The following is a 60,128-nucleotide window of genomic DNA, read 5'->3' as shown; positions in this document are numbered from 1 at the left end:
GAGAGAGATTCACTCTAATGCGCAGCGCGCGAGAAGAAAGCAGCAGCCGGAAGAGAAGCATTCCTAGGTGCTCGCTGGAATAACCCAGAGTTTTCTGCTAATAGGAGCACGGGGCCGAGTTTTCAAGTAGGGGGTTCGCTTAACATTCTGGCACCCCCAAGTGGTAAACACTTTTCCCTTTATGTAGAATGGATTTTTTTTTTTGCAATAATAAGTATTCTTATGTTGTTCCAGTAAAAAGTGATGATGAAGATGGTGATGTGAAACCAGGGAATTGCATGTAAATCAGGGGAAAGGCAATGAGATGGGAAAGACCCAAGGAAACCAAAGCGGCCAGGACAATCCTCACAACCCAACAAGAAGGGCATTCAAAGCATCTTTTGATGGTGTCATCTAAACGCATCTTTTGGAGGTATCCTCCTTCTATTGCTGTACCTTTAGCTTTCCTGGATACTCCTTGCCTATTCCATACCTTTAGCTTCCTGGTATACTCTTCCCAATCCTGACCTTTAGATCCCTGGTATATTACCTTTCTTTAACAAATTCTGTAACTTTAGCCTTCCCCCCCTTGGGGTTAAATACTCCCTTCCTTATTGCTGTAACCTTAGATTCCTGGTATACTCGCTTCCCATTCCTGTACTTTAGATTGCCTTGGTATAACTCCCTCTTATTCTGTACCTTTAGCTTCCCTGATATACTCCTTCTACTGCTGTACCTATAGTTTCGCTTGGCTAGGGGTAGGCAGAAAGGCGCTGCCTATGGTCGCAATGATAGGGGGGCACTGTTCATCACCTAATGAGAAATTGTGTATGGTTTTGAATTCGCCCCCCCACCGCCCCCCCCCCCCCCCCCCCCCCCCCCCGCATGCAACCCCATCCTCAGTGTAGGGAACAACCAATCTACCACCACAAGTAAAGAGTTTGGGCAAACAAAGAGCTAAATTTGTTTATTACCCTGAGATGAATACTATCCAGTCCTGGACCTTTGCTCGCCTTTAGCCTTGTTCTAGTCTCTTAACTCAACTCATAGTTAGAGCGATCTTCAATAACGCTGTATTCCCTCACTTGCTAAATGACAATGGGACCACTCCCTGGATCAACATGTACTATGAGCTATCTTCAATAACCCTCTATTCCCTCACTTGCTAAAAAGTCATCCAACCCCTTCTTAAAGCTATCTAATGTATCCGCCTGTACAACTGATTCAGGGAGAGAATTCCACATCTTCACAGCTCTCACTGTAAAAAAACCCCTGGTGAATAAAGCATTAGACCTACTGGTGAATAAAGCATTAGAAAGATGATTATATGGCCCCTTATATATTTATACATAGTTATCATATCATATTACCCCATAAGTTCCTCTTCTCTGGCCAAGCCTGGGCTGCTTTGATTATTTTGTTGCCCGGGCTGCTTTGATTTTTTTGCCCGGGCTGCTTTTTACTCCCAGTCCAGCCCTGTCCATTAGTGATGTGCGTGTTTATCCGAAATCCACAGTGACCCGTGGGTTTAACTCCAGTTAGGTGGGTTGAAATTTGGCCAACTATTGCAGGTTAGGGAAGTACACTCCTTTTATGCTCCCGAAGATTCCCAGGCGCAGACAGAAGTAGCATAGTAGCATGAGAAGACGTGGGAACAGATTAGGAGCAGGTCCTACAATGGCAACATTTTGCAGGTTAGGCTCAGGTGCGGTCGAGTTTTACCTGACCCTCACATCACTAGCCCTACAGAGCATTTGTTTTTTAGATGGAGTCAATGAAAACTAGAAGGAATGAGAAAAATATTTCATTAATTATAAAAATAAAGTAGCAGAATTAGCCATTCTATGTTAACTTAAACGTGAACCCAATACAGGACCCCACTAAAAACTTTGTTTTACTCCTTACTGCAATAACCTTTTCCATCCCTCTCTATTTTGTCTTGTCTGATAGCTTTTTTGCCTCCTAGTTTAGGCTGTCCCAGATAACTTGAACGCCTTTAAAGCAAGCTTTTTCATACCAATCTCAACACCAACAATAAAGGTTTTGATTTGCGATGACTTTCTTCAATACAAGAGGAATATATTGACATGTATACAGACTTAAGGTTGAACTTGATGGACGTGTGTCTTTTTTTCAACCTAACTTACTATGTTACTATGAATATTTATTTAGCAGGTTTTTAAAGACATTCCATAATGAAATCTTTCCCAGTAAATATACAGTGGTGTGATTTGCAGCATGCTCATTGTCCAGAAGGTGTACTGTTGCAACCTAATAACTGTTGTAACTGCGTTCTGCGATCTTTATCTGCCTCAGGCAGAATTGTAATTCTTTATTTGAAGCATGAACCGCAAGGTCCTCTTCTAGATTTGACAGGCCACAAATCTGTCTCAGCCAGCACACTCCAACGTTTCACAATTCCAGCAGTAGGGCTCCGCAAGAGCAAGTTTGCAAATGCCAGTTCAACAACACCAACTGCTATTTTCAATTAGCATGTTCGGGATTTTTGAAGAGGAAATAATTAACACACACCCCTTCAGACCTGAAATTGAGGCTGCAACTTTACAGAACTCAAAGAAACAGTAGGCAACAGATAACTCATTTAAGTATTGAATGTAGAGAGCAATATCTGAGACAATTTGGTTTTCAATTTTGTTTTTAGTTTGTGCTATTGAGTCTATTTTGTGCAATCTGTCTGTCATTTCACCAGAAAAAGGAAATCCTTCATAAAGTATAAATAATATTCCTACAACTTTTGTACAGTTAGGACACTCCAAACTGTTCGCAGACACTCATTGGGGAAAATTTACTAAAGGGCGAAGTGACTAACTCTGACGAAAATTCTCCAGCATGATGTCATTTCGGAAATTTGCTGATTTACTAACGGTTGCTGGCGTAACTTCGCTAGCGAAGGAGATAGACTCTAGCGGTACTTCACACCCTAATGCCAGGCGAAGTTGCGCTCTGGCGAACGAGTGTAACTACGTTAATTCACTAAGAATGAGATTTGACTGAACGTTACCTCTTGCCGCCAGACTTGCCTTCGTCAGCTCAGACCAGGCGAAGTGCAATAGAGTAGATAGGACCAGGTCAAAAAATAGATGGCGTCTTTTACTTTTCACAGGTTGATAGGCTGCAAAAGATCATAATTTTTTTGGGATACCCAGCTTCCCCCCTACATTCCCTACCATATGGCACATAAACTATACCCTGGGCTCATGTGTAGGGCAATATAACAACTCTAGTTTTTTTTATTAAGGTTCCCTGGACTTGTGTAGTACAATGTATTGGCTGCAACATATATGTCCATTTAACTTGCCGCCGTATGCAAATTAGCCAACGCTTAAGTAACTTCGCTTTGCTTGCCGCAGTAAAGCTAGCGCAACTTCACACGCATTCGGCGCCCTGGTCGAATTTTCGCAAATTACCGTTGTTCTGGCGAATCTACGCCTGGCGAAGTGTTGCGATGTCAGCAAAGCCAAAGCAATTTCGGAGGTAAGGTAAATTTATTTCCATTAGAACAGCTTTTTTTTGGACTTTTCAGGTTGAAGCCCCGCTTTTTGAGGAGCAACTTCTGGCTGGGGTATATTGTCCCTTTAGGAAGCAATGTTTACATCCCCTTAAAGCGAGCAAATTAACACTTTAACCACCAAGCCGTACAGCGTACTTTGCTGGCGGTTCAGGGCTCAGGCTGCCAAGAACGTACCTCGTACGTTCTCCTGCAGCTGAGCCCTTCTCTCTGCATCGGCGGCTTTTGCCACCTCTGCAGAGAGTCAGGAGGGTTGACAGCCCCCTGGGCAACAAGGCTAGGGGACTGTCAAGTCGGTTCTGCGACACGATTGTCACAGATCCGACTTCAAAGTGGCAAACGCTGCTGCTGCTCTCTTTCCTGATCTCTGTCGCACATCCACCCACTCACTTCCTGCTGTGCAGTGACTCTGCAGAGACACTGTCAAACGGTAAGTGCACGTTTTTTTGCACACTTACCTGCACGTACACATACTTATACAGTACATTTATACACTTACACACACGTAAAGATTGGTATTTTTTATTTTAGCACACTTTGTCCCTTTTGTCAAGACAACTTTTAGAAGTGCACAAAAATGTATTCACAAAAACTCCAACAGGTGTTTTTTTTTTTTTTTTTACTTATTCATTGTACCGTTTGTTTTGCCTAAAAACATGTTATTTGACAGCGTGACTATTGGATAATCTATTTTGGCCACTAATTACACTGTCAGATCAGTGATTTTATTTCATTGATTTACACTATTTTTGCGGTTTTATTTTAATTTTATCCCTGCATTATTGTTCCTTATGTATCTTTAGTATAGTTTTGCTGTTTGGTGCTTTGGTATAGAAACATTTATTTTACTTAGTTTGATTCGCCAGAATATATGCTTTCCAAAAATATATAGTTTTCTGGGGGTCTTTTTACAGTTTGGGGGTCTTACGGCACATAACGCACAGTTGGGGCTCTCTTTTCTGCAGCTTAGCTGGCTAGCGTGAAAATTCATATGCATGTTTTTCATTTGGGGTCCGTACACGCCACATACTTTGGTAAAGCTATGCATATTGGACATCAAACTATTCATTAGACCTCTGACGTCCAAATTTAGGGTGCTTTTTCTTTGTACGTGTAGCGCTATAGTAAACTGCCTCTTATATAGCAGTTATAGCTACTTTCCTTTGTGGACTCTCACCACAGATGAGCTCTCTTTCTCAGGGGCAAGCCCTCGCAACGAGGTGGAGGAAGGATGTAATGCAACTGTAACTCGGTGCAATAGCACAATGATGGGCGCCAGTAGTTCTTTAACCGTAAACCAAAAGAATATTTATTGAACAATAGAGCATGAAGATGATCAGTACAATTATCCACAATGGAGCATCAAATACCACAGCAGCATTAAAGGAGCTTATACTCACAGCACGCATAGGCTGAATCCCCACAGGCCAGGGAATAACAGCAGAGAGTAGTTGCAACAGGTGTGGGTATTAATATATCTTCAGTACTCAGGAACTCCTGGTTGCTCTTAGGGGAAACCTACCATCCCTTAATCTCAACACTTTAGTCCCTCTCTGGTCAGTATTACCCGGGAATCTTAATCCCACTAATCTCCTCGTAGGAGCCTTGAGCTGCTCAACTAGTTAACCTCTCTATCACTCCTAGAGTGATCTATGAACAAAGTATAGCTATCTACTTACTAGGATGCTGGGCTCTAGGGTCAGCACTACCCATTCCTTCCAGCCTGCTTGGTTGGGCTAAAGTAATGGACTAGAGCACATGGCTCCTAAAACCTTTTATACTCTGGCACAGCGCCACTCAGGTCACCGTGTGAATTGCAAGGGTTACATAAGACAGGAGCACATACCCTCCCAACTGTATTTTAGGACCCACTTAGGTATCCAAATAGCTAGGGATGGGCCTGTCAATAAAGTGTAAGGTGTCTAAGATTTTCACATCCCTACATTCTCCCCCTGGTGAATTCCTTCCGTCCCGGCAAGGAACCTTCAAAGAATCAATACTGAAAATATAGCAGTTAAGGCACATCATGCAAGAAACCTTTTCAAAGAACACATTGCATACTACACCATTACCTTATAACCTCTTCGGGGTAACTCTCCTGAGTAAACCCAGGTACAATGGCATAACTGAAAGAAAACATATCAATAGCACAGTTTCCTTCATGAACAGGTAAACTTTTATTGGTACACCTATAAAAGAACACAAGTTAGAAATACTGCAGTTCAAACACAATCAGTATTCTAGTCCATCAAACATTCGAACCCACAATCCTTTTTGAAAATGCACTTAGGAGAAATTGGATGAACCTACCAACGGACAGGTATTACCTAAAACAGTCCTTGGGCATAACTCCAACTGAAGTTAAAACGAAAAACAATCTTCCCCTGTAGAAAGTTCAGTACCTTGAAGGGACAGGAAAATAGGCAGATAGCTCAAAAAAAATAGCTACAACAAACTCCCAATGGAGTATCAGCAGATTAAATCATGTGAAGAAATCTTGCCTTGGTATCTTCATAGGGATGCTAGTATTTGGGATGGGGTTTGTCCACCCACTGTCCATCTCCCAAATAGACTTCCAAGTTGAAGTACTTGGTGGGTTATACTTAGCCACAGCTTTTCACGGCATTCTTTAAAATGGTGCGGCCATACCACCATTCCCTTTCTATGCGAACGCAGATACTGCCAATCCTTCTCTCTCCTCACTTTGTCAGGATTGGTAAGGCAACTGTGGTGCATCTTTTCTTTGCGGAGAATCTCATCTATGAGCCAATTTCATAAGATGCCGCCACCTTCTCATACACCCACAGTGGTGCATAGGGCATGAAATATCCCCAAGTTCTATGAACATGAAAATTTATCACCCTCTGTACTCTGGATACAGAGGTGAATACATTGGGGTCTGCCCGTCCTGGCAGCACCCAAAAATCTTTTTCCTCCTCAGGGCCAATGATGGGAGGTGCAGTGAAGCCTGGAAGGTCTCTCTATAGAAGGTGTTGGCTCAGACACGGCTTCGGGAGTTTCCTCTTCATATTCTTCCCATCCAGGGGCTCTTTTTGAGGATGGAGTCATCAGCAACAACCAGGAATGATAGCAACCAGTCCTTCCTCCCTCTCTAGGGATATCTTACCCCCACTCGTGATGGTACAACTCCGACACGTGAATGCTCTCTCCTGGCTCACTAAGAGTTTGAAACACGGTCACCTTGGGGCACACATTCTTTGTTGGCTCACTAGCCACAGATCGTCGGCTCTGACATCTGACCTGAGCCGGAAGGTCCAATGTGGAAACTCCATCACTGTCCACACTGGCAGAGATCCACTTTTCTAACAGGTCCTCCTCATCCTCCAGGATTGGAGGATCTCGGATGGTTGGTGCAACAGGCGCAATAGTCCCCAACCTGCCAAAAGAAAACTTCCTCCATTCCACATCAGAACTAAGGACTGGAAGTGGTGCAGGAACAGCTAGGGCTGCTATAGACAGTCACTGTTAAATCCCCATGAGGTCCCATGCCACTGAGCAATACTTTGCGGGGCAAAGGATCATCTTTGGGGCAAATCGTCACAAGAGGCTCCTGGTCAGTTCCAACATTCTCCTCTGCTGAGGCATGGAACAATTCAGGATTTGAATTCACCTCCCACGAAACATCAGACTCAGCATAGCTAGATATGAACGGCTGAAACATTTCCTCCTCTGAGGATACAAGAGCAGCTTCAGGCCTGCAAGCTGCATCAGGCTCTAACACGTGCCACACCCCTTCTGGAAAGTTCTCTGGGGTGTGCCAGGCGACCCAACAGTCAGGATCCTCAACTGTTAGTAAGGGATCCAAATCTCCCCCTGGTACATCTGAAACTGGGGAAGACACTTTAAGAGGCAAAAGCGCAGGACACGCCAGAATATTTTGTTCACCCTCGGACCTTTAGCAAGGGGGTGTAGGAGTTCACATCAGCCGCCCGGCAAGACGGCACTCTTTCGTGACCCCGCAGTGGCGATCACAAGTTCCTCTCCCCCTGGTAGAATCAGATCAGTCTGCGAAGCACAATCGCACATGAGCTTAACCTCACTGAGTTTTAAGGCCGGCACTGTTTGCAGACACTGAGACAGACTTCGGGCATAGACACAAAGTCCATAGCAGGCTCAGGGACCGGTGTAGGGACAGGCTCTGGAGCGGAGTCGGAGACAGCTTGGGTGCAGCTCCAGATATGGGGCCCGCAGCCGCTGACACCCCGGGGCACCCTCTATCTCGTTGTAGATGAGAATAGTTTTGCCGCTCACCTTGTCCCGTATCCGGTCCACCAAGGGGGATGATCAGCCCGCTTGAATGGTCCCATCCACAGATGAGCTTCACACTGGAAACAAACACTCTCCGGATCTTCCAAGGCGTCGGGTGCTTCCAAGTCGCACACTCCACAGCCCGGAATCATGGTTCCCCATTCACTTGGGGTAAAGGTTCCTTGGTATATATACTGCCACTCAGCCTCCACCCGGATAGGAACGGAATCAGCTCTCGCTCGAGGGGCAAAGACTCCATGGGCAACTCTGGAACACCGGGTTCGGAAATCGGCTCCATAACAGAATTCAGGTCCCGGTCTACTAGCTCCGAAGATCCTAGCAAGCATGAACGGCAAACAGGATATCCCAGCCAAGCTATCTTTTAAATTAGGACGTCGCGACATCTCCTCAATAACGCCTCTTAGAGGTGAGTGAGCACGCCCCTTATTTCTTCGCGGGCTTCCGACTTAACCCCTTCTGGGCAGGTCAAGGACACAGGGTGTGGCGCAGCAGAAAATTTCTTAACAGCCACTTTTCCTGTGCGAGGGGGAATAGGTGGCGGTATAAGCAAAACAGCTACCCACCAACGAGTCTTTTTCCTGGGCAATATTAGGACATTCCTCAACGGGCAAACTGTCACTACAGTCCCTTGACATCATCAGCTAGGAACGGATTAAGCCCAGGGGTAGACACATTAATCTCATAATCATCAGACACTTTAGTACTGGCAGCCCTCTTGTTCTCCCGATAAACTCGAGCAGTTGAAAGAGTCAGTTACACAGTCACTAAAAGGAGCTAGCGGAAACCCAAATGGAGGGAGTGTTGGCGGGCTCTGGTACCGACAAGGGCACCCTTCCTTCTGTACTCCCATCGGATAGACTCTAGAAGGCCAGGTGCTTTTCTGGGGCACTGCAGGAACCCAATATAAGAGCCGAACAAATCCCTTCTTGTCTGAGGGTTCTCTAGCTACATAAGCAAACGCATCAAATATAGAATTTCCCATTAGCGATTGATTCACAACGTCTATGGGACATTTCTCAGGTACATCATCGACCATAAATGTGTATTCAGGATCCGCTCCCATATCCAGGGACCAATCCCACATTGCAGCTTCAGATAGGGGAGCCATAATGTTTAATAAGGACAGAACCAAGCAAACAATACACTTCTCACTGGAATCAGTATGGCAAGCACTGGGGGAATAAGAACTACAGACTTTCCCCACAGTAAGGTGCCTTTTCCTACTGGGTCCGCACACGCAGCGCCTGTCACACTAGGCTGCGTGCAGTATAACAATTAATGGTTACAGTTAACCCTTTAGAGCCCCACGTTGGGCGCCAAAATGTAGCGCTATAGTAAACTGCCTCTTATATAGCAGTTATAGCTACTTTCCTTTGTGGACTCTCACCACAGATGAGCTCTCTTTCTCAGGGGCAAGCCCTCGCAACGAGGTGGAGGAAGGATGTAATGCAACTGTAACTCGGTGCAATAGCACAATGATGGGCGCCAGTAGTTCTTTAACCGTAAACCAAAAGAATATTTATTGAACAATAGAGCATGAAGATGATCAGTACAATTATCCACAATGGAGCATCAAATACCACAGCAGCATTAAAGGAGCTTATACTCACAGCACGCATAGGCTGAATCCCCACAGGCCAGGGGAATAACAGCAGAGAGTAGTTGCAACAGGTGTGGGTATTAATATATCTTCAGTACTCAGGAACTCCTGGTTGCTCTTAGGGGAAACCTACCATCCCTAATCTCAACACTTTAGTCCCTCTCTGGGTCAGTATTACCCGGGAATCTTAATCCCACTAATCTCCTCGTAGGAGCCTTGAGCTGCTCAACTAGTTAACCTCTCTATCACTCCTAGAGTGATCTATGAACAAGTATAGCTATCTACTTACTAGGATGCTGGGCTCTAGGGTCAGCACTACCCATTCCCTTCCAGCCTGCTTGGTTGGGCTAAAGTAATGGACCTAGAGCACATGGCTCCTAAACCTTTTATACTCTGGCACAGCGCCACTCAGGTCACCGTGTGAATTGCAAGGGTTACATAAGACAGGAGCACAATACCCCTCCCAACTGTATTTTAGGACCCACTTAGGTATCCAAATAGCTAGGGATGGGCCTGTCAATAAAGTGTAAGGGTGTCTAAGATTTTCACATCCCTACATACGTAAAACATTGTGTGCGATAAATGCGGCAAACTGCAACAATTTTAGGCGATTTTCAGAAATGTTGTAAAAACCTCTACGTTTATGAAAAGCTTTGCAGTTTGGTGTAGAAAGACGTCTTTATCTTTGTTGGATTCGTCAGAATGTGTACTTTCCGAAAATATATGGCTTTGCTGTTAAGAGGGTCTTGAGGCACATAATAAGAAGTCAAGGGTCTATGTTTACAGAGGCGAATCGCCATTGGAGAAAAATCATATGCACTATTTTCATTTGAGGTCCGCACATGCCAGCTGCCTTTGTATATCAATGCATATTGGGCATAGAACTGTTCAGTAGACCCTTGGCATCAATATTTATGGTGTTTTACAATTGTATGTAAGAAATTGGGTGAGATAAATGTGGCCAATTGCAATATTTTTAGGCAATTTTCAGAAATGTAAAAACTGTTGCTTTTATCGCCAAATTTAGGAAAGGCTTGCGACTTGGTACTTTGGAGTACAAAGACATGCATACCCAATTTGTATTCGTGGGAATGTGTACTTTCAAAAATATATGGTTTTCTGGGGTGAACTTACTTTTTCTACCTTCGCCCCCCCCAAAAACGATGTAAATGTGTGATTTTGCAGTACCTGAAATGACAGACCATATGGGGGTCATGTTTGGAGCCCCTAATATGTCACGTGCTTGGGTACACCTATACATATTGGGCATCAAACTGTTCAGAGGACCCCAGGCTTTCATATTTGGGGTGATTTCTCTTGATACCTAAAAGAATGTGGGCAATTCGATGCTGCAGGATAGAAATTTTGAGGTGATTTTTGGAAATGTCACCAAAATCAACAGATTTAGGAATGGTTTGCAGCTTGGTACTTTGTAGTACAAAGACATGCATACCCAATTTGGATTCGTGGAATGTGTACTTTCCGAAAATATATGGTTTTCTGGGGTGAGCGTACCTTTTTCTACCTTTGCCCCCCCAAAACGATGTAAATGTGTTGATTTTGCAGTACCTGAAATGACAGGCCATATGGGGGTCTTCCTTTTGGGGCCCCTATATGTTACCTGCTTGGGTACACCTATACATATCGGGCATCAAACTGTTCAGAGGACCCTAAGCTTTCATATTTGGGGGTGATTTATCTTGATACCTAAAAGTATGTGGGTAATACGATGCTGCAGGGTTGAAATTATGAGGTGATTTATGGAAATGTCACCAAAATCACCAAATTTAGGAATGGTTTGTGGCTTGGTACTTTGGAGTACAAAGACATGCATACCCAATTTAGATTCGTGAGAATCGTGTACTTTCCTAAATATATGGTTTTCTGGGGTGATCTTACTTTTTCTACTTTTGCCCCCCCCCAAAAAAAAAACGATGTAAATGTGTTGATTTTGCAGTACCTGAAATGATGTACCAAATGGGGGTCTTCCTTTTGGGGCCCCTATATGCCACGTGCTTGGGTACACCTATACATATTGGGCATCAAACTGTTCAGAGGACCCTAAGCTTTCATATTTGGGGTGATTTCTCTTGATATCTAAAAGTATGTGGGTAATAAGATGCTGCAGGGTGGAAATTATGAGGTGATTTTTGGAAATTTCACCAAAACCACCAAATTTAGAAATAGTTTGCCGCTTGGTACAAAGTCATGCATACCCAATTTAGATTCGTAGGAATGTGTTCTTTCTGAAAATATATGGTTTTCTGGGGTGAACTTACTTTTTCTACTTTTGCCCCCCCAAAAAAAAACTATGTAAATGTGTTGATTTTGCAGCACCTCAAATGACAGACCATATGGGGGTCTTCATTTTAGGGCCCCTATATACCACATGCTTGGGTACACCTATACATTTTGGGCATCAAACTGTTCAGTGCACCCCAGGCTTTCATATTTGGGGTATTTTACATTGATACCTAATGATGTGTGGGAGATATGATGCTGTAGATTGGAAGCTTTGAGGGTCTTTTTCAAAAAATTCACGCAAATTTCTATAAAACATAACTTTAGGAACAATTGCAACTTGGTAGTTTGGAGTACAAAGATATATTTACCCATTTTTGATTCACCAGAATCTGTTCTTTCTAATAATGGGTAGTTTTCTAGGGTAAACCTACTGTTAACGGAATGTAACGTAACGTAACTAGAGGGGGGGCGGGCCCTGGTGCGTGACGTGCAGCTGGGCCCCGCCCCCCCCTCCGTATGGCCGCATTTTCAGTGGCGCACGGGCTGCCAGGGGGGGGGGCCGTGAGGGGGTGCGGGCCCCTGGCCGCTCACACCCCCTGCTCCCCCGGTAGTTTCCGCCATGTCTGGCCTTGAATCAGAAGTATGCCGTTTGGGGGAGCGGTGCTTTGGAAATTTGGTAGTGTACTGCTTGTAGATTTTGAGCTATACAAGTGAGAAATCTCCTTAAAACTATATATATATATATATATAATATATATTATATATATATATATATATATATATATATATATATATATATATATATATGGTATTGCCCGCATTCAGGAGACATAGACCTTTCCAAATCGGCTGTGTTCTGGTACACAAAGTAAATGATGTTTCTGATATATGTGATTGTTCTTTGTGAAACATGATTTTTTTCATTTTATTAGACACTTAGAAGCCTATATTTTTTTACAGAAGTAGAATTACACCAAAATTCTTGCATATTTTGAAAGTCCAGGTTGTCCGGAAAAAAACAATATATTGTTTTCCTGGGTAAACTAAAAGACCACCCCAGGAAAGGCCCTTAAAGTGAAAGAGTGCAAAATATCTAAAAACTGCTTGGCAGTAGATGTTCGCATCTAGGACAAAACGGCTGGCAGGGAAAGGGTTAATACAAAGCTACCCAAAAATGATGGCTCCCATTTAAGTTAAACATATAGGATCTGTTATCCGGGAAACCCATTATCCAGAAAGCTCAGAAATTACGGAAGGCTGTCTCCCTGGACTCCACTTTAATCAAATAATCCAAAGTATTTCCTTTACCCTGTATAACACAATAATACCATGTCCTTGATTCCAGCTAATATATAAATTAATCCTCAACAAAGGCAAATCATACTATTTGGATTTATTCATTGTTTAAATGATTTTAAGTAGACTTGCAGTATGGAAAATTATGAAAATGTTATAACCACAGGTCCCGAGCATTCTGGATAACAGGTCTCATACCTGTACCAACTCTTATGTGAATATTTTATCAATAAACTGCAATACTAATGCAATAACTGTTTCCTGTTAGCCCATTATACATTGTGTTTCTTCACATCTATGTTTCAGACATGTGTGCATCCAATGCCCTGTGGCATCTCCAACAACTGTTATGAGGTGTGTCCCTGAAACAGAACAAAGAAAGAAAGGTAAGAACATTGTTAAAACCATTGTTAAGACAAATCCTATCTACTGGATTAAAGGAAAAGTCAAGTCGCTTTGTCATTTGTGTATTACTGTGTAGCCTACCTAGCCCAATGTGAAACGCAGTAGTTGCCGCTTTGAAAAGCGCTCCAGTTTCCTGCACCGTCGCATTGTATTCACCATTGCGCTCTGATTAACCCGGCGGCCATCTTTTCCTATGTGCGCGCTTCCTTGTTCCAATGCGCATGCGCCAATTGCCCCATCCTCCTGACCTCTACACTGAGGTTTCACCGACGCTTAACAGAAGATTTTTTTGCCGAACTGCGCATGTGCGCATCGCCAATTTCAGCGTGCATTCCTAAGGGAGGGGGGAGAGAGGCTGCGAGTGCTGGAAACCAGACGGAAGAGTAGACAACATTGTTGCTTCACGGATTCATTGTCAAGGACTTCAGTGGTCGGTATGTACACCATTTTAAAAGGCTTTTCTCTGGTAAATTTATGTTAGAGGGTTGACATGGTCCTTTAATAAACAGATATGGGATCCTTCATCTGGAAACCCTTTATCCAGAAATCTACAAATAACCGAAAAAGGCCTTCTCCAATAGACTCCATTTTATTCAAATAATCCAAATTTTTAACAATGATTTCCTTTATCTCTGTAATAGTAAAACAATACTTGAACTTGATACAAATAGGGAGTCCACTATTTTAGTATTCAGCCAAATTCCTAACCCTTTGTGAAAGATGTGGCCAAATACCAACCAAATCAGAACCCTAATTTGTATATGTAAATTAGGGAAAGGAGGGGAAGGTTAAACAATGTTTTACTTTTTTTTTGCTTTCTTTGTCTTCTATTTTATGTAGGGTTTAAAAACCCAATAAAATGCTTCATTATAAAACATTTCTGACCTTGTTTGTATGACGAATAGCCATGTGATTTTTTTGGATTCAGATTTGGTTTTGCCAGGCACTTGGTTTCAGCCAAATCCAAATTCTGCTAAAGAAGGCTGAATCTTTACCGAATTCTGAAATGAATCCTGGATTCTGTGCATCCTTAATCCAAACTAAGATATAATTAATCCTTATTGGAAGCAAAACCAGCCTATTGGGGTTTATTTAATGTTTACATGATGATCTAGTAGACTTAAGGTGGGGAGATCCAAATTACAGAAATAGCCGTTATCTGGAAAACCCAGGTCCCGAGCACTCTGGATAACAGGTCCAATACCTGTATTGGCAAATAGGCATGTGCATGTGAGTAGATAGTATGCTTTTATATCTTTCCTTTGAGCCACTACATAGTAACATGGTAACATAGTAAGATGCACGTCCATCAAGCTCAACCTTTTAGTCTACATATAACCTGCCTAACTGCTATTTGATCCAAAGGAAGGCAAAGTCCCTGGATCAACTTGTACTATGATCTATCTTCCATAACCCTCTATTCCCTCACTTGCTAAAAAGTCATTCAACCCCTTCTAAAGCTATCTAATGTATCAGCCAGTACGACTCAGGGAGAGAATTCCCCAACTTCACAGCTCTCACTGTAAAAACACCTTCCTCATATTTAGCTGGAACCTCTTTTCTTCTAATCAGAATGGGTGACCCTGTGTCAGCTGGAAAGACCTATTGGTAATAAATCATTAGAGATGTTATTGGACGATCCCCTTATATATTTAGGACATAGTTATCATATCACCCTTTAAGCACCTCTCTCCAGTTTGAACAACCCCAATGTGGCCAGTCTTTCCTAATTGCTGAGATTCCCATACCTTTACCAGCTTAGTTGCCCTTTTCTGTACCATCTCTAATTCAATAATGTCCTGTTTGAGCACTGGAGACCTAAACGATACAGTGTATCTAGATGGGACCTTACCAGTGCTCTATACAGTGGAAGAATAACCCCCTCCTCCCACAAATCTATGCCCCTGACACTGTTTATGGGAATAATTCAGTTCTAACATAAACGTGAAAATGTCTGTGTATAATGTTCTCTTTAAAATATTCCCAGAACCGATTATAGCACCCCAAAGTAGGACTTGTAATCTTAAATTTCACATGTAGATGATGAGAATCATTCCTGCAAGCACTAGTCAGTCATCTTTCTTATGTAACATATTGGCCTGCAACTTCAGAATGACTGTGTCCACAGCAACAGAAAGAGCAAATGCCCTTGGAGACCATAATGAACAATAAAGAATTTAATTTACAGCAAAGTATAAATATATAAGACTGACTTTTCCTTAAGCTTGATTGTTGGATGCTCCATACATTTTCCTAGCAACTTTGCAGCTACTAGTATTGACTGCTTATACCTCCATTCCGCCTGTTCCGCCCAATTGTTTATATAGTCCATAGAGAACCCAGGAACTACTGCCTGTCTGGACCACATGGTCTAGTGGTCGTGACCATGGATGAAACTGGCTTGCAACAAAAAAACTTATGTAATGACATTATTGACAGCTCTCTCAATGGCATACACCATGCCAACTCTGAAACTATGACCCAGAACTTGTGCCCAGCTAGAGGGGGCATCACATGCAGCTTTTACTACTTAGTGAGTGCCTGATGGAATTCTGGGCAACGAAACACTGCATTGTGCATACATTTGTATTTGAATTGCACTTTATATAAGGGATCACGGTACGTAGAAGGATCACCGGCACACAGGAGTTTAGTCAGCAGGCAAGCCCTTGCAATTTTATTAATGCAGTGCGATTAAAATGATTAAAAAGGAATTAAAATGAGCATGAAGCCAAAACTCAGAGGTTCCATTTGAAGTAGGAAAACAAATTACTCTCAAAAGGCTATTTAGAACTTCTAGGCGTGGCAACTGCATGTTCCTGTGTGTCCTTGTGCCGTCTCAGCTGATAATGTCCCTGGAAAGTATCATTGTCTGGTCTACTACTTATCCATCTTAAGTCCTGACCCAAGACATCAGCATGTCCTCTGTTCAACTAGTGATCCATTAGCTGGTAGACATCTCTCCATTTTTATTGCATTTATTCCTCTGGGGGTCTGTATCTTTCCCAGGCAGACAGGTACAGCTTGTATTAGAAGACAGGCATTTGAATCTACCACCCATTTCCCAGTGTGGTTCCCTGCTTTTATGGTGTAAGTTACATAACAGATAATAATGTTCCTCCAATGATACAGCCCCGGACTTTTAAATACAGAAGTGGCACACCACCCCAAAAAAACCTGCTGCTTTAGGCTCACATACCTCCCAACATTTTGGAAATAGAAAGATGGACACAAAGATTTGTCACATGTATCACAGCGCGGTAGCAGTATGTGTGGTCACACACCCCCCAATTTCCATGTTCACTTTACTAAATTGGCAGGTTATGAAAGTTTGAACACATTTCAGTGGTTTTATGTGTTATTACAGTTTTGCTAATGAAGGTGAATTGCCCTTTAAGCTGCAAGTCAGTTCCCCAAGAGACCTGCTTATCTTAAATTGTTACAATTTCTTTGCTTATATCAAATTGTTTAATTGAATCTAAGTGCACCTGCCACATATTCTGGCCTCTCTGCCAAAAGCCAATTACGTTTTAGAAACTTTGTATATTTTTCCAGCTGTTCACTGCAGGAGATCAAAGAGAATATCGGGACTTTTCAGTAACAATCCGGGACTGCGGGTTGAGCTGTCAAAATTGGTACTGTCCTGGAAAACTGGGACAGTTGGGAGGTATGGGCCCAGGCCTACTTTCCTGGCGTCATCCTGAGCTACCAGTATGTTCGCCCAGTCATCAACAGTTATAGGTCCTTCTGTCAGTAATTTGCACCCAAAACTTACCTGCTCCAATGAAATGAATATAATCATTATCCTCTGATTTCTAGCTAGAGCAGGGAGCACTGTGGAGGGGGAGGCCACGGACGAATTGGGGGCAGGGTCAGACTGAGCTGGTGGGGCACGGGGTCCCCAGACCCGTTCCTGCCTGAAACCACTGCCCCGACCTCCCTCTCTGGCCCTGATCGCAGCTGTGATAAGAAAAATGTACATCAGGCTGCTGCTGGGTAGGGAAGGGGTTTTGTGGCTGAGGCAGCAGCCCCGGTGAGCCCCAGTCCAAAGCTGAATGGGGGTGGTGATTGGGGCAGAAGGGGCAGAGCCAGGGGTGGGGCATGCCTGCTTTAGACACTGCCAGAAACCTTCAGATCCAGGTTGGTCCTCTCTGCTTTGTGATGTTCATGCAGATCCAGGCTTAAATATCCTGCATCCAGTAATCTTCTTCTTGTGAACTACAATTCCCCATAATTCCCCACAGACCTCCCAACTGTCCCATTTTGAGTGGGACAGTCCCTCTTTTGACAGCTCAATCTGCCCCTGTTAATTTTAAGATTAACAGGTCTCTTGGGACAAGTTAGACTCACATCTTAAAGGGTAATTCATGTTTATTAGCAAAACTGTAATAACTGAAAAAAACACAGAAATGTGTTCAACCTTTCATAACGTGCCAAATTTTTAAAATTGATCATGGTTATTAGGGTGTGGTTAAAAAAATCCACTGCGCTATTCGCGGTGACTCTTTTTGGCCCACCTTTTTATTACCAAAATGTTGGTAGGTATGGACTATTCCTGCTTAAGATACATTGACACAATTCAACACCATGAAACTGGGGATATTTAACTGAATTTGGGAATCTTCTGTGAGCTGTTTTCATGAACTCAAGTCTAGAGATGGGTCGTTGCAACAGTAGGGGGGCACATCACCAAAGTCAAGCCTAGAAAACCATGGCATGTTTTATACAAAGAGTGAAGTATATCACACTCAAATTATACATTAGCCATTGCTGCACAGAATATAAATCACTAAAATAATAGATTAAGACCATTCATTCAGACCTTGTTTTGATAGAAGTCCATGCTGGGATTATTTTCTGTACATACACATTTAGTACAGGATCATTTCTATTTGTCAGAACCTGTGTCTGAAATGTTTTCATTGTGTGAATGGAGGGGATTTTTTTCAAATAAACACTATAATGCTGACTTTGGCCATGGTCTGGATTTGGCCATTGGGTCACATTTACGGACAGCACATGATTACCCACTGAACAGCATGAGGCTTGGCACTTGTCAGATCTAATGCTTTTATGAGACTCTATTAAACAGGTCACGACAGTATATTGCGTAGATAAGAACTGCCTTCTAAAAATGCTTCAGCACTGTACCCTTTAATTGTTTATCCTTATATAAAAGGAGTAGCTGTCAGCATATTTAATCAACTCTCAAGCTGCTGACGTTCATGCCCCCAAAATCTCTTCTCTCCTTTGTAACACTAATAAGAGAAGTTTCTAGGATTCCACCTCTACCTGAATTAGATGCATCATACTCACTGGGTAAATCACATCATCAAAACAGACCCTGAGGTTTCAGGGTATGATTACTCAGACAGTTACCCTTTGTCCCTGGTCCCTCAGGGCTCGGGTATTGGGTCCACTTTTATTTAACTTGTTCATTAATGACTTAGGGGAGGGTATTGTAAGTAATGTATCAGTGTTTGCAGATGACACAAAACTATCCAGCCCAATTAATTCCATCCAGGATGTGGCATCCTTGCAACAGGATCTTGACCAACTGTCAATCTGGGCAGCTAAGTGGCAAATGAGATTCAATGTTGATAAATGTAAAGTCATGCACCTGGGATGTAAAAATATCCAAGCCACTTATACCCTTAAAGTGGTGGTTCTGCTTTGAGTTAACATTTAGTATGTTATAAAATGGCCAAGTCTAAACCAGTTTGCAATTGGTCTTTCATTATTTATGTTTTTAAACTGATCCCATCTAAAAGCAAATGCTCTGTAAGGCTACACATGTATTGTCATTGCTACTTTTTATTGCTCATCTTTCTATTCAGGCCTCTCCTATTCATATTCCAGTCTCTTATTTAAATCAATGCATGGTTGTTGGGAAATTTGCCTTCCTCTCAGTTAGGATCAAATATAAGGTACTGTTTCAGTGGTTGTTCACCCTTGAATTAACTTTTAGCATGATGTAGAGAGTGACACTCTGAGACAATTTGCAATTGGTTTTATTTTTGATTATTTGTGTTTTTTGAGTTATTTATGCAGGAGCTCTCCAGTTTGTAAGTTCAGCAATCTGGTTGCTAGGATCCACATGACCCTAGCATCCATGCATTGACTTGGATGAGAGACTGGTATATAAACAGGAGAGGACCTGAATAGAAAGGTGAGTAATAAAAAGTAATTAAAAGAAACTAATAACCAGATCAAAATGAAGCTCTCTTCTTACCACCTGCCCTATGGTATGTCCTAAGAGGCTCACTTAGTGCTCACAGTCAATGACCCCTATAAACTAGTGATGATTGCTCTCTACAATATTGCTCCACCCAAATGCTGAACCCAAAGAGTGCAGGGAATTGTTGAAACTGCCAACATTTCAGACCTGAACTAGGGGAGCGCAAGCAGAGGAGGTACATGCCCAGCACCCCACACAGTTATCAGCAGTTGTCTCTACACCCCCTTTAATGCAACCATTAAAACTGTAGGGAATAAAGGGGAATGGCTTATAAGTAATAAATAAATATAATATATGGGAAATGATTTAACTGCACAGTGTTATGGCTTATGAACTAAACAGTCTGTTATTTCTGCATTTGTCTCCGTAGGTAACAAGCAGAGCACAAAACACAGTCATCCATATAATATGCATCCCCAAGGATTGGGAAGTGTGTCCACCAAAGAACCCTACATGCAGTGGATGTTACTGGGCACAACAGCAAATTAATTTTATTTGCACCCAACATATCCAGCGGTTGTCTTGTTTTACCAATATATGTTGAAATTGCTCTTAACGTTTGGGGCCCTCTGCAGCTGCAGGGTCTGCTTCTTCTGTAGTTCCACCCCTGCCCACAAGACAGGCAACAGGGCACTGGGCAGGTACCTGTTAAATGGTCTTCTGCCTACCCCTAGTCCTGGGTATCGTTCTCCCTCTGTTGTACTCACCTCCCTCTCTTCCCGACTGTCACTCTCCCCTACCTTTATCCTCTGCCCTTCCCCTCCGCTGCTCTCCCTGCCCTCCCCACTGTTATTGCACATGGACACGCACACTTGTGCACGCTCAAAAGGGGAACGTGGCCCTTGATTCCAGTAAAGGGGGATTTGTTGTGCTCGTACTGCATATAGTGCTGGGAGCTGTGCCCTGAAAATTAAAGAAGGTTTGTTGTATTCTCACTGCAGATAGAGCTGGGAGCTGTGCCCTGAAGATTAAAGCAAACTTCATGTGCTTGGATTGAGAATGTGGAGACACTGTGGATGTCTGTACCAGCTCTGTGTGATTCCCGGTGAGTCTGACTGAGGGAGATATTGAAACTCCAGCGTGTTCCCTGGATGAAGACAAGTGTTGTCTGTGTGCCTGCTACGTGGGAGCAACTACTCTGTCCAACAGGAGAGGTATTTGGGCAGGTAGCACTATCTGGGGAAAGTTAAAGGGGTGGTTCACCTTTAAGTTAACTTTTAGTATGTTTTACAATGATCAGTTCTAAACATCTTTTTAACTAATCTATATCATTTATTTTTTATAGTTTTTGAATTATCTGCCCTGTTCGTCTGACACTTTCCAGCTTTCACATCGGGGGTCACTGACCCCATCTAAAGAATAAATGCTCTGTAAGGTGACACATTTTCGTTATTGCTACTTTTTATTACTTGCTTTCTGTTCAGGCCTTATTCATATTTCAGTCTCTTATTTAAATGAATGCCTGGTTTCTAGGGAAATTTAGATCCTAGTAACCAGATTACTGAAATGGCAAACTGGAGAGATGCTGAATTAAAAACGTAATAACTCAAAAACCACAAATAATGGAAAAAGATTACCAATTGCAAATTGTCTCAGAATATCACTCTCTATATCATACTAAAAGTTAATTTAAAGGTAAGAGCTCTTGGTGGAAAGGGACTGTGACTCTCTTTATAAAACAGGAGTGAAGTGTGAGACTTTGCCTGGTGAGGACTGTGCCACACAGGTTCCCCAGGGCAATTGTGTTATTGATTAATACTATGTATTTGCACTTTTCTTCTCTGCCAGTTATATAAAGTTCTATTTGTTTACTGCAACAGTGGGATTAATCATTTGTTTTCTTGTGGGGCCACCCATCAGTGCATCCCTGGATCCCACTAGGTGGGGGACACTGCCATGGAGAGACATTCCCTGTACCCTTTTTATTTAGCAAAGGGGATTCAGGACCTGTGTATGGTAAGATATTAATGATGTATATCCTATAATACAGGTGGTGGCCAAGATTGGGTTACGTCACTTTCTGGTTGGTCCATCAAACTGTGCCAGTAGAATCCCTTTAGAGGGAACATTTACAGGGATGGCTCATCTTTTTTTTTTTACTTTTGGTGTATTATAGAATGACCAGTTCTAAGCAACTTTTCAATTGGTCTTCATTATTAATTTTTTATAGATTTTTAATTATTTGCCTTTTCGCCTGACTTTCAAATTGGGGTCATTGACCCCATCCAAAAACAAATGCTTTGTAAGAGTACACATTTATTGTTATGGCCGCTGTTTAATACTCCTTTTTCTCTTCAGTCCCTCTCCTATTCATTGCTGAAATTACAAACTGGAGAGCTGCTGAATAAAAAGTCCACAAATAATAAAAAATGCCAATTGCAAATTGTCTCAGAATATCACGCTTTACATCAAACTAAAGTTTATTTAAAAGTGAACACCCCTTTTAAGAAATGTTTCATGTTTCATCAATCCAAAAGCGCTTTTCAAAATTAAGATTGTAAACAGGCCTCCCCTTTCTAATGATGATTGCAATAAATTGAATATATATTTTTGTGGGTTATATTTTGATGTTGCAATAAATACATTTTGCACTATGAACCCTATACCTTTATTAACATTATAGGATGCAGTTTATAGGTGCAGGGTATAGGGGTAATACTTATGTGTGATTTATAGCAACTGTAATGGGGCTTCCCCATAACTAAATACGGAAAGCTGAAACCTGTCAGGTTCAATGTAACCCTAAATATGAATTTGTTTTTAATAAGGGGAACAACTGATGGAATATCCCATTTATCCAGATGAGACCGTTACATATATTTGGCAAGTGACTCAAGGAGATTGCCCCATTGTCATCTGATCCACGTTGTCTAACAAGACTGAACTCCAGCTCCTTTGATCCACAGAAAATATTTATCTTCTGGCCTTTTGGACCTGCAAAGATTCGCAAGATGGCGACGGTGAGCTCCGCTGCGCTTCTCTGCATTTAAGGGTGAGAATCTTTAAAGGAGGGTTTTTTTACACTAAAGCACATGAGGGAGAGGGGCGAGGGGGCCAATGCCTGGGATGCTGGGGGGCCTATGGTAGGGGGGTTTAGCTTCTCCTTTAAAAAATCCAGAATAAGAAAGTATGAATGGAAAATGATGGTCTGAAAATATAAGGAATACCTCGGAGAAACCTCCCCAAAAATTAGTTTTTCTGACAATTCTAGCGAAAAAAATTCCAAAATCCTATAAAAGTCTGAGTTGATGTAAGAGGGTCCAATAGGATCAGCGCAGCTCCCACTGACTCTATAGGACCTAGACAATTTTTACCGACAAAGTTTGATATCAGTGGTTTTATGGTTTTACCACTAATAAATCTCACATTTTTTTGAGCTTCTTTAAAAGGAGGAAAACCACCAATTCTAATGGTTTTGTGGAAAAAACAGCCCAGGTAGTGTGGTTCAGGAGAAGAACTGCACAAGCCTAAGAGTTCTCTGTACCACATGATAAATTGTTGATGTACAATAACTAGTGTTTTATATCAAAGTTGGACACCTTTTCTTCAGGGCAAGTGTATTGTTGAGATACTCATAAGCCACTGGTGTGCTTTAAAAACAAAATTTCTTACAAAAGGCTACTGCATTGTAAACACTGTGTGGGTTACAGTGACATTCAGAACGCTTACTAAAACTGTATTATACTATGCCAAAAAAGCTTTGGTGTTGAAATGGATGCCCCCCCAACCTCCCACATTACAACATTGGTTGTCACTGATAGGAAAGTCATTGGTAAATATAAAACTGGCGTACAAAGCAAGAGGGTGCCCACCAGATTTTGGTCAAATGGTCCCCCTGGCTGGAATTACACCCAGAACAAGAACCCTGAAAGGGCACTGTAGATGATTCCCCTAGACCCGTTGGGTGATTAACCTCAACATCACTACTGATGGTAATATTGCTCAGTAACTCATGCTCCTGACTCAAACAGCAGACATTACTACGTATGTTTCATTTAACAAATATTTCCTTGTCTTTTGTTTCTTTTTTGTATAGTAACCTTTTTTCCATATCCCCTTCCCTTCCCTTCCTGTTGAAACTCAATAAATATACGCTTTTAAAAAAAAAAGCAGGGGACATTACCAACTCTATCGGCATTTTTTTCCTTTTAGATCATGTTTTCTATGCTGGTGGTGCAAACTGTTCATCTTCTTAGCGGAAATCCTCCGAGGGCACATCACCAGGTTTTGCCCTGTTCCCAGGTACCCCTTGCACCTCTCTGGGTGGACAAATGCACAGGGAAAAATATTTGACTCTCATGAACGTTTTGTTCATACTGTTTACGATGCAGTGTCACAGATTTGTTTTTCAAGCTGCAGTTTAAGCATCCGTTTGGAATTAAAAATTGGGTGATTTTGGAAAAAAGTATACTATCCGTGGCAATTATCATTAGCCTTGCACATGTTCCCTGTGGTGGGAGCTGGTTAGAGAAATGTGAGTAAAGGGAGTGGGTAGTCCAGATCTGTCTATGGGCCTTAGCAATAAATCAAAAGTCTAGTGATCTGCACAGAAATGTTTTTTAACTAATCTCCAGCACTATTCAGCCTCGTAGCTGGTGACACAGGCATGTGGTCTATTTCGGTTATGGGAGAGGCCCTGTAATCACAGAATTGCTTTACTTTCAGCTCATTTAACTTGGGTAAAGGGGTTAAAGTTCACAATCCAAACAATTTTTTAGCTCCAATGTTTCCTAGCAATTTATTTTTTTACCTGATTTCCCATGAGCGGGTTAGTAAGGGCTTGTTGCTGTTTTAAGTATTACAATTCTGGATAACAGGTATGGGACCTGTTATCCAGAATGCTTGGGACCTGTGTTTTTCCGGATTACAGATTTCTGTAATTTGGATCTTCATACCTTAAATCTACTATAAAAATTATTTAAACATTAAATAAACACAATGGGCTGGTTTTACTTCCTAGTTGCGATCAAGTACACACCACAGTTTTATTATTACAGAGAGAAAAGGGAATTATTGAAAAGAAAAATGGATTATTTGGATAAAATGGAGTCTTTTACTTCATAAAAGATCTCCTGATAACAGATCCCTGTATATTATTTGATTTATTTCACAAAAGCATCATATCAAAACTTTTATTTCTATGAATCCAGATGTGTAATTGGTACCGTGTATTGCGTATCTCTCTGTACAGGCCTTTGCTGTTTATCTTTCACTCTGACTTCTAGACTGCTGCTTGGTTGTTGGCATGTTTGGCCACAGGGGTTCTGCCCACTGGTGATTTATTTTGTCAGTTCAATGTTGTTCTTCAACTCTGAGCTCCTGCACAGTAGGTTTGTTATCTGTTGTTATTATCTTCCCTAAGCTGGGATAGCTTGTGTTTTAGGAATTATTCAGATATGGGGGAGACTTGCTTATTATACATATCTATCGCTGGTTCTCATGTTCAGGATAAGAAGTGAATATGGCACCATCTTGGATTTAATTTCCCTGTTTGCTTCTACACTGGGTGCTATAAAACGCTGTCATTTTGAGACATGCATCTTGCTTTTTCCTTTAGCCATGAGGGGCCCCTCTGCGAGGGAGGTATTGTCTGCTTGGAGAATCGCTTAATGCATTTCCCCCTTTAAACGCTGTGGAAGTCTCTCTTTGGACAGGAGCTGACTCTGCCTGTGTCTAGCTCAGTTCATGGCCGAAAGTGGGAGACAGGGTGCAGAACTGAGATTGCAGGCTAAAGAGGAAGGTCCTGGTGGGGTTTGCGGGTCCTTACCGGACCCCCTAAGTCTGTGGGCCCCTTAGGATCATAGGGTTTTCTTCTTGTTGGTTACACCACTGTATACAGGCTTAGGGGCAGATGTATGAAGGGTCGAATATCGAGGGTTAATTGACCCTCGATATTCGACTAGGAACTAAAATCCTTCGACTTCGAATATCGAAGTCGAACGATTTAGCGCAAATCCTGCGATCGAACGATCGAAGGATTATTCCTTCAATCGAACGATTAAATCCTTCGAATCGAAATTCGAAGGATTTTAATCCAACGATCGAAGGAATATCCTTCGATCAAAAATCTCAGGCAAGCCTATGGGGACCTTCCCCATAGGCTAACATTGACTTCGGTAGCTTTTAGCTGCCGAAGTAGGGGGTCGAAGTTTTTCTTAAAGAGACAGTACTTCGATTATCGAATGGTCGAATAGTCGAACGATTTTTAGTTCGAATCGTTCGATTCGTAGTCGAAGGTCGAAGTAGCCCATTCGATGGTCGAAGTAGCCCAAAAAACACTTCGAAATTCAAAGTTTTTTTAATTCGAATCCTTCACTCGAGCTTTGTAAATGTGCCCTTAGTGTTGGAAACCAGGTTGCATTTTATTGATAAAAATGTTCTGAGGATGCCCATGCCTGCTGGTGGTCACAGGTACTGTAGCACTTTCTGCACCTCTAATAGTAGTTCCCCTATAAATAGGTTTCTGATATTGATGTTACAAACCCACTCGGTGACACACAGTCTTGGAGTGACCTAGACAATGTTGGCTTGGAAACATTATAGATTGTAGGGTGGGGAGAAGGTGATATCCATAGACACCTGCTAAACACCTAAGCATCCAATTCCAGACGTGTAACAAAGAAGATGAAGATTTTTGGCCAAATCCTGAATGTTTCCCTGCCTGTTAAACTTACAATACACTCGGAAAGGGATATGGATTTGACACATAGAAAAACAGTTACTCATGTGTCACAAATCAGAAGGATTTCCCGTTATCTTAGTATGGGGATCTGTAATATGGATGAATCGTGTGCATTTTTGCTTACCTGCCAGTATTCTGTGTTCACAGGAGAAATGGCTGTATAGTAACCCCACAGGGCAGGTTCAGGCTTTGTACCCACATGCATCTTCTCATCTGCCCAATGAATATTGTGTTGTGCATTTTAACCTTCATTGATTGGGGCTCAGGGCTGGAGAGAAGGGAAGGTGAGAGCCAGTTTGCTCATGTGTGTTATATTCCATATGGTGGAGGCACCTGATAGGCCAGACTATGAAAATAAGAATGGGATCCATTCCTCATATTAAATATGGTTGCTGGGTATTGGAATATAGACTATGTCTCTATACACTGAATGCTTTCAAAATGTTTTATTTTTCATTCCCTTTTATATCCATATGCTCTTAATGTGATACATTCAAGTGTCAGTTTCAATTAAACTCTGGTTTATCTATACATTTTTTTTTCTTTCCCTCCAGGTTTTTGATGTGCGTGTGCCAGTGGGTGCACTGAGTATACAGCCTTATTGCCATGATGGAGGATGCCCAGAATGACCATTATAAACAGAATCTCCATCCTGTTATCCCAGTGTAAGAATGCTTGTTGCAGCAGCCATGCCCGCTGGAGGACTGTGTCTCTCACCTACAGGTACTAAACCTTTCAATGTTTCTTCATTGCTAATTTGGTCAATTCTGTCACTCAGAATAAAGACACACACACAGTGGCTTATCGGTTAATCTGTGCAAGACACAGCTTTATTAATCATAACAATGAAAAATGTGCGATTTTTGATCCAGAGGAAGGCAAAAAACCTCTGTGAAGCTTTGTTCTATCTGCTTCACTAGAGGGAAAAATTCCTTCCTGACCCCTTAACGGCAATCGGATTTGCTCCCAGGATCAATGCACCATATTACATCAAGTGAAAGGAAAATGGCAGCATACACATGAGCACCAGTAAGCTGTTTAGTGAAAACTGCATTCCCTTTCATTCCATTCTGCAGACCCCGGCCTCTACAGTTTGAGAGATGGAGTAAAATGGAATGCAGGTTTCACCAAGTGGCTTAAGGGTACTCCTGTTTATGATGCCATATTTTGGTGTAAAGAGGAGAAGAGGAACTGCTGATGGTATTACAGTGCAAGGAAAGGAAGGCACTGCTGGTGATATTACAGTGAAAAGGAAGGCACTGCTGGTGATATTACAGTGGAAAGGAAAGGGAGGCACTGCTGGTGGTATTACAGATGAAGGAAAGGAAGGCACTGCTGGTGATATTACAGTGGAAGGAAAGGGGAGGTACTGCTGGTGGTATTACAGTAGAAGGAAAGGGGAGGCACTGCCGGTGGTATTATAGTGGAAAGGGAGGCAGAAGAGACATTATTGGTAATGCTATGGTCGATGGTAGAGAAGGCACTGCAGGTGGAATTGGGGTACTCTTACCTGGTGGAGCTGTCAGGTGGTGCATTTTCCCAACTCCAGCCTGCAAAAGACAAACAATATAATTTGAAATGCATTCCTCATATTTTACTTTGCAATTGATATTCCTGAAACCCTATAATACTTTGGGGCACATTAATCACAAATTGGGTGGTTTGTTGAAATAAAAATATTGACTAATTGTGGTTGCAACTTTTTCCAACAATTGGTGATTACAAATCATTGGTTTTTCCATGTATATTTTAACAATTTGTACAGTTTGATTTCTGTGACAATTTGGGTGAAATTTTATGGTGGGTTTCTACTTTGCCAAATGATGAAGATACGCTTACATTGGTTTCCTTGGAAGTGAACAGGTTTCAGGCAGCTGAGTAGTTTGTTGTGATATGGTTTTTGCACTATACAAAAACACAACATTAGAACAAATGCATAGGGATCATCTTAATTATTCAATAAAAATCACTTTGCCGCTGTCAATGCAGCGCAATATGGCTGTTCCCATAGCCAGCTCTGCTCTGATCATTGGCTCCTGCACCCATAACTTTAGAATACTAACGCTAAGGACACATTTCCTGTTCTGACTTGTGCTTCAATAGTGTTTTTAATAGGTCTTTTTTACCCTATCGCCTTTGACTTAAATCTGGCATAAGTTAAGTTCCAGAAAGGCTTCATCCGATCTCTGGCTTGCCATCTTCTACAGGGGGCCTTTGGCTGGGTCAGGATTCGAGCCAGTTGGTGAATCTCATCGAAATACCCCACATCTCCGGTCCATTATGCTGGCAAAAGCTTTACGTTATTTCTAATAATAAATGACCTAAAATAATAATGCTCATTATTAGAGTTTCATCATTAGAAGCTGAGGATGAAAAGACTGTATCTCTCTTGGATAATATTATTTGGAGACGATACAGACAGGGATTACATTAAAGAATGATGTTCTGCTTACACTGCGGGCATCCCCGGGGTGGAACCTAGCTCTCCGTCCCCTCAGGATTCTTCTTACACCAGCTAACAAAAGTGAAAAAGTAAGCATTACTAACTGGAAGCAGAACCTTCAGGAAATCAGAGAAGTCGGTCACTGATTATAATATAACCGAAGCTCAGCGGATAACTTACACTTGATATGAAAGCTTACTGCTTTCGGAGTCCAGGGATGAGGGGTAGTGTGGCTCATCCTGCTCACGAATGGAATTATATATAAAGTCCTGTCAGTAGTCCGTGAAAGGTCTCTGAAATGATTCAGAGGTATGTTATTAGGAGGCAATCTTTTTACACAGAGTGGTTGATAGTATCTAAGGATAAGAAAAGTATTGTACTTTAATAGTCACCTATAAGCTGGTCAGTGGCAATTGCTGCTTACGTCCGAGAGCATCTCATAATACGATGATGCAAGAGCCAACCAGTCGACGGCCTGAGTACTCCTTCCATGCACGATTCTGGGCGTCCATATAGGAAGGACTCCACCATGGTGTTGGTGCGGTCTCAGCATATCCAGATGCCTTTATAAAAAAAGAAAAATATAATTGTAATGCCATAGCTGCAAGTTCCTTGCTCTTGTATAACTAAGAGGTGCGTTTACCAGTTTGCTCATGCCCAACATCGGATTTGACTAGTACCGTCTTGATCGATTTAGTAGTATTTCCCCGTTTAATTCTGTATAAATTAAAAAGAAGATGTTATGAACATTAAAACTGCTGTGAAATACTGAGTCCATAAGCCAAGAGCTCAACAGAATTCTGGGTTCCTGTCCTTTTTCTACCCTTAGCTTTCCAGAGCAGTGACTTTCGACCTTAATGATGTCTGCTACTAATTGCAAAAGCTAAAACCCCGCCTTTATTAACTCTGTACATTGGTATCTAGACGTCCTTGCTGTGAATTCGCTTCTAAACCAAGGTTATACAAGCACGTAGAACTGCCCCGAAAAGAAAATGACATTTCTGATTATTATTATGGCGCTTCATAAGAGGTACTCCTTAAAGGGGTGCTTAACTATTATAATTGGATAGAAGGCTAATTATTAGCAGCTTTTAAAGTTGTCTTCTTTTGTGTACACAATTTTTATTATTGTATTTGTCTTCTTATTCCTGGCTCTGTTCAGGCTTTTAAACTGGGATCACTGGCCCAATCTAAAAAGCAAAAGGTACTGTGCACTGTAAGTACAAATTATTGTTATTGCTATTTTTTTATTACGTCATCTTTCTGTTCCGACCTCTTTTGTCCGGCTCTTATTCAAATCGATGACATGGTTGCTATTGTTAGTGCTATAATTGCGAAACTATTGCAAACTGGAGAGCTGCTGGAATAAAAAACTAAATAACCTCAAGAACCAAATCATAAAAAATTAAAACCGAATTGCAATTGGCGCTGCAGAATATTAACTCAATCTAATCATACTAGAGATTATTCAAAGGTGAAAATTTACTGATCAGTGTAGCTGTACCGTCTGACCACTATCATTAACTCTCCTCCTCAGTCTTCTATTACTCTGGGACAAATATCTCCCGCTATCTGCCTTTATACTTACTTGGTTGTCTCGTAGATCAATGTGTGTCTTCATCAGTGGTTTCCTTAATCTGCCTCTGGCTACAAACCCATGATGTAAAAAGCTGGTTTTTGGTGCTGGAATGTGGCGTAATAAGTCCACTATACCAACGTGTGGATTCACCAACTGTCCAATTTGCTTCTCTGTTAAAATGCTGAAGATATAAAAGAGAAAATGAGTCGGCACAGAGTAAATTAATATTGGGTAACTAAAGCAACTGAGGTAAAGGAAGGAGTGAAAGAACAAGTATATAGAAATAGAAAAGATTGTTGAACAGAAAGCAACTGCTCAAAAGCAAAAAGAGAGGATTATGGAATATTCTCATGAACTTACTGATCTATATATCAGTGGATGATGGATTGTCCTTCTTTGGAGCACTTTCATTAAATGAGCGCAATAAGATTTGCTGGAAGATACTCTTACTAGTAAAATTGGAATTAGAAAGTGAGTTTATGTGTCATTGTATCCCTGTATATGCTGCTAAAGATCCATATTTCCTAATAGAGGACTGAATCCAGCTTACCTTTGCCGAAGACTTCCTCTGCCTAAAAAACGTTATCTCGGGAAAGTCCCTTGCTGTATAAACTGCTGAACTGTAGCTCTCTGAAAAGGGAATTACGAATAATTAGTGTTTGTGGCGCTTGAAAAACACATGTTAATATTATATTAATCAATTGTATGATATTTATTCTTGAGTATTGAGGGTTGTCTTACTGTGTCTGATTCAGCTCTCCTCTACTGTCATCATCTCCTGAAATCTTCTGGAATGGGCTGTAATCGCCGGGAGAGGAGCATCGAATGTTCAAAGGTAGTCTTCTTCATTTCAGGAACGTTCACTATGGGAAGAGTGTCATTTGAGGTACAAGATAGTGATAATGCAAGTTTAATAGCATGAAATCAGTCTTAACGCAGCCTCTCCATATAAAGTGTGGGTTTTACTTTCTTCCTCCATTCGGTTGTTGTTGGTGCATCTGGATCTCCTTCACAACAGATTCTGCCTCTTCCTCAGCCTCCTCATTTGTATTTCTACAAGGTAAGTCCTTTAAATATAATGGCGGGTTATGTTTATTCTATATTCATTTCTTTCCTTAGTGATTTATACACTTCACGCTATCCTTTTTCTGCTTGAGAATTATTCTCCATAATCCTTAAGTACGTACAGCACCCCTAGCCATAATTCTATAGATGCACTGTACAATTATGTCTTGTGGGATCTCGGCCAAATGAAGGCATCTTACACAACATGTCCTCTTTTTTTATGCCAATATGCATATTCATCTGTTGCGTACTTTACTTTAAAGAATAATATCCTAGTTATTGTGAAGAGATTTTTTTCTTATTTGATGAAGTATGGAATACGGGATTTAAATCTCCTAAAAACTCCAATAGTCCTACCTGTCAGATGGGTTGTTCATGGCGGGCTTGTTCTAACTCTCTCTTGGAACAAGGTAGAGATGATTTAATCATTTGATAGCTGCAAAGACAGAGACAGGGCACTTTTGAATGTGGCTTTACAATGATATGATAAGGGCATGTGTTTGTGTCCAAAGAACATGATGCGTCAATGTAGAAATTCTCATTGTGATGAAATCACTGGGGGGGTGAATTGACCTGAATATGCGATGTGAACGTCTGGTGGCAGGGAAGTTGACATGGTTCCCTTTCATCTCCAAAATGATCTGAATAAATTTGAAAGGATTATTAGGATTTTCAAATACAACATTTCTTGAATCGTTAAGGCTTAAGACCTTTCTTAGATGTTGTTAGGATGCTGCAATCTGAAACATTGTTATTAAAATATGAAATTTAAAAGATATGAAGGTCATCATAGTTCTGTGTGGCTCAATTCTAAAATGGTCACATCAATCACCAGAAAAGAATTGGAGCTACTCATCGCGGATCAAATAGGAATAAAAGGTTATAGCATACTCCGTTGAAGGGATCCTAGCGGCTCCAAGGATCCTGCAGTGAGTTCTGCTATAAACATGTTATTGCCTTTTGATCGCGGTAGTGGTCGCCAATTTCTTGTGTGTTGATGTGGATCTTAGAGTAGGGGATGCACAGAGAGAGCCATAAGGTAAAGCATAGTAAGTCAGTACAGGGTATGAGCTTTGAGAGGTCTTTTTGTTTTGAGCTCAAATCTAAGGGGTGCAACCTAATTCCATGAAGACTAGGTGGTATGTGATGTTATGATAACACCTGTAATGGCACAATAAAAGCAAGGCCAGAGACTTTATATCTATACCTTGGAAAATTCATGTCCTCTGTACTCGCTGCAACATTGACTTGTGGAGAGAGGTAGAAATGGCTTTCACCTATCATGGTATGTTCCTAACGCTCCTATGGTGGGTCTGTCTTGTGAAGTAAGCTTTTGGCCCCTGCTGCATCCTCTTCGGATGCCAGCGCCGCTCACGGACTCGTGACTTCTTTATATAAACAGGAGTGAGAAAGTGTGAGACTTTTGCCTGGTGAGACTGTGCACACAGGTTCCCCGGGCAACTTTGTGTTATTGATTATACTATGTATTTGACTTTTCTTCTCTGCAGTTATAGTAAGTTCTCTTTGTTTTACTGCATAAGTGGGATTAAATCATTTGTTTTTCTTGTGGGGCCACCCATCTCAGTGCATCCCGGCTCCCACTAGGTGGAGACACTGCATCGGAGAGACATTCCCTGTACCTTTTTATTTAGCAAAGGGATTCTGGACCTGTGTATGGTAAGATATTGAATATGTATACTATAAACAGGTGTGGCCAAGCATTGGGTTCACGTCACTTTTCTGTTGTCATCAAACTGTGGCCTGTAGAATCCCTTTAGAGGAACATTTACAGGATGGCTCATCTTTATTTTTACTTTTGGTGTATTATAGAATGACCAGTTCTAAGCAAGCTTTAATTGGTCTTCAATTATTAATTTTACTAGAATTTTTTAAATTATTTGCCTTTTTTCGCCTGACTTTCAAATTGGGGTCATTGACCATCCAAACAAATTTGCTTTGTAAGAGTACACATTTATTGTTATGGCCGGCTGTTTAATAACTCCTTTTTGTCTCAGTCTTCTCCTATTCCATTTGCTGAAATTACAAACTGGAGAGCTGCTGAATAAAAAGTCCACAAATAATAAAAAATGCAATTGCAAATTGTCGTCAAATCATCACGCCTTTATCAAACTAAAAAGTTTATATTAAAAGTGAACACACGCCTTTCTAAGAATGTTTCATGGTGTTCATCATCCAAAAGCGCTTTCAAAATTAAGATTGTAAACAGGCCTCCCCTTTCTAATGATGATTGCAATAAATGAATATATATTTTTGTGGTATATTTTGATGTTGCAATAAATACATTTTTGCACTATGAACCCTATACCTTTATTAACATTATAGATGCAGCTTATAGGTGCAGGGTATAGGGGTAATACTTATGTGTGATTTATAGCAACTGTAATGGGGCTTTCCCCATAACTAAATATGAAAGCTGAAACCTGTCAGGTTCAATGTAACCCTAAATATGAATTTGTTTTAATAAGGGGAACAACTGATGGAATATCCCATTTATCCAGATGAGACCGTTACATATATTTGGCAAGTGACTCAAGGAGATGCCCCATTGTCATCTGATCCACGTTGTCTAACAAGACTGAACTCCAGCTCCTTTGATCCACAGAAATATTTATCTTCTGGGCCTTTTGGACCTGCAAGATTCGCAAGATGGCGACGGTGAGCTCCGCTGCGCTTCTCTGCATTTAAGGGTGAGAATCTTTTAAAGAGGGTTTTTTTACACTAAAGCACATTGAGGAGAGGGAGGGGCAATGCCTGGATGCTTGGGGGGCTTATGGTAGGGGGGTTTAGTTCTCCTTTAAAAAATCAGAATAAGAAAGTATGAATGGAAAATGATGGTCTAAAATATAAGAATACCTCGAAAACCTCCAAAAAAATTTAGTTTTTCTGACAATTTCTAGCGAAAAAAATTCCAAAATCCTATAAAAGTCTGAGTTGATGTAAAGAGGTCCAATAGGATCAGCGCAGCTCCCACTGACTTCTATAGGACCTAGACAATTTTTACCTGACAAAGTTTTGATATCAGTGGTTTTATGGTTTTTACACTTAATAAATCTCACATTTTTTGAGCTTCTTTAAAAAGTGAGAAAACCACCAATTCTAATGGTTTGTGGAAAAACAGCCCGGTAGTGTTGGTATCAGGAGAAGAACTGCACAAGCTAAAGAGTCTTCTGTACCACATGTATAAATTGTGATGTACAATAACTAGTGTTTTATATCAAAGTTGACACCTTTCTTCAGGCAAGTGTATTGTTGAGATACTCAGAAGCCACTGTGTGCTTTAAAAAACAAAATTTCTTACAAAAGGCTACTGCATTGTAAACACTGTGTGGGTTACAGTGACATTCAGAACGCTTACTAAAACTGTATTATACTATGCCAAAAAAGCTTTGGTGTTGAAATGGATGCCCCCCCAACCTCCCACATTACAACATTGGTTGTCACTGATAGGAAAGTCATTGGTAAATATAAAACTGGCGTACAAAGCAAGAGGGTGCCCCACCAGATTTTGGTCAAAATGGTCCCCCTGGCTGGAATTACACCCAGAACAAGAACCCTGAAAGGGCACTGTAGATGATTCCCCTAGGACCCGTTGGGTGATTAACCTCAACATCACTACTGATGGTAATATTGCTCAGTAACTCATGCTCCTGACTCAAACAGCAGACATTACTACGTATGTTTCATTTAACAAATATTTCCTTGTCTTTTGTTTCTTTTTTGTATAGTAACCTTTTTTCCATATCCCCTTCCCTTCCCTTCCTGTTGAAACTCAATAAATATACGCTTTTAAAAAAAAAAAAGCAGGGGACATTACCAACTCTATCGGCATTTTTTTCCTTTTAGATCATGTTTTCTATGCTGGTGGTGCAACTGTTCATCTTCTTAGCGGAAATCCTCCCGAGGGCACATCACCAGGTTTTGCCCTGTTCCCAGGTACCCCTTGCACCTCTCTGGGTGGACAAATGCACAGGGAAAAAATATTTGACTCTCATGAACGTTTTGTTCATACTGTTTACGATGCAGTGTCACAGATTTGTTTTTCAAGCTGCAGTTTAAGCATCCGTTTGGAATTAAAAATTGGGTGATTTTGGAAAAAAGTATACTATCCGTGGCAATTATCATTAGCCTTGCACATGTTCCCTGTGGTGGGAGCTGGTTAGAGAAATGTGAGTAAAGGGAGTGGGTAGTCCAGATCTGTCTATGGGCCTTAGCAATAAATCAAAAGTCTAGTGATCTGCACAGAAATGTTTTTTAACTAATCTCCAGCACTATTCAGCCTCGTAGCTGGTGACACAGGCATGTGGTCTATTTCGGTTATGGGAGAGGCCCCTGTAATCACAGAATTGCTTTACTTTCAGCTCATTTAACTTGGGTAAAGGGGTTAAAGTTCACAATCCAAACAATTTTTTAGCTCCAATGTTTCCTAGCAATTTATTTTTTTACCTGATTTCCCATGAGCGGGTTAGTAAGGGCTTGTTGCTGTTTTAAGTATTACAATTCTGGATAACAGGTATGGGACCTGTTATCCAGAATGCTTGGGACCTGTGTTTTTCCGGATTACAGATTTCTGTAATTTGGATCTTCATACCTTAAATCTACTATAAAATTATTTAAACATTAAATAAACACAATGGGCTGGTTTTACTTCCTAGTTGCGATCAAGTACACACCACAGTTTTATTATTACAGAGAGAAAAGGGAATTATTGAAAAGAAAAATGGATTATTTGGATAAAATGGAGTCTTTTACTTCATAAAAGATCTCCTGATAACAGATCCCTGTATATTATTTGATTTATTTCACAAAAGCATCATATCAAAACTTTTATTTCTATGAATCCGATGTGTAATTGGTACCGTGTATTGCGTATCTCTCTGTACAGGCCTTTGCTGTTTATCTTTCACTCTGACTTCTAGACTGCTGCTTGGTTGTTGGCATGTTTGGCCACAGGGGTTCTGCCCACTGGTGATTTATTTTGTCAGTTCAATGTTGTTCTTCAACTCTGAGCTCCTGTACAGTAGGTTTGTTATCTGTTGTTATTATCTTCCCTAAGCTCAGATAGCTTGTGTTTTAGGAATTATTCAGATATGGGGGAGACTTGCTTATTATAACATATCTTCGCTGGTTCTCATGTTCAGGATAAGAAGTGAATATGGCACCATCTTGGATTTAATTTCCCTGTTTGCTTCTACACTGGGTGCTATAAAACGCTGTCATTTTGAGACATGCATCTTGCTTTTTCCTTTAGCCATGAGGGGGCCCTCTGCGAGGGAGGTATTGTCTGCTTGGAGAATCGCTTAATGCATTTCCCCCTTTAAACGCTGTGGAAGTCTCTCTTTGGACAGGAGCTGACTCTGCCTGTGTCTAGCTCAGTTCATGGCCGAAAGTGGGAGACAGGGTGCAGAACTGAGATTGCAGGCTAAAGAGGAAGGTCCTGGTGGGGTTTGCGGGTCCTTACCGGACCCCCTAAGTCTGTGGGCCCCTTAGGATCATAGGGTTTTCTTCTTGTTGGTTACACCACTGTATACAGGCTTAGGGGCAGATGTATGAAGGGTCGAATATCGAGGGTTAATTGACCCTCGATATTCGACTAGGAACTAAATCCTTCGACTTCGAATATCGAAGTCGAACGATTTAGCGCAAATCCTGCGATCGAACGATCGAAGGATTATTCCTTCAATCGAACGATTAAATCCTTCGAATCGAACGATTCGAAGGATTTTAATCCAACGATCGAAGGAATATCCTTCGATCAAAAAATCTCAGGCAAGCCTATGGGGACCTTCCCCATAGGCTAACATTGACTTCGGTAGCTTTTAGCTGCCGAAGTAGGGGGTCGAAGTTTTTCTTAAAGAGACAGTACTTCGATTATCGAATGGTCGAATAGTCGAACGATTTTTAGTTCGAATCGTTCGATTCGTAGTCGAAGGTCGAAGTAGCCCATTCGATGGTCGAAGTAGCCCAAAAAACACTTCGAAATTCAAAAGTTTTTTTAATTCGAATCCTTCACTCGAGCTTTGTAAATGTGCCCCTTAGTGTTGGAAACCAGGTTGCATTTTATTGATAAAAATGTTCTGAGGATGCCCATGCCTGCTGGTGGGTCACAGGTACTGTAGCACTTTCTGCACCCTCTAATAGTAGTTCCCCTATAAATAGGTTTCTGATATTGATGTTACAAACCCACTCGGTGACACACAGTCTTGGAGTGACCTAGACAATGTTGGCTTGGAAACATTATAGATTGTAGGGTGGGGAGAAGGTGATATCCATAGACACCTGCTAAACACCTAAGCATCCAATTCCAGACGTGTAACAAAGAAGATGAAGATTTTTGGCCAAATCCCTGAATGTTTCCCTGCCTGTTAAACTTACAATACACTCGGAAAGGGATATGGATTTGACACATAGAAAACAGTTACTCATGTGTCACAAATCAGAAGGATTTCCCGTTATCTTAGTATGGGGATCTGTAATATGGATGAATCGTGTGCATTTTTGCTTACCTGCCAGTATTCTGTGTTCACAGGAGAAATGGCTGTATAGTAACCCCACAGGGCAGGTTCAGGCTTTGTACCCACATGCATCTTCTCATCTGCCCAATGAATATTGTGTTGTGCATTTTAACCTTCATTGATTGGGGCTCAGGGCTGGAGAGAAGGGAAGGTGAGAGCCAGTTTGCTCATGTGTGTTATATTCCATATGGTGGAGGCACCTGATAGGCCAGACTATGAAAATAAGAATGGGATCCATTCCTCATATTAAATATGGTTGCTGGGTATTGGAATATAGACTATGTCTCTATACACTGAATGCTTTCAAAATGTTTTATTTTTCATTCCCTTTTATATCCATATGCTCTTAATGTGATACATTCAAGTGTCAGTTTCAATTAAACTCTGGTTTATCTTATACATTTTTTTTCTTTCCCTCCAGGTTTTTGATGTGCGTGTGCCAGTGGGTGCACTGAGTATACAGCCTTATTGCCATGATGGAGGATGCCCAGAATGACCATTATAAACAGAATCTCCATCCTGTTATCCCAGTGTAAGAATGCTTGTTGCAGCAGCCATGCCCGCTGGAGGACTGTGTCTCTCACCTACAGGTACTAAACCTTTCAATGTTTCTTCATTGCTAATTTGGTCAATTCTGTCACTCAGAATAAAGACACACACACAGTGTCTTATCGGTTAATCTGTGCAAGACACAGCTTTATTAATCATAACAATGAAAAATGTGCGATTTTTGATCCAGAGGAAGGCAAAAACCTCTGTGAAGCTTTGTTCTATCTGCTTCACTAGAGGGAAAAATTCCTTCCTGACCCCTTAACGGCAATCGGATTTGCTCCCAGGATCAATGCACCATATTACATCAAGTGAAAGGAAAATGGCAGCATACACATGAGCACCAGTAAGCTGTTTAGTGAAAAACTGCATTCCCTTTCATTCCATTCTGCAGACCCCGGCCTCTACAGTTTGAGAGATGGAGTAAAATGGAATGCAGGTTTCACCAAGTGGCTTAAGGGTACTCCTGTTTATGATGCCATATTTTGGTGTAAAGAGGAGAAGAGGAACTGCTGATGGTATTACAGTGCAAGGAAAGGAAGGCACTGCTGGTGATATTACAGTGAAAAGGAAGGCACTGCTGGTGATATTACAGTGGAAAGGAAAGGGAGGCACTGCTGGTGGTATTACAGATGAAGGAAAGGAAGGCACTGCTGGTGATATTACAGTGGAAGGAAAGGGGAGGTACTGCTGGTGGTATTACAGTAGAAGGAAAGGGGAGGCACTGCCGGTGGTATTATAGTGGAAAGGGAGGCAGAAGAGACATTATTGGTAATGCTATGGTCGATGGTAGAGAAGGCACTGCAGGTGGAATTGGGGTACTCTTACCTGGTGGAGCTGTCAGGTGGTGCATTTTCCCAACTCCAGCCTGCAAAAGACAAACAATATAATTTGAAATGCATTCCTCATATTTTACTTTGCAATTGATATTCCTGAAACCCTATAATACTTTGGGGCACATTAATCACCAAATTGGGTGGTTTGTTGAAATAAAAATATTGACTAATTGTGGTTGCAACTTTTCCAACAACTTGTGATTACAAATCATTGGTTTCCATGTATTTTTAAACAATTTGTACAGTTGTGATTTCTGTGACATTTGGGGTGAAATTTATGGTGGCTTTCTACTTGCCCAAATGATGAAGATACACTTCCATTGGTTTCCTTGGAATGTGAACAGTTTCAGCAGCCTGAGAGTTTGTTGTGATTGTTTTTTGCCACGTATACAAAAACCACAAAATTAGAATCATCATAGGGATCATCTTAATATTTCAATAAAATCCACTTTGCCCTGCATGCACGCAATATGGCTGCTCCCATAGCCAGCTCTGCTCTGATCAGTGCCCCTGCACCCATAACTTTAGGAATACTAACGCTAGGCACTTCTTGTTCTGACTTGTGCTTCATGTATTTTTAATTAGGTCTTTTCTTACCCATCATCCCCTTTGGACTTAAAATGCTGCATAGTTAAAGTCCAGAAAGGCTTCATCGATCTCGCTTGCCATCTCAGCAGGGGGTCCTTTGGGCTGGGTCAGATTCGCAGACAGCTTGGTGAACTCCTCATCGAAATACCCCACATCCTCCGGTCCATTTAGGCTGGGCACGAACGGAGCTGTTACGTTCTTCTCAATAATATCATCCCAGACAATGCCCTGCAAAATAGGCACCATAACAAATGCTCATTATTAGAGTTTCATCATTAGAAGCTGAGGATATGAAAGGACTGTATCTCTTGGATAATTATTTGGACAATACAGACAGGGGACTTACATTAAAGAATGGATGTTCTGCTACATCTGCGGCATTCCCCGGGGTGGAACCTAGCCTCTCCTCAGGATTCTTCTTCAACAGCTACAAGAAGTGAAAATAGCAGTTACACTGAAGAAGCAGAAGCTTCAGGGAACTCAAGAGAAAGTGGTCACTGATTATAATAAACCGAAAGCTCAGCGCTACTTACCTGTGATATGAAGCTTACTGCTTCGGAGTCCAGGGATGAGGGGTAGTGTGGCTCATCCTCCACGATGGAATCATATATAAAGTCCCTGTCGTATCCGGTGAAAGGTCTCTGAAATGATTCATAGGTATTTATTAGGAGGCCATTCTTTTTACACAGAGTGTTTGATGAGTATAGATTAAAGAACAGTATTTAACTTTAATACATCCACCTATAGCTGGCCAAGTGGCAATTGCTGCTTACCGTTCCGAGGAGCATCTCATAAACGATGACGCCAAGAGCCCACCAGTCGACGGCTCTTGAGTACTCCTCCTCCATCACGACTTCGGGCGCCATATAAGCAGGACTCCCAACCATGGTGTTGGTGCGGTCTCCATATCCAATGCCTTTATAAAAAAAGAAAAAATATAATTGTATGCCCTAAATGAGTTCCCTTTGCTCTGTGTAATAATACAAGGTGGCTCTTACCAGTTTTGCTCATCCCAAAATCGGCGATCTTGATGTAGCCGTCTTGATCCATTAGTAGATTCCCGGCTTTAAAATCTCTGTATTAAATTAAAAGGAAGAGTGTTATGACACATTAAAACTGCTGTGAAATAGCTGAGCCATAAGCCAAGCTCAAAGAATTCTGGTTCCTGTCCTTTTCCTACCCTTAGCTTTCCAAGCAGTGACTTTCAACTGTAATTGTCCTGCTACTAAATTGCCACAGCTACAACCCCCCTTTATTAACTCTTACCTGTGTATGACGTCCTTGCTGTGAATTCCTTCTAAACCAAGCGTCATACAAGCAGCGTAGAACCTGCAAGAATAAGAAAATGACATTTGATTATTATATGGCGCATTCATAGAGGATCTAAAGGGGTGCTTAACTATTATATTATAGATGGCTAATTATTAGCAGCTTTTCAAATTGGTCTTCCTTTTTGTACATTTTTTTATTTATTTGTCTTCTTATTCTGGCTCTTTTCAGGCTTTTAAATGGGGGATCACTGGCCCCCATCTAAAAAAGCAAAAGGTACTGTGGCACTGTAGGTACAAATGTATTGTTATTGCTATTTTTATTACTCATCTTTCTGTTCAGACCCTCTTCTTTCCAGGCTCTTATTCAAATCGATGCATGGTTGCTAGGGTTATGTGGCTAACTAATGCAAACTAATTGCAAACTGGAGAGCTGCTGAATAAAAAACTAAATAACTCAAAAACCACAAATCATAAAAAATTAAAAACCAATTGCAAATTGCCTCAGAATATAACTCTCTACATCATACTAGAGATTAATTCAAAGGTGAAAACCCTTTACTATTAGTGTAGCTTACCTCTGCCACTATCATTATCCTCCCCTACTCCTCAGTCTTCTATAACTCTGGGACAAATATCCACCTACTGCCATTTATACTTACTTGGTTGTCTGTAGATCAAAGTGCTGGCTCCTCATCAGGTGGGTTCTTAAACTGCCTCCTGCCACAAACTCCATGATGAAAAACAGCTGGTTTTTGGTGCTGAATGTGGCGTATAAGTCCACTATAAAACTGTGTGGATTCACCAACTGTCCAATTTGCTTCTCTGTTAAAATGCTGAAATATAAAAGAGAAAATGAGTCCGGCACAGAGTAAATTATCTTGGTAACAAAAGCAACTGGGTGAAAGGAAGGGAAGTGAAAGAAAAGTATATAAAATAGAAAAGATTGTGAGACAGAAAGCAACTGCTCCAAAAGCAAAATGAGAGGATTATGGAATCATTCTCAGTGAACTTACTGTTCTATATCATCAGTGGAGTCGATGTTGTCCTTCTTGAGCACTTTAATAGCGCAATAGATGTTTGCTGGAAGATACTCTACTAGTAGAACCTGGAATTAGAAAGTGAGTTTAGTGTCATTGTTACCCTGTATATGCTGCTAAAGATCCAAGTCCTAATTAGAGACTGAATCAGTTACCTTGCCGAAGCTTCCTCTGCCTAAAACCTTAATCCGGCGAAAGTCCCTTGCTGTAAAACTGCTGAACTGTAGCTCTCTGAAAGGGAATAACATAAATTGTGTTTTTGTGGCAGCTTGAAAAACAATGTATATCTATATTAATAATGTATGTATTTATGTCTTATATTGAGGGTTTGTCTTACTGTGTCGTTTCAGCCTCCTCTACTGTCATCTCTTCAGCCTGAGAATCCTCTGGAATGGGGCTGTAATCGCCGGGGAGAGGACCCATCGATGTTTCAGAAGAGTCTTCTTCATTCTCAGGAACTTCACTATTGGGAAGAGGTCATTGAGGTACATGATTAGTATAATGCAAGTTTATAGTAGAAATCAGTCTTAACCGCAGCCTCCCATATAAAGTGTGAGTTTACCTTTCTTCCTCATTCTGTTGTTGTTGTTGCACTGGATCTTCTTCAACAACAGATTCTGCCTCTTCCTCAGCCTCCTCATTTGTATCTTCTACAGGTAAGTCCCTTTAAATATAATGGCGGGTTAGTGTTTATTCTAATTCATTTCTTTCCCTTAGTGATTTATAAGCTTCACGCTATCCTTTTTTCTTCCCTTAGCAAATACATTCTCCATAATCCTTAATACTACAGCACCCCTAGCCATAATTCATAGATGGCACTGTACAATTATGTATTGTGGGATCTCCCGGCCAAATGAAGGGGCATCTTACCAACTGTCCTCTTTTTTTATGCCAATCATTTCATCTGTTGGTACCTTACTTTAATTAGAATAATATTCCTGTTATTGTGAAGATATTTTTGTTCTTATTTGATGAAAGTATGGGATAGGGATTTAATCTCTAATAAACTCCAAAATATCCTTACCTGTCAGATGGTTGTTCAGGCGGCTGTTCTATCTCTGGAACAGGTTCCTGAGATGATTCATCATGTTGATGCTGCAAACAAGAGACAGGCAATTATTGAATGTGGCTTTACATTGATATGATAAGGGCAGTGTTTGTGTCCAAGAAATGAATGGCGTCAATGTAAATTCTCACTTGTGATGAATCACTGGCGGGGTCTGAAATGACCTGAACCTCAGGCGCAGTGATCTCTGGTGCAGGGAAGTTGACATCGGTGTCCCTTGTAGTCTCCAGAACTGCATCTGAAATAAATTTGAAGGATATTAGGATTTTCAAATACAACATTCTTGAATCTAAGGCTTAAGACCTTTTTCTTGATTTGTTAAGATGCTGCCAATGAACATTGTTTTAAAATATAAATTTAAAAGATATGAAGGTCATCTATAGTTCTGTGGGGCTCAATCTAATGGTCCACATCAACACCAAAGAATTGGACGGCACTCCGATCAAAAGGAATACAGGTTTATAGCATACTCCTGAAGGGATCCTACGCCCAAGGATCCCTGCAGGAGTATGCTATAAACATGTATTCCTTTTGATCGGAGTGCCGTCCAATTCTTTGGTGTTGATGTGGATCTTAGCAGTGGGGATGCAGCAGACAGAGCACCCGATAGGAAACATATGAAGCAGCTACAGGGAAGATGAGCTTTGAGCAGTCTTTTTGTTTTTGAGCTCAATCTAATGGGGGTCAACCTAATGTCCATGAAGAGGTAGTGTATGTGATGTTATGATGACACACATGTAATGCCAATAGGAAAGAGGCCAGAGACTGTTATATCTTACCTGGAGAATTCTCTGCTTCCCTCTGAGCTAGCTGCACATTGAGCTTGTGGAGAGAGGAGAAAAGGGCTTTCACCTTCCTCTCACTGATGTTCCTCAGCTCCTTCACTTGGGCTTTGGTCTGTCTGTCCTTGGTGACAAGGTACAGCTTTTGCGCCCCTGCTGCTATCCTCATCTCCTTCCGGATGTCTCTCAGCAGCTCCTGCTTCATACCTGAAAAGCAAATACTCACCCAAGGCTCACAAGCATCAAAAGACTGATTGATGTCAACAGTCTATAGAGAATAGGGAACAAAATCAAGAAAAAAATGATTAAGCAATTGAAATCCTCCCAAAATTTAATGAATATTGAACATTTTTTATGTGATATTTGTGAAGAACATCTGAAAAATGTAACAGTAATGTTTGTCAAACAAGTTTGCAAAATATTTCTTGTAAGCTGAGGATTTTCTCTTTTGCAGTGACAGTTCCCCTTTATATCTGGTGGCAAGGACTCTAATCGTCAGGCATGAAACAACGACTTTATATTTCCATCTGTCTTACCTCAGTATGCCGGTGCCGGTGCAGGATGTTGCACAGTTTGGCGCCCATCTTGACGCTCCTGTATCAGGAAAAAAAGGTTGGTATAAGTCACTGCTTTAGTGGAGATAAAGAATACAAATGTTTGTAGCTGCTGGTAAATGGCAAGCTCAGGACAAGCATCTCTCTGTAACTTTCCCACTACACATATTAACAATGAGCTGCTGTTACCATGCATAGGACATTCTAAGAGAACTAGCCCTTAAATTAAACTATTATTTAAACTAATATCATTAAACTATTAATTAAACTATTTTAGTTGCTTATAAATGTACTTATACAAGTGCTTATTTGCTGCTAGTTTACCCCTGGAACTATATCAGCATGACTGTCGCACTGTGGGAAGCTCAAATATTGCTCCGGGATCTCAGCCCCTGACTCCCAAATATATATATGTGGAAATTTTAAAGACTATTTGTAGCTAAAAACTACAATAATCATTGTCTTTAATATGTCCCCCCATCCCAGTGTCTTTATCGGCTCCACTAAACCCTGAATTCTGAAATAAAAACTTGCTTTCTGTACCTGTCACAAGTCAAAAGGTCCACCCAGACCCTCCCCTTTTTCAGACAATCCCCTCCCATTTATTTGTTCCACAAATCAGATCATTATAACTGTTAGCCCCCCACTTTCCTCTGGATCAGCTAGCAGTTACACAGGTTTTATTTAGACAAAAAGGTTGAACTTGATGGACGTGTGTCTTTTTTCAACCTCATCTGCTATGTAATAAATATTACCAGAGGGATAAATTCAGGATCCCTACCTTCCTCCTGATGACCCGCAATGGGTTGAGCAGGTTGCTGTAATTTCTCTGCTCTTGATGTAAGTTGGTAGTCTTTAAAAAGACTGTTTTTTTTCTTCTTTATCCTCTTCTTTGTCGCTTTTTGGAGTTGCTGCAAATCGCTCAGATCACTAAGATCGCTCTTAGTATTTCATTTTTTTGGGGAGAGACAAAAAGAGATTGTGAGCCAAACACTCTTTGACACATAAAGCTTTGAATACTGTTTTTCCCTTTCTCTATTCTTCCCAGTTATACTGCGCTACTGAATATGTTTGCTGCTCGAAATAACCAGTAACACCAACCAGTAGCAGCTTTAATAGAATGAAGAAGCCAATTAGGGCACATACAAAAGGTTGGTGCAATCAAGGCCCTGGACACCCCCTATCAACCAAGTGTGGGTCCTGGTGACCCCAATATACTTAGGGGACTGTACAGACTAATGGTTAAAAACAGCTGAATATTACTGCCGTATATTACTGGCAGGGGACCTACTCTGATCAGTTCCCTGCACCCATAAACACTAGGGATCTTTATTGTAGGAATTTATTCTTCTGATTTTTGCTACTAATATTTCCATTTTGGCCCTTCCTTACATATCATCCACACTAGTACTGATGCTAGGGACAGTTGCTTATTACAGTTTCTAGGATGAGTGGTACCCTTGACACCAAATGAAGCAATAAATAGACAGGGAACATTAAATACACATTGCATTAGAACTACAACTATGCCGCAGGGGATGCTGGGAATTGTAGTTCAGCTATAGCTAGAGAAGAACAGGTTTAGGCTAAGCGAGACAGTGATTTGTGTTGCCTTTCTGTTCCTTAGCTCTGCACTACCCACTACAGGTCTCACTACCCCTAGCAATGGATCACGGGCAGATTTTGGGCACCTTGACACCCACAAGATTTTGTAGATTGGGGGGCAGGGCTGCCATCAGTAACCATTTTTTAGGGGAATTAGGCCCTAGGGCTGTATTACTGAGTAACTGTAGGGATTAGCAATTCAACATTGTTTTATTAAATAATTCCCCTAACATGTACCTATTTGCCTCCCACAGCCGGGGTATTTGAAGGAAAAGTGCATAATACGTACTAAAAACAAATCAATGTTTTTTTTTTATAGAGAATTTAATTAAAAGTAGGTAGGGGTGTGTGTATGGATGCTGGATTTTCATTTGGAGGGGTTGAACTTGATGGACTTTGTCTTTTTTCAACCCAATCTAACTATGTAACTATGTAACTCAATTAAATGTAGTTACATGTTAAGGTTGGTACATAAGAGCAATGGAGAAACCAGGGACACTGGGCAAATTTCTAAGGAGCCTGTCAATACTGGGCACTAGAATAGAATGATAGAATTAGGACTTTTATGACATAGCCCAGGGGTCTCCAAATGTTATCTTTTTATGGGGTCCCAGTGGAAAGAAAGTGTATATTTGCTGCTAGTCCTTCATAACTGCCAAATGCAGGGTCTGTGTCTCCCAACCAGCACGAAGATTAACGGAATCTCCCAAGCCCATTTTAGGGGAATAATCTCCAAATTACCTAAAGTCAGTAAAATTATCATCATATATTAGTCTGGGGGGTGTCACCCAACCATTTCCCATCTTTTCTTACTAAAATAATGGTTATTTGGCCAAATAATCTCTCAGAAGGAATTTACACTTAACACAGAGCCAACCAACGGACTAAACCAACTGTCAAATCCCTGGGTATGATGTCTCCTCTCTTCTATGGGACCCTGCTGTATGTCCCCCAATCATTCGCTAGCACCCCCAAACTGTCCCTATGGCACGTGCTTCTGCTTCCCACCCCTAGTTCCAGTACTTGGATAAAGGGAACATGTATTTAGCTACAATGTTGGTACAAAAGAGCAGGACAGATACCCAGGGGGCAGATACCACAGGACAGAGGGGCAAAACTCTAAGGAGCCTGTCAGTACTGGGAACACCCTATGGTGTGGTACACTGGTCCCCAAATGTTACCTTCAGTAGAAAAGGTGTACAGTATATTTGATTGCAGCGCTGCATATTTGCCAAATCCTGGGTCTGTGTCTCCCAACCAGCACTAAGAGTAAAGGCATCTCTCAAGCCCATTTTGGGGGACAATCCTCTAAATTCACTAAAATCAATGAGAACAGCAACATCGACTAGTCTGAGGGATGTCACCCAAATGTTTCCCCCTTTTTTTTGTTAAGAAATGGGTTATTTGACAAAAAATCTATCAGAGCAAAAGTACACTCACCTCTCTCTCGCAAAGTCAACCAACGGTCTGAACCAACTGTCATCCTTAGGGGGTGAAGTCACCTCTGTTCCCTGCTCTTAAAGGGGAAGTGTACCCTGTTGATGAATGAGGTTTATATGGCAATAATTTCCCATTAGATGTGCAGTACATACCCAGCTTATTATGGACACGGAGCTTTGCTTTGTATGTTTATGAGTTTGAGTCAGTGCAGTTTCTGTGCTTTATATCTATCAGATCCATTCATTCATCACTGCTGCTAAGTCTAGTGTAACCTGGGGGTCCTTTCCTTTACCTGAATAGTGGGTAGAGATGGGGGGTTTCACTACACAATAGGAAGGGCTTTGTGCTTAGTAGGTGAAATGGTATATACAAGGTATGGATGGGGGGGGGCAGGTTCTACTAATAAAGGGGCAGATGAGTGTTTAAGCAGCACAAATCATTCATTACTCTGGCAGTGACCAGGCTGCTTGACTGTTGGACCTGTACAGAGAGCCCACTCATTTCCCAGCATAGGTATTCTTCTGTATTAAACACTGTTTGCTCATAGCCTGTACAGAGATACTATAGAGCTGTGCCAGTATAGTTACTCTTCTATAATAAGCACAAGCCAGTAGGAACAGCCCCCTAAATTCCCTTACAGCCTGTACAAAGAGATACAGTAAGGGGGTTATTTATCAGAGGTTGAGTTTGTGAGGTTTTGAATTGCTCAGTTATTGAGTTTTTGAGCACAGAGCACTGAAAAAAATTCAAACATTGTGAAGGCTAAAAACATGTTCGAATTGTTCAAGGGACCTCTGCCATTGACTTGACTACATGACCTCGACAGGTTTTAGCTGGTGTATTTTCAGATTTGAGCTATTTCTAGCTTTGGTTCATAGAGTTTCCATGAAAGTCACATACATATTTGCATTTACGATGTGCAGTTCAGCAGACAATGCCCTGTATGTTTGTGCACAGCCTGTACATGGAGAGAAAGTAAATTAGGGCAGCAGAAATAGTAACCCCCTTGTTGACAGAACCCACAGGGTTAGTACATGGGCAAGACGGCAGCAGGTCATGTTTCAATGGGCACCTGGAGCAGGAGTGCTGCGACCATGAGGCAAGATGGCACTCGACTCGCTCCGACTCTGAATTTCCCACTTATGTTCATGAAAACTAATGAGAGGCAAAGTTGGTACTTCAGAGAGAACCTACAGAAGAAATGCCCTCCTGGCTGTGGAGAAGGTGGAGCTACACTTGCTTCCTGCCCCCTAGCTTGCACCCAAAGTATTCTGCTAGAAGTTCTGCAACTACACACGTTTCATGGTATGAACATAGTTCTCATCAAGTGTTGAACAGACTGTAGTGCAAGATTGTGTTGTTCCATCCCAAGTGGGTTTGTTAATTGTGCAGACGTAATACCATATCGGCATGTTCCAAGATATGTCAGACAGAGATGCGTGGCATATAGATTCAACATGCATTAGATTGCTGGCTATTCACTTTTTCCTTTTTTTATTTTTTTTTTGTATTTCAATAGCGTATATTAAGCAACATTTTTTATTACGTGTTAAAGCATTCAGTATCATATAGTATAAATGGAAAAACATGTTTCTATTGCCTGGTTAAAGATAGGGAATGAAAAGGAGATGAGAAAAGGGGAGAAATAAGAACGAGGAAGGCTAGCAACATTTGCAGCAAAGGTATAGGATCCATTATCCAGAAACCCATTATCCAGATATCTCTGAATCATGTAAAGTGTGTCTCCCATAGACTCCATTTTATCCAAATAATCCAGATTTCCTTTTTCTCTGTAATAATAATTCTGTAGATTGTACTTGATCCAAACTAAGATATAATTAATCCTTTTTGGAGGCAAAACCAACCTTTTGGGTTTATTTAATGTTTACATGCTTTTCTAGTAGACTTAATGTATGAAGATCCAAATTACAGAAAGAGCCATTTTCTGAAAAACCCCAGGTCCTGATCATTCTGGATAACAGGTCCCATACCTGTACATGTATTTGTATTGCAGAAATCGTATTAACAGGTAAATTCATCATATGGACTGACCATTCTAGTCATTGGGAGATGTAATCTGATTCCTGATGCACATTAAGTCTTGAATCTATTATACTTCTGTTGGATTTTGTATTTATTTAACTAACTATTCTTTGTTTTGTCTTGCAGGTAGAGAGTCCAGTGCTGTCCTGTCTGCTAATAGGATTGGTAAGTATTATGTATAGGTGCTGTCATCTCTTCCATTTTACAGATTTCTGATGTAAGGCAAGATGAGCTTGGGGAATTGTCTGTAACTGTGAGATCTTGTGTGTATAGTAAACAATGATTTTCTGTAACTGTGGGTTAAAATAAAAAGTAAGGTTTTATCAGTGATTTACATAGTAACATAGTAGGTTAGGTTGAATACTCATTTTCTGCTGGATATTTTGCGACAACTCCTAAGCTTAGCTTCTCAACAGCTGCTCAGAGCCTACTGAGCATGTGAGTGTCACAGACACTTCCAAGATGGTGACCCCCCTGTGTTTGAAGTCCTGGATCATTGCTGCTATTGAAAAGCCGAAACTTTAGGCTGGTTCAATATAGAAAATATGGCATTTTTCACTATATTAATTCTTAGGGTTTAGTTCTCCTTTAAGTGTAAAGGGGCAGGGAGAGTGTGTGATTATATATACACTCATTATACATATATACAGTATATTCATTGACCCTTACAAATTGTCACATTAAGATATTAAGTGTGCCCTCTTACAAGTTATCCTTAATTTACTAATTGTTGGAGTTTGACTGTAGGCAGGACCGCCATCAGAAATCGCAGGGCCCCATATGACAAAATTCCCTGGGCTGCGCCCACCACAAGCCCCACCTTCAGGTTCGCCCCCACCACACAGTAAAAAACAAAAAAAATATTGGTGGCTAGAGTTTCCACATGTTAATAAAAAATAAAAAGATATTGGTGGTCAGGCCCCCCACTAAAAAAACATTTGTGGCCAGGGCCCCCTCTATTAAAAAATATTGGTGGCTAGGACCACATGAGAAAAAAAGTTGGTGGCCAGCCCCCCCCCCCCCACATTATAAGAAAAATTGTTGGCTAGGGCCCCTTAAATGTGCATGCCTTCCCGAAGTCAGCAGCTCGCAGAAAGATGGGGGGCCCGGCTAATCAAGTAAGTGTGGCGTGGCCGGGCCCCCCTTACACTCGGGGCTCCCTACAACTGTCCCCCCCTGATGGCGGCCCTGACTGTAGGCCATAGTTACCTCTACACATTTGTATATTCCTGTAGTACAAATATAGCCAATCCATGTGTCCACACCAATAACTGAATAAGTGAGATACCACCAAATGTAAAATGACTGTACATTGCACTTCAGAAACTACATATATTCTATTTTTTATTACACTGTAATTTTTTAACACACGGTTTCCCCTTGAAGGATTTTCACATCTTCATATTCCTAAACAAGGACTACATTTCTTACAAAGGGAGTTTAGTTTCATTAAATTGGTGGCGGAACTACCGGGGGAGCAGGGGGTGCAATTGGACCAGGGCCCCCCAGTAGCTTGCACACTGATGAAGCCAGCCATAAAACTGTGAATGGATGGGGGTTGGGGGGCCTGGCTGCATGTCCCGCACCCTGGCCCACCCAACGCTAGTTATGTTACTGATTAAAATGGAAATGATCAGTTATGCCAAAAACATTTTCCACTCTTCCCCTGTAGTGATGTGCAGGTTGACCTGAAAGGGCTTGAGCTGAAATTCGGGTGGCCTGCTGCGGGTCCGGTTTTTTGCGGCACTGACTGGGGAAGTACACTACTCCTCTGCTTTGGAAAATTTTGTCTTCAAGAAGCTCACAGAAGTAATGTTCAGAGAGGGGTGAGATGCAGGTTAGGGGTTGGGTGCAGGTTGACCTTGAGTACAGTATTGTATTAGGCATTTTTTATAGTTTTGTTTTAATGGATGTTATTATAGGGATGCAACTTGCCTGGTCCATGATAAAACACTTGTGCTTCACCACTGTACCTTTAATCTCACTGGTAGACTAAGGTTTGGAATGATTTGCACAAAGAGACAAAACTTTAAATTATTGCTTGAAAAAGTCCTTAAAAATTATTTTGGGAACCGGATTCCTCCATTCATTTTCTAACATATGGAACATTAACTTTACAGTGGGTTCATGTGTAGGGCATTATAAACAACTCTATTAATTAAGGTTCCCTGGACTTGGTGTAATGTATTGCTGCAACATATATACGTCTATTCAACCTTAAATGTCCCACCGTATGCAGATTAGCCTGACCGAAGACCTCTAACGAAGTTGCACTAGGATTTGCTCGCTTTGCCGAAATAACACTACAGAAAATTAGCCAGCGTTCGGTTGCCCTGGACGCAACTTTAAATGTTAGTAATTTAGTGCTGTCTGACTGAATTTCCGCCTGGCAAAGTGTTGCGATGACTGTGAATTTTCACCGCTTAGTAAATTTACCCCTAAAGGTTTCTGCATTCAGCCAATTATCAATATATTAAAAACAGGGATTATTTTGTCCATATATTGCAATACAGTGAATAACGGTCTTTCCGTTATTTGGCTCTCCATACTAAAAAAAAAAAATTTTTTTGCCTCCAATACCGATTTATCTAAGTTAGGGTCAAGTACAAGGTACTGTTAAGAAAAGGAAACCATTGTTAAAATGTGACTTATTTAATATAATGGAGACTGCCTTCCTGTAATTTGGAGCTTTCTGGATGACCGGTTTCCAGATAACGGATACCACACCTGTATATTCAAACTAGCCAAATATGTCAAAGTCATCCCTGGTCTGGCCAGTCCTACACTGCACTTCATTATACTTCTTTATTATATATTTTACAACAGGGACTAAATTATACCTGCAACTGTATGTATGCTGGGTGAAAACAAACAAACATAACAAACAACCAGAAAAAACAGGCGTCAGCACCCTAAATTTGCACATTCACAGCTAAATTTGCCATCATTCGTAAACTCAGTTTGCCAGCAAAGTCACATGACAGTCAGGGGTTGGAGAAACAGTTTTAGGGATATAGATTCCTTCTACTGCACCTTTAATAAACAGATCAGGAAGGTTTTAGGGACACTAAAGACAAACATAAAAGCTGCCCATTGAGGCCTCCAGTGCACTATAGAAATTGACTTAAAGGGTGGTTCACATTTAAGTTAACTTTAGTATGTTATAGAATGTCTAATTCTACGCAACTTTTCAATTGGCCTTCATTTTTTTATAGTTTTTGAATCATTTGCTTTCTGTATTATTTCTTTATAATACACAAGGAGCCGTGAATATCCTGGCAAATTATATCTGTATAAAACTGAAACTTGGGTATTTTAATTAATAAAAGTACCCCCCGTTGCAAAATATAAGGATATTAGAAGTCACTGTCAGCCTTGTGCTTTTATATGATCATGGAACTCCTTGGCAACTAATAATATCCTTATATTTTACAATAGTGAGTACTTTATTCACTATATTATTGCTTGCTAATTTCTGACCCTTTACAGTGTTCAAAATGGTGGGGTCACTGACCCCATCTAAAATGCCAATTGGTCTGTAATATTATTGCCACTTTATATTGGTAATTGCTAGGTAATTTAGACCCTATAAAACCAGTTCCTAAAATTGCAAACTTGAGAGCTGCTGGATTAAAAAGCTAAATAGCTCAAAAACCACAAATAATAACAAATTAAAACCAATTGTAAATTGTCTCAGGATATTGACCAATGAGAGTGCTGATTCCCAGCAGTATGTCAGGCTCTAATCTTAAAATTTCCTTAGACTATAAGGGTGGCCATACACAGGCAGATTAAAGTTGTTGATATTGGTCCTTTAGACTGATTCAGCAGTTTATGTGTCTGTGTGTGGGGGCTTCTGACAGGTCTTCACGATTGAAATCAGGCCAAAAATCAGATATCAATCTGGCTGGTTTGATATTTCTTGCAATCAAGGACCATATTGATGTGGTCCTACAACCCGTTGGCGCCCATTTCATTCGTATAATCTGATCGTTTGGCCCGTGGGCCGAACGTTCGGATTAACCCAATGTCACCTGCCGTTTGGGATCTTATTGTGTATGACCACCTTTAGATCTACTCATTTGGTTAGGTCACCAAATCTGCCTGAGTATGGCCACCATTACACACAGAGATTTATGTGCCGTTTTGGGGACATTATATTACACTGGAATCAAACATAGGGAGGAAGGACAGACTTTTTCAGTCCTAGGAAACTGTACTTAATGCTTCCAACTCCAAATGCAGGAACAAAGAACATGGAGCCTTTAAATGAACTGTTAGTATGAGAATGATATTCTGAGACCATCTGCAATTGGTTTTCCTTTTTTATTGTTTTTTAGTTATTTAGGTTTTTATTCAGTAGCTCTCCAGTTTGCAATTTCAGCAATTTGGTTGCTAGGGATAAAATTACCCTAGCAACCATGTATTGATTGGAATAAGAAACTGGAATATGAATAAGAGAGGCCTGAATAGAAAGATGATTAATAAAAAGTAGCAATAACAATCTGTAGCTTTACAGAGAATTTGTTTTTTGATGGAGTCAGTGACCCCCAATTTGAAAATGTCAGAAGAAGAAGGCAAATACTGTAAAAATTATAAAAAAAAACTGAAGGCCAGTTGAAAAGTTGTTTAGAATTTCATATTCCATAATATACTAAAACTTAACTCAAAGGTGAACCACCAAGTGACGACATGTAACCAGCAGTTATTTATTATATGAGGATTTATAAGAATATCAGATAGTGCTCCAGCATCCCACCCAGTCTAGGGACAATGGAAACAACATAGCATTTTCATTGGTTACCCATATATGGCTCAATTGCTTGGGATAATGCAACGTTTTGTTATCGTGGTGCTAAGTACCAATTTAGTGGTTTCACTACTTACACTACAGATATGGGATCCATTATCCAAAAACCCAGGCCATCTCCCATAGACTCCCATTTAATGCCAAACTTTTGAAAATGATTTCCCTTTTCACTCTAATAATAAAACAGTAGCATGTACTTGATCCCAACTAAGATATAGTAGTTAATCCTTATTGGAAGCAAAACCAGCCTATTGGATGTAATTAATGTTTACATGATTTTCTAGTAGACTTAATGCATTAAGATCCAAATCACAGAAAGATCTGTTATCCAAAAAACCCAAGGTTCCAAGCATTCTGGATACAGGCCCCATACTTGTACTACTCATTAGATCAAAAACCAGGAAAACATCCCAACTCCCAGTTTTGTCCGGCTCATTAGTCATACTTGACATTGATTCTTTTGCTCCCATTAGTTTTTCAAATTAGACATCCCAAGTAGTAATGCTCTTGTTTGGCAGGTTTGGACCTAGCAATTACCCCTCCAGCAGATCACAGGCATGTGGGAGATCTGACTCTCTGCCAATCCCTTTATCCTTCCTTGCCGTGACCCAACAGCTTATTTTCTGGTGTCCGAAACGTCTTTCTGCTTTTATTTATAAAGGAGTACCTCCAACAATGGTAACATCAGAGATGAACTGGAGGCCATACTGAGTACATGCATTTACTAAGCAAGTGTCCCAGCCATGATATGAGATGAGGCAACATACATGCACGTATTGAGTGGGCTAGCATGGGCAGCACTCAGGGAGTAGTCTTCTGGTATCCAAAAACGCTCTGCCCGCTTGGTTCAGGAAAAGGGTGCAACTTTCCTCGATCAGGTCACAGATATCCTGATATCTATAACTGGATTTATAGGGAAATGAGGAGAGCACTCTGCAAGCATATAAATGCTGTGGTTATCCTTTTATTAGTCGACTACTTGTACACGACATGTTTCGGGCCTATATGCCCTTTATCAAGTGTAACAAACAAACAGAACGTGTAGGCTTCTTAAAACACCCCTACTATCCCCCACCAGTGAAATCCCAAGGAGGTGTGTGTAAAAGTCCATCTTTTCAGTCCATATGCAAATAGTTAATCAACAGGTGTGTGGATATCTTTGAATAAAGGTTCAGAGTCTCTGTGTTTGTGTCCATTATTCAACCTTTCCACACAATTGTAACATAGTAGCAACATTTATAATCACTTCCGTGTTCAAAATCATTTTGATACATTGTTTTATTCCCACATTACTTTCTACTCATGTCGTGTACAAGTAGTCGACTAATAAACAGATAACCACAGCATTTATATGCTTGCAGAGTGCTCTCCTCATTTCCCTATAGATCGAGTAGTCTTCTGATGTGGGGGTACAGCACTTGAGTGGTTTTAGCCCCTAATACTATGCTCCTGCTACTCTAAGTGCAGCATAGCCAAGTATCTACACAGTGTCTGTATCACTTTAAGTTTATCTAATACTGTATAGGAGAGGCCTAATTTTGTGTGTTTGTTTTTTTCCATTCTATATTGATTTGATCAAGAATTATGAATTAGGCCTATCCTGCTGTGAGATGAAATGCAATCATCTTGAATGCTATATGTAAACTATAACGGTCAATAATGGTTTAGGTCTGTAGATGGAGCCACAAGCTAGCATCTGCAGTTTGCTGCAGTATATTACAGATTTTTGTTATTTGACTATTTGCAATAGTGAAAGCAACATCTGATTGGCTAATACAGGTTGTAGCAGAGCAGCCATACCTTGGTTAGTCAATATGGTAACTCGTAATTTCATAGCTGTCAAAGGGACTTTAAATTTTCTATATGTGGGTCCTTACATACATTCATCCATACATTCCTCGCGAGAGTGTCATTGGCTGTCAGCAAGAGTATGCTGGAGTTCTGCAACATTTTGGTGGTGCAACAATGCTATGAAAGGTATATGTCACCTCTAAATTTCAGTTGTACAATGGTAGGTAGCAAACACTATTATATGGTGCACCAAATACACTATTTTAGGATTTGGTGGAATCACAAATCATTTGTGAAAGATTTGGGCGAATACAGAACTAAATCCAACCCCAATTTGCATATGTAAATCAAGGAAGTGAGCAGGAAAGAGAACCACGCATACAGTGGGCTGCTAAATAAATCCTCGACCAAACTCACAGGCAATGTCTTCCAATCCGACACACTGAGAAGCCACCTACGCCTACACCGCACCTACAAACTACATGCATCCGACACAACACGACTTTCAGATGCGAACGCCGCATGATGCCTCTTCACCCGACAGTCGTGTTGTATGTAGTTTGTAGGTGCGATGTTTCTATAACTTACATTATAGGCGCCTCCGACTGGTCGCCTGCGTTTCCTCTCAGTGCATCAGATCTGAAGACATCGGTCCATGGAGTTCAGGCCTTTGACCTACAAATGCAAGGCTAGAATAAGTTGGAACAGCTGATAATAAAAAAGAATTTTATAATGTGCATTATAAAGATCTTAGAAAACAAGATTTCTGATATTACTGTACTAAATAAGTGACTTTGTACTGTCTCTTTAAATAGATCACACTAAACATCTTCTACATATGGAGCTCCATCTCTATTCTGTGACTTCTGCTTCTCCCACAGGCCAGGTCTTTTTATACTAAACATCTTCCAATACCAAGTAGCATCACACAAAGCCATGAATGGTCCCAGCTTGAAGGCATATCTGAGGAAGGACATTCGGAGAGAGAGCTCCAGGTCTGAACTACTCTTATCTCCACTCTTAAAGGAGAACTATATCCCCAAAATGAATACTTGAACAACAGATAGTTTATATCAAATTAAGTGGCATATTAAAGAATCTTATCAAAGTTGAATATATATCTATAGGAGAAGGAAAGGCTTGGTGCACTTGGGGGTGCCAAATGTTTAGACCCCCCCCCAAGTGATTGTATTGACTTACCTGAAACCCCGGGCCGGTGCTCCTATCAGCAGAAAACTGCACCAGCCCGGAGTTATATTAGTGAGCACCATGGAGCGATCTTCTTTCGTCATCTTTCGTGCATCCTTTAAAAAGTTGGCTATTTCGTTCAACTGCAAATGCGTTTGCCCCAGGAAATTTGAAGAAAGAAGAAGACGGAAGTGGATCGCTCCGTGGTGCTCACTGGTATAACTCCGGCGGGTGCAGTTTTCTGCTGATAGGAGCACCGGCCCGGGGTTTCAGATAAGTCAATACATCAGCTTGGAGGGTGCCTACATTTGGACCCAAGTGCACCAATCCTATTTCCATTAAGTAAATATTGCATTTTACAAATCTTGCCTGAACCACCATTTTGTATGGTCGTGTGCCTGCTCAGAAATCCTGCCATAATATACATCTTATGACAGGAAGAAGTGTGACAAAAGAACTCTGGCTTACTATGGTATGTGACCTAACATGTATAGTTTTTTGTGACTTGCACGTGAAATCATACGACCCGTGGCGGAGCAGCCTTATTTCTTAATATGGAAGTGTTCTTCTATTATATTACCAATGGCCATACAGCAGGTACTATACTAAAAAGTAATATTCATTATTTGAAATGCGTTAGTTTCATCAAGCAGAGGTTTACATCATGAGCTGTTTTTGCCATATACTTTTATAGAGACTCTACAATTTATGAGAGTATGTTTCTTTTAACATTCTGAGAGCTACACAAACTGTATACCCTGATGCAATAGATAGGTTTCAATTTTTCTATGGTGTGTGTTTGACAATAATAATATATTATTTAAGTGTCTATATACTTTATTCTTTCAGATTGCATTGGATGGCTGACTATTAATTTCGATTCTCCAGCATATGGGAAGCTATTGTCTAACAACATAAAGAATGCTGCACCAATAACACGCATATGTTAACAAAAGGCACAAACGTTTGCAGACAAGTGTGGGACCTGTAGCAACGTTTGCTTTTCAAAAAGGTGACCATTAAATGCTACCTGCTGATTGTTGCTATAAGGGATTAGACCTTTTGAAATGTGGCGCCTTTTATTATAATTAATCCTATATCGTCCAATTAATGCAAGGATCTTCCAGTAAAATTCTGTCAGCCTCTTCCTACCATTCCCCTAGCCCATCCTTAACTCAGGGATCCAACCCTTTTACACTGAGCCAAAATTTGAATGTAGAAGAACTTTAGAGAGCATAGAAGCATGCAAAAGATTCCCTGAGGGTGCCAATTGGACTTTGATTGGCTATGGTAGTCTACTTGTGAACATGGGAGGCATAAAGAACTGTTTGTCATCACAGCAATTATTTTGTGCTCTCAAAGCTTGCATTCATGTCAGAATTCAAAATAAGCACCTGCCGTGAGCCACTGGAGAGGCAAACCTCCAATAGGTTTGAAGAGCAAAATGTTGCACACAGCCATGGTTTGAGGGATCACTTGCCCTTAACTTCATTTAAGCTCAGTCAGGATCCCTTTGATTTACCACAGACCACAGCAGGGCCCTGTACTTACTGCCGTTTCACTATGTACAGACTGGTGCTGACAATGTACGAACTATCGATTTGTGGCTCAAACTATACATGCGATTTTTGTTTGACTCGCAAAGGTACAGAACAGGCCAGACCCAATACTTTTTAATCAGAACGAAGCTTCACTGGGAAGAGACTGTATGATAATGTATATTAGTTAGAATATCTTCCCTACTTTCTTCCTAATCGGAATGGTTGAGTTCTGACAGTGGAAAGACCTATGGTAAAAAGAATTAGAAGAGTGGTGATTATATGCTACCTATATCATATTATACATATGGTATCATATCTACCCCAATAAGTGCGCTCTTCTTCTGGCCAAGCTGGGCTGCTGTTGATCTTTTTATGCCAGGACTGCTGTGATTTTTTGCCGGGCTGCTTTTTACTCCAGCCGGGTGCCTGTCAGTAGTGATATGCATAGTTGACCCAAAAATCCGCAGCTGACCCGGTGGTTTAAACTCACAGTTGGGTGGGTTGAAATTTGGCACTATTAGGCTTAAGGGAAAGAAACGTAGTCGGCGCAACCCCCACCCCTCCCGGTTGTTCCCACCCTCCTCTCCTCACCCCTGGCACCCGGTTCCCGTGGGCAAATGCCCCTGAACTTGTAGTACTTACCCTTCTGCGCAGTCCGTCCAGGGAGTTCCCGCGCATCATTCTTCCAGTGCGATCTTCTTCTGCTGTGTAATGGCGCATGGCGCAGTGGTCATTGTCGCGGTATTGGATCCGCAAAAGTTACGCGCATGCGCAGTAGATCCGTACCGGCGAAATGATCCTATACTGCGATGCGCCGTTACAAAGAGGAAAAGATCCGGCGTGGAAGAAGATGTCGTTGGTGAAGCTCCCTGAGTAATGGACCTGGAGAAGTAGTAACAAGTTAGGGGCATTTGCCAGCGGACGGGTTAGCCAGGGGGAGGAGGGTGGATGGGCACAACTGGGAGTGTGCTGGGGTTTGCGCCCCGGACTAGGTTTCCTTCCCCTTTTAAAGGAAGTACACTCCTCTTCGCTCTTGAAGATTCCCTGCCTTTTATCCGGAACAGAAGTAGGTGACTAGAATGTAGGACGACTGGGGAAACGGGTGTATAGGGAATGGGTGGGACAGATTGGGCGATTCTCTCGG

The 60,128-nt window shown here is 41.1% G+C and overlaps 2 protein-coding genes and 1 long non-coding RNA gene across 3 annotated transcripts; 1 reads left to right on the top strand and 2 right to left on the bottom strand.

Moving 5' to 3' along the window:
- Positions 1-13,296: 13,296 nt before the first annotated feature.
- Positions 13,297-20,906, top strand: LOC121401110. Its single transcript, XR_005966136.1, has 3 exons — positions 13,297-13,324; positions 20,523-20,735; positions 20,867-20,906. It is a non-coding gene; the product is annotated as an uncharacterized LOC121401110 (long non-coding RNA).
- Positions 20,907-39,832: 18,926 nt separating this feature from the next.
- On the bottom strand, positions 39,833-42,587 carry LOC121401223 (serine/threonine-protein kinase N2-like). Its single transcript, XM_041585553.1, has 10 exons — positions 42,502-42,587; positions 42,320-42,395; positions 42,141-42,232; positions 41,787-41,960; positions 41,123-41,185; positions 40,855-40,931; positions 40,630-40,772; positions 40,390-40,497; positions 40,203-40,283; positions 39,833-40,084 (listed from the first exon to the last, which is right to left on the bottom strand). The coding sequence occupies exons 1-10, from the start codon at positions 42,585-42,587 to the stop codon at positions 39,884-39,886; spliced, it is 1,101 nt and encodes a 366-aa protein (XP_041441487.1). The 3' UTR covers positions 39,833-39,883.
- LOC121401081 (regulatory protein zeste-like) lies at positions 41,778-45,455 on the bottom strand. Its single transcript, XM_041585453.1, has 9 exons — positions 45,348-45,455; positions 44,549-44,606; positions 44,010-44,280; positions 43,362-43,468; positions 43,189-43,259; positions 42,502-42,828; positions 42,320-42,395; positions 42,141-42,232; positions 41,778-41,960 (listed from the first exon to the last, which is right to left on the bottom strand). Exons 2-6 carry the CDS (start codon positions 44,594-44,596, stop codon positions 42,723-42,725), a joined length of 603 nt encoding a protein of 200 aa, XP_041441387.1. The 5' UTR covers positions 44,597-44,606; positions 45,348-45,455; the 3' UTR covers positions 41,778-41,960; positions 42,141-42,232; positions 42,320-42,395; positions 42,502-42,722.
- Positions 45,456-60,128: the final 14,673 nt, after the last annotated feature.

This window comes from Xenopus laevis, chromosome 3L (genome assembly GCF_017654675.1).
Source record: "Xenopus laevis strain J_2021 chromosome 3L, Xenopus_laevis_v10.1, whole genome shotgun sequence".
In the NCBI taxonomy this organism is placed as follows: domain Eukaryota; kingdom Metazoa; phylum Chordata; class Amphibia; order Anura; family Pipidae; genus Xenopus; species Xenopus laevis.
This window is presented reverse-complemented; position numbering and strand designations above follow the sequence as displayed.

Coding starts and splice junctions, on each gene's coding strand:
- LOC121401223 (XM_041585553.1), bottom strand. CDS start 42,587: ATGGGTCCTCTCCCCGGCGATTACAGCCCCATTCCAGAGGATTCTCAG. Junction 41,961..42,140: donor TCCACTGATGATATAGAACA/GTAAGTTCACTG, acceptor TTTATATTTCAG/CATTTTAACAGAGAAGCAAA. Junction 40,085..40,202: donor CAGAACATCCATTCTTTAAT/GTAAGTCCCCTG, acceptor CCTATTTTGCAG/GGCATTGTCTGGGATGATAT.
- LOC121401081 (XM_041585453.1), bottom strand. CDS start 44,596: ATGGGCGCCAAACTGTGCAACATCCTGCACCGGCACCGGCATACTGAG. Junction 43,469..44,009: donor GGAAGCAGAGAATTCTCCAG/GTAAGATATAAC, acceptor AATTTATTTCAG/ATGCAGTTCTGGAGACTACA. Junction 43,260..43,361: donor CCGCCAGTGATTCATCACAA/GTGAGAATTTAC, acceptor TCTTGTTTGCAG/CATCAACATGATGAATCATC.